Source organism: Acipenser ruthenus, unplaced genomic scaffold, assembly GCF_902713425.1.
Source record: "Acipenser ruthenus unplaced genomic scaffold, fAciRut3.2 maternal haplotype, whole genome shotgun sequence".
Taxonomy (NCBI): Eukaryota; Metazoa; Chordata; class Actinopteri; order Acipenseriformes; family Acipenseridae; genus Acipenser; species Acipenser ruthenus.
This window is the reverse complement of record NW_026708428.1, coordinates 1-57,288: the sequence shown is the minus strand read 5'-3', so window position 1 is coordinate 57,288 and position 57,288 is coordinate 1. Positions and strand designations below refer to the sequence as shown.

The following is a 57,288-nucleotide window of genomic DNA, read 5'->3' as shown; positions in this document are numbered from 1 at the left end:
TCAGACAGGCACTTCTGTGTTTTACCTGAAATTTGGGCTAAACATCAATACAAGGGTCAGTGATCTGGAATTATATTGAACATGGGGATAGGAGATCTCACAGTTAGATTTGGTGCTCTCTGTACTGCATTACTTCTGTCTTTAAACAGTTTCGTTTACAGTTAAATTAATGTTTGTTGCTTTGAGGAATAGGGGTTGTTTTCACATAGGTTATAGTGAAATTAATTAGTACTAGATGTTCAAATACTGTATGACAATGAAGTGAAAAAATAAGCTATAATAACAGCATAAAAAAAACATTAAAAGACAATTGTACTCAGGCTTTGGTGAATACATTTGCGAATACTGTTCAAATACTTTAAAGATTGTATTTACCCCTATTTATCAAGGAAAGATCTTCAATTACACTTCTACCTATTACCATCTATTTGAACTCAAACTCACCTGTTCATGATCTTGTCAACCTCTTCAGAACTCACCTTTAAAGGTTGAAAAGATCATGAACAGGAGAGTTTGAATGGATAGTACAGTAATTGGTTAAAGGTATGATTAGGTCTCACTTTGAATACGGTGAAAACAACCTTTAAAGTATTTGAACAGTATTTTCGAATGTGTTTTAACCCAAGTCTGACTACATTTGTCGTTTATGTGTTTATTTTATACTGTTATTACAGCTTGTTTTTTATCTCTTGATTGTAATATCACTGAATAATTTAGAGATTTATTAAAATTACTAAAATAGTCAAATGTATATTGAACTCATTACCGTAATCAGGCCCGTATTAAGGTATTTGGGGGCCCAGGGCTACTAACATTTCAGGGGCCCCCTTGAACCCCCCCCCAACCATAATACTGTACAATCAGCTGTTTATTTATTTTTATTGATTTCTTAGCAGACGCCCTTATCCAGGGCAACTTACAATTGTTACAACATATCACATTATTTTTTACATACAATTACATTATTTTTTTTTACAGATTATTATACATACAATTACCCATTTATACAGTTGGGTTTTTACTGGAGCAATCTAGGTAAAGTACCTTGCTCAAGGGTACAGCAGCAGTGTCCCCCCACCTGGGGTTGAACCCACGACCCTCCGGTCAAGAGTCCAGAGCCCTGACCACTACCCCATGCTCTGCGCTCATGCACAATCTCATACAATACCAACACAATCATGTCATTCGAATAGGCAGTGGACAGCGTTACCACTCACATCACAGTAGCTATGGCATGCACAATAGTATGGTAGTCGGCACTGCCACTAGCTCTCATTACCGACTGCATCGTTTCAAATTAAATCAACGTAGTCGGTGGGACCATGTTATCAGGCAGCGCAGCATGATATGACATTAGACAAAAACAGAGTGTAATCGGCGCTACTCTCAAGCCTCCTTAACATTGCAAAGTATAAAGACACAGTTGACTTACCATTGCTAGATCTTATGCTTCTTGCCTTCAAACTTGAGAACTCCTTAATAATGTCTGTTAAGTCCATTTGGCGAAGCAGGTCATGTTCAATCGACATGAGACTTAAATTCTGGCAAATAAGGGGGCCCTTGCTCATCCAGTGCGATCTCACCTCCTCGGTTATCGGACCCCAACATGCCGTATCGGAGATAGCAATAGCATTATCTGTTTAGTCAGTTTCTCCCGCCTTAATTTGGCAGTTCAATGGCTGGCTCTCATTTTTCTCCTCTGCTGTTCTGGCTGTGCACTCAGCGCTAACCGACTCACCGATCTCTGCTCCTCTGACTCATGTGGCTCTTCCTCACTTTCATTCTTCTGACACTGACTTTTAAAGAATTTAGTTAGTTTTGGGGTATTGTTTACAGTATAACCTCCTCGGCTTTAGCTAGTTTGAGTTTAGTGATTTTTCTTTTTTTCGCACCGCTCTCATATTTCCGTGACATGTTTGCCGCTAGCTACTCAGCATAGCTTATTTTAGTTGAACGCCAGTGGGTATAGCTAGAGTAAGATTTTTTTATATTTGTCAAATAACTACGGCATGCAAAAGGACACAAAATGTTTTAAAAATAGGCAAATTGTTTTGTTTAGTCCATGTTTTTTTATTAGCCAACCATCATCAGTTTGACTTTACAGGAACGACGGGGCCCCCCTAGGAGGTGGGGCCCTGGGCTTCAGCCCATGTAGCCCATTGGCTTAACACGGCCCTGACCGTAATATACCATCTCATCCTCCGTCACATTTATATCATTACCGCAACAGGCTACTATTTTTAAAATAGAGGTAATGTTTTAAAAACTAATGAAATTGGCAAGGAAAATGTATTATACAAATGATTTCCTCTACATCAACATATGTGTATTTTAATATCCATAATTAAACAAGTAAGTAAAACAAAAGAAGACATCTGATAAATGTGTCATATTACGGTAATGAGACAAAAGTGTGGATATTTTTTATATTTAAAAATACATGAATAATTGTTGATATGTTTAAGAAAATAACTTGTTATAAGTAATTTTATCACAAAATTGCCAAAGAAATATATAATTCTATGTTTTTATTGTAAAAATGAATTGGTTACGGTAATGAGATTTAGTTTTGCTTAATCACATAAAATGTTAAAATACAAAATTAAAGTATTTGAATTATAAAATGTACTTGCATAATATACTTGAGACTTTGTTCAAAGCATTTAACATAAATTGTTGGTGGAAAAAGTCTTTTTCATTTTTGCACATGAAAAACACAAACAGACAAGATTTGGTGAGAATCACCCGGCTGTTTGTGTACTCGGTTAATCGCGTCTTTTGTTGCCGATTTTTTAATACATGCATCACTATCAAATTTAAGACGCAGGCCATTTGGAAGAAAAGAATTGGTTTAAAAAGTGCGTTCTCAAATTCGAAGGAGTAAGTTATATAAAATATCACACAGATCAAGTATTTCTGACAACGCAGATATTTTAGTTTTGCTTATTGTTCGGATGTTTGTCCAGCACTATTTTTTTACACTTATTTAAGTGTTTTTTTTAAATCATTATTTTTATTTGAAACAGTGGCATGCTTGTTTCATTATTCCTTACAAATGTGTCCTCATGTTGCATGTAATTTGGTCTTTGGTATACTGAGGATGTGATGGGCTACTAAAGCAAAGATAAATGAAGTGAGGAGAAATCCGAGGAACAAAGTTATTTATGATCTTCAATTTTTGACCATCAATGGTTATCAATGCATCAGCCTAGCCGTAATCCTTTTTTAAAGTGTTGCTGGAAATAACAAAATATTTTATCTATAAAAAGCTTCTAATTAACTTAATGCTGAATTTTATATTTATAATCTAATTTCCTTTCTCCTTATTTGCCAATTTGTTGTTTCAGATATTGCTGTGGAACTGCTTCACAAATCTGCACCAAGTCCAATCCGCAAACTCCACAAGAAGTATGCAGCACACGTGGCAAGGTCTGTTCTTAGCAAAGGCATTTTCAGTCTCCTCCTCCTAGTGCCCGGCTTGTCGTCCTGTACAGTGGGAGCCGCAACCAGTTATTTACCTGTCGCGATACTGTTGCGGTGCAACAACGCAAAAAAATGCAGCAGCTTTGCAGTCCTGTTTTTTCTGACTACATTAAATCAGCTGCACTTCATTTAGTCATGCTACCAGGTGGTAACATAGTAGTAGAAGATGCATTAAACAAACCAGCAGGAAGTGCCAAGGCCAATCGTGCATTTTGTCAGAGCATTGCTAAAAGGCACGTGGTTTGGAGTTCTGCTCTGACGTCAGTTGGTTGTTCACGCTCATTCGGGAGGAATTATAGTTATTGAACTAAAATCAATATAGCAGGTTGTATAAAAAACTGTTTGCAAGTATAAATACCCCACAAAACACTCTCCCTTTTTTAAGCGTACCAGAGATGATCAGTCCAGCAAGAATCTCAAATGATCAACAGCATCCTTATTATAATTATTTAAATGTGTATGTATACTACCTGTACAGAGCTTGCACACTTCCAACTATAATGATTCACTACTCTGTACCAAACTATTATACAGTCCTGTTCATTTTGTATTTAATATATGCATGAAGGTGAAAAAATGAAAACTGAAAAATAATTTATTTGTAATATAGCGCCTTTCTCAATAAAAATTGCCACAAAGTGATTCACATGAATGAAAACATTATTAATAAAGGATGCAAGAAAAAGCAATAAAAACAAAAGAAACACATAGAATAATAAAATAAGGCAGAGAATAAAAATACATAAATAAACACTACATTATAAAAGTGTGTTTTTTTTTTAATCTTGTTTTAAAAGCAGTGACACTTGGTGCTTCCCTTACAGAGCTAGGCAGATAATTCCACAGTTTTGGGGCCCTATAACAATGCTCTGCCACCTGTGTTTTTTTATTTTTTTATTTGTGGGACAGTAAGTAACCTGGCATTCTATGAGTTGCTTTAAGTTAAAAGCAACACCTTAAAATCTATCCTGAATTGGACCGGAAGCCAGTACAGAGATGCTAGCACAGGATTAATGTGATCTTGTCTGTTAGTCCCGGTTAAAATTCTAGCTGCAGCATTTTATAGAAGTTGCAGTCGAGATGTAACATGGCTATGAGTACCAGAGAGTAGGGCATTACAATAATAAATTCTAGAAGATACAAAAGCATACATCAATCTCTCAGTATCTGAGTGGGAAAGAATACTTCTCAATTTGGTGATATTTCTTAGGTGATAAAACTATTGTTTTGTAATATTCCTGATGTGTGTCTCAAAAGAAAGATTTGAAGATCACACCCAAACTTCTCATTTCTTTTGTAAGTTCATAAGAGAAGCCTCCAAGGAGTAAATCAGACATTACTTTGTTGCTTCTGAGACCCCAGAATCATCACTTCTGTTTTATCTGAGTTTAGCATTAAAAAGTTTTCAAGCATCCGTTTTTTATGTTCGCAAGACAGGTGCTCAAAATATTTACAGCCGAGGTGTCCCCCTGTTCATGGATAAATACAGCTGTGTTTATCATCAGCGTAACAATGAGAATGAACCCCATAGCTATGCAGAATATTGCCCAGAGGCAGCATATACAAAGAAAACAGAGTTGGGCCAAGAATTGAGCCCTGTGGGACCCCGCATCTAACCTTCAACAAAAAAGAAAAAAAAAAAAACCTCCTATTTTAACAAATTGCAACCTGTTTGAGAGAAACCAAGACAGACACAACCTAACAGACCTACCAGTTTTTCAAGGTGATCAATTAAAACAATGATCAATAGTGTCAAACGCAGCACTGAAATCTAATTGTATAAGAACCAAAGATGTGCCCGTGTCGGAGGATAACAGCACATCGTTAACCACTCTAATAAGTGCTGTCTCGTTCGTTGATAACATCTTATCATTTAACCACTCTAAGAAGTGCTGTCTCGGTTCTATGATAAGGCTGAAATCCAGACTGAAATTTCTCATGTAAGTTATGAACTGCAAGAAATTAGTTAAGTTGCTCGGCAACTACTCTTTCTAAAACATGAAAGCACAACAGTTTATATAGTCTTTAGATTGCAGCGCCGCAGATCTTGCCATGTAATTGTGGTGTGGAAAATCAGTCATACAGTATATGTTATGCACATTTGTCATAACTTGTGCAATGAAAATACAGTAGGTCAGTGATTTTATTCCTTTATTCTTTAGTCGTGGCGTGTTTTAATGTGTCCGTTGTCTCTTGGGCAGGTCGAGGGAAAATATGTAAAATACAAGGTACTGGAGGCTACCAAAATGACAGCATGTAGAAAGTAAAACTGAGTTCCCAAGCGCATAGTGATTTTGATGTAAATCAATTCAGTCCTGCTAAGAGTCGAATGTACTGTTTTAAATTTGTGTGTCTGTATGTGTTTCTTCTTGGGTCCATATAGCAGGGGTAGTCAATTATTTTTTTTATCAAGGTCCAAATTTCTTGGTCAATGTTCAGACTCCAGAGAAACATTTTTCACACCGCAAGTGTCCCTGTTCAACAAACACATACATTAATATACCCCATTGCTTATATTTGTAGTGCATTAAATAAAAAATAAAATCAAACCACTGTATAACCTAAAAACATCCTACAAGAAAGATGTAATAAATTACATCTGAGACTTTGAGAAAGTACATAGATAAACTGTCAGATGGGTGCAAATATTTGCATTAAAACACTTTGACAACTTTCAAGTTTTGAATTTGTTTTGAGTTAAACATAGACACTTTCAAGCCTTTAGTGGCTTAATATTAGTATCAGAGTTTTAAAGAAAATAATACTTGGTACACATGAACTCTCTATCTTAGCTTTATGATTCAAGTCTTTCCAATAACAAATACACAACAACACACGTGTATTAAGCAAAAGAATCATGAATAATTACTGTGAAATACCTGTTAAGTGTAGTATCACTACTGAAAATGTAATTTTATACAGCAATACAAATTTAAAATATAGGTGAATAATGTATAATTATAATACTCTCCATCAGTGGGAAGTGTGACAGGCCCTCTGCTGGACAAGGGCCTTGAAGTTTGGAGTGAGTTCAGTCAAGGCAAGACGGAGGCAATTGCACAGGTGATCGTCAAACCGGAGCGATTATGCAATTTAACGTTCATTGTTGAGAATGCTGACTGTCACACATATGTCGAGCCGAACGTAGTCAAGATGTTAAATGCTACCTTCCTTAAGTGTGGATACTTAGAGTCCAGCACAAGGGTTGTCCAGAAAGTTTCAGATGTATGTTCAGTGTGCCGCACCTTTAGAACTTCATCCTCTTTAAATCAATAAGCTCCAGCTGTATTTTGCTTTTTCAACATCTGGAAAGGATGCTTTTGCATGATCTGACCAAGTGCCATTTGCTTTCACCACAAATGGGTTCCTTACAAACAGGAAGATGTCTTTTAACACTTTGAAATTATTGGAACCTCTGCTGGAAGTTTTGAAGAAGCCTGTCCAGAGATGACACCATCTGATTCACATCTGCAGTGTCTCAGCAACTTAGCAGTGTCGGGAAATGCAGCATCTCCCCAGTTTTTTCACTTTTGAAGAGACTCTGTTGGTTTTGAAATGAAGCTACACTGCTGTGGAGATCCACTACATTGAGATTTCGCCCCAGTAGCTTTAAGCTGAAATCATTTAAGTGGCCTGTCAAATTAACAAGGAAGGCCAGGATGCTCATTCAAATTAAAAAAAATCAAATTCAAAAAAGCTTTCTCTCTTCAGCTTACACCATGGCTCAGTACAAAAGAAACATACAACGATGTACACACAGCATCAATAAATAACAATCAATAATAAAACAATAATCCGTGCTAGCATAAATAGCACAGCAGCAGCTCATTGTTGACCAGCAACATACCATACTCGCATACAAGCACACACCTACACACATGCACACACAACGTGTACACACCTACACACATGTACACACAGGGTGTACTCATGCTTGCGGCATTCCTCCAAAATGCGTGTAGCTCTTCTGCCTTTTTCCCTGGAATTTTATGTAGATATTGGCTGGAAAACACACAGATATCTATGTCATTTTCTGTGACATTTATCATTGTTGTTCTGCTCAGGAGAAATCCATCAATGATGGCATCAGTTAGCCATTGTCCAGTAGAGAAAACCATGTCTGCCACATTGAAGGAACTGTTCTTCACTGTCACAGCTTTGAACTGTGGATAGTCAGCTACACTTTTCCAAGGACCTGTCTTTCCTCTGAATTTCGTTGGCCTGCTAGTAAGAATCGGTTCTTCAAAAGAATGAATCTCCTCTTTTCCAAGGACCGGTCTCTCCTGTGAATTTCTTTGCTAGTAAGAAGAGGTTCTCCAAAAGAATGAATCTCCTCTTTTCCCATTCCTTGCAATAAGGTTACCCCCAATGTTTCATCCTGCTTCTCCAATGAGTCTGGAGCTGCTGTGGTCTCCAGTGTATGCTGAACTATACACTTTCTTTTGTGCCTTCACACCAATTGATAGTTTTGCAGCTAAAATATGGTTACATGAACATTTTTCATTAGAAAAATTATTGACTGCATTATCCTTATCTCTGAGCCCTTTAACAGTAAAGTTAACCGACTGTGCACAAAGAAATACACGGTTTTCTTTTGAAATCTTCTCCATTAATCCCTGTAACGTTTTCTCTTTTTGATTCCTGGTTTCTCATCCTCGCAGCTTGATTTCCACTTGCTGTCTTGTAAGACTATTATAATGTCCTCTGGTGCAACATAGTCATGGAGAAACTCAGTCTCTGCAGGGTCCATCTCCATATGGGAATGTTCATTTCTTAGATGGTAGTTTCCACTTCCACAACGTCCTCTTAAAACGTCCTTGTGATAAAACGTTTGCAGAAAATAGAACGCATGAACAATGGTATCACTGTTGATTTCCTTCCATTTGCGTGAGTCGTTTGAGCACAGCATTCATGCTTTCTGACACTTGTTGTTACACCACTAGTTGCAGTGTAAACACCCAAATCATCCAACAGCCACCTGCCTCATTTTCCAAAGATGTCATTCTCTAAGTTCTTTTCAAAGTACTGCAGAAAGCCTAAACTCTATTTCGAATCCAGTTGCTCCAAAAGGTTTACAAAACCATCCTCTGTTTTGCTTTCCAGTAAGCATTTAAATATACAGCTCTGTCTGCCTTCGCTCCTTCGTGTGTTGTAACCCAGTGTTCCACGTCCTTCAATAAATGGTTCCAACAAATTCAATGTTTTTCATCTGGAAGTGCATTTGTTAAGGGCTTCACAATTCCAATCTCTCTGTCGGTTACCACAACACAATTGTGCAGCTGAGGGATAGCATCCAACATTGTAGAGAACAATAACCTGTACTCCTTGACTCCTTTCTTGTGGATAAGTGCTGCCACTGGTATTGCTGGGTTTTCCTCAAAGAATGTGCATCTGAAGACCAAGGTAGACATGTAAAAGTCTCCCAATTGAAGCGTGGTGTCATACGAAAGGAGCGAATGGGAGTCTTTGCCAAGGAATGTTGATAACCTCTCAGAGCTAAAACAACAACAAAATCAGAATGAGACTATAGTTGTGAATAAACCCCTCTAGAACAAAATTCTGTTCATACACATTGTACAGGTCATCCTGGCTGATGTTCATACACATTGTACAGGTCATCCTGGCTGATGTTCATACACATTGTACAGGTCATCCTGGCTGATGTTCATACACATTGTATAGGCATCCTGGCTGATGTTCATACACATTGTACAGGGTATCCTGGCTGATGTTCATACACAGTGTACAGGTCATCCTGGCTGATGTTCATACACATTGTACAGAGCATCCTGGCTGATGTTCATACACATTGTACAGGGCATCCTGGCTGATGTTCATACACATTTGTAACAGGGCGAGGAGCCTTGTAATGTATTTATTTATTTCTTTTTAGAACGGGGTCTCCCCTTCCGCCCCTGTGTTTCTTTGTATTTGTTTGTTTTATGATTTATGTATTATTATAGAGGACGAGCGAGGTGCCGTCCTTCAGTATTTTGTATTTGTTTTGTTGTATTTGTTATGATTTATTTATGACGGCGAAGCGCCGCGGGTTTTGGTATTGTTTTGTTATCTATTTATGACGGCGTAGCCGTGTATTTTGTTTAGTAGCGTGGATGGGAAACCCCATCCACAGTAATTAATAAACTCGTGCAGATTGTGGCTGAGGGGTAATAGAATAATTACTAGCCAGTTAAACCCCTCAGCCACGATATAAAAGGCTGCAGCTCTCTGCACTCCGGGTGGGTGTATGAGAGGAGTGGGAGAGAGCGAGGAGAGAGAAAAACAAAACTTAAAAAATATACAGGAACAGTGTTAGCGACTGCCCAGCCTGACCTGTATTTATTATTTTGTGTTTGTGGTTTGTTTTATTTAAACCTTTTATTTTCGCTCTGTGAGCAAGTGTTTTTGTGTTTAAACCTTTTTATTTATTTTTGTATTATTTAAATAAAACGGCGCCGCCACGTCTTTTTCTGTTTAAATCTGCAGTATTTGGTGTCAGTTTTTAGTTCCTGCTTCTGACCTGATGTCACCGCCCAGCCACCCTGTCACAACATTGTATAGGCATCGTGGCTGATTCTCATTTTCAGTTTTTCAAATTTCAATATGTTTCTGATTTGTTCCGTGTCCTTTGGTAGACAACTTTCACGTGCGACCCCAACACACAGCTTTATGCTTTTCTTGTAAATGTCACTAGGAGTTTGATTCTTACAAGTTGCAATTCCTTGAAGGTAATGTTCGCACGTGGCTTCTGCTGGGATTTCTCTTCATAGTGCATCTTTTCCAGCAACATCATTGGCACCAACATATTGCACCAGCACCATTTTCATACTCCCATTCTCCATTTCATACCCATATCTGTGAAAATTCACTGCCCTTCGGTTAATTGGTCCCTGATGGTATGTCTTCATCAACACCAGAGTTTTCCGAGGAATCTGTTGCCTTCCCTTATGGCTCCATCGGCACTGGTCAGCACACCAGTGGTTGCATGCATCTGGTCGTCCTTCGTAGTCAAAAAGGTAAAGCTGACCATGCTTTGGGCTAGCTGTTGGAAGCCTCGAAATCCTGTATTTGTCTAGATATTGCAGTATATTCAATGATTGATCAAACGTAAGCCGCGTTCTCTTTTCCTCGTAGATGGTTGCAGCCTCCATTCCTGTCAGTTTCTGCGGTATGGGTGACTCGGCAACCTATTATGCATGTAAATGTAATCAAGATATATACTCTGCATTTGCACTTGACAGAATGCATTTGATCGATTTGAATAATCTATCAAATGGAATTAACAAGTGTTAGTATTTAACCAACTCCAAGTGCAATTGAAGACACAGCTGTTAGTAATACATTGTTTAAGTAATCACAGGGGGAATTGGGAATTTACTGAAGTGTCTGAAGTAATGTACACCGCAATCGTTTGCAAAGTATTTGCACTTGATAATGTATTTGATCGATTTAAAATGCATTTGAATAATCTATAGAATGCATTTAGCATGGTTAATTGAGAACTTACAAGTGTTGGAAGTAATTTCAGAATACATAATGAATTACAAGTGTTTGAAGTAATTTTAGATTACATAATGAATTAGGAACATGATTAAAGTTTTTATAACAAGGAGTAGTTTGAATTCATATAGAAAAGCTTCCATGCTTGCAATTATTGGTGAGGAGTCTCCATATATATTTGTAATGCTGGCAAAAATAAAGAGAATTGTATTATACTTTTCATTACGTCGTGTAACCTATGCCACATTTTCTTTTGTTTTCTTAACTAGGTAATGAGTAAAGTCTGGGCTATGCAGGAAGCCCACCAATCATTCTCATTACCCATTTGAGTAACAACTCCTGCACTCATGTATTTTAGCCTTCATAATCCCTGCAGGCAGCAGTTACTGGGAGATAGAGCGAGAGACTGACCTCCTGAGGAGGAAGCACATTTGGAGTTTGTTACTCTTCTGAGCCAAGTACAAATAAATGTATGTGGTTCTGGTGAGAAGCTAGAGGTCCTGTTTCTTTGTTCACTGCTTAGTTTTGTCTCCATCCGGCTTTTACCCACTCCTCATATAATATAATGTAACGCACTCACTAGTAGTCCTGAATTGTAATTCTTACTGTACATTGTCAACTTTTGTCACCCTTGGGGAATAATGCGTTGTTGACAAAACCCATTCAACATTTCTCAGTCTTAAACATGCACACAGCTGCACGGTAAGTGAAAATAAATGATGAACATGTATTTACTGTAGGTTTCATAAATACACACAAAAAAGTAAACACCGGATGAGAGTGAGATTTATTTATTTGGTCTGCTTACTGTCATGTGCAGACACCTTTTTACAATACGTTTCTTTAGTATTAGGCAACGTTTAGCCGATAGATTGTTGTTGGACTTATGTTAAATGCGACCGGAATCTTACAGTGCAATATACAAATTACTTTAACTCAATGTAGTCCTTTGTGCTTTTGATATTCACAGGCTTTAGCATGTGACATCCACTTGCAAAACTCTGTTTCAGTAGTAATCTGTAACAAACCAGCTTCGAATCTAGTCAGATAACACAGTCGAGCAGTTAACAAAACTGCAGATCGCATTGACTTCAGTTTTACCGCGCAGAGTACCATATTTCGTCATTTTTATAGCTGGCTTTGGCTACCACTGTATATTTTACTTCTAGTGTACAAACCATTGTAACAGATAAGTCATTGCACATCTATTATGCTCCCGGGGATGCTTTCTTTTTGTGTAAATGGCAAGTGTTGATGTATGTATTATTCGTATTATCTGTTTCTCTTAGGGAAGCGTGTATTTCTCCCTGTGCCATGATGTTGGCTTTGGTTTACATTGAAAGGCTGAGACACAGAAACCCTGAGTACCTTCAACAAATCTCCTCATCGGACCTCTTTTTGATCTCAATGGTGAGTAGATGGAGCGAATCACACATTCAGTACCTTTCCAGCCTGTACAGCAATATTAAATTTACTGTAAGGACACCTGTAAACGGGGACTAGGAAACATGTTTGTTTACAACCAGAGTACTCGTTTCTGATGTTTAGACCTCAAAAAAACAATTTATTGTATATAGTAGTTCTCTAAATAAGGTAATGTTAAACTGATTTAAATAACACATTTCTAGTAGTACAGTACAGTAGTACAGTAGTGTTATTGTGAACATTTAATTTTCTTTTTAGCGCTTTTAAAACTTTACTGCTGAGGATTTTCATATGTTTTATACTAACCTTATTGTGTTGAAACTAAAACATGCAATACAGAGAGCACATTGCTGTGAATGCGAGTGCCAACAGATTGAATTGACATGAAGAGATAAGAAATTAATTAGCAGTGTTAGTGTGGGATCAGTGAGTGCATTCTGCAAATGCCAACAGATTGAATTGATAAGAAATGAATTAGCAGTGTTAGTGTGGGATCAGTAAGTGAATGCCCTGCATTGAGTCCCATCTTGCTTGTGTTTGACTCCAGATGGTTGCCAGCAAGTACCTGTATGATGAGGGAGAGGAGGAGGAGGTGTTCAATGATGAATGGGGAGCTGCTGGGAAGCTGGATGTGCACACTGTTAACAGCCTGGAGATGAACTTCCTCAAAGCCATTGTTATTATTATTATTATTATTATTATTATTATTATTATTATTATTACCTCCACCACATGCAGTACAATCAAAGTTGTTGTTTTTTTAGGGTTCTCCTTCAAAAAATGGGGAACCTTCTGTGCTTTTAAACTCTACAACTCTTGCCAAAAGTTTAGCACTACCTAGAGTTTTAGGATTGAGACATAATGCAATCAAAGAAACTACAAAATGATATCGCAAGTGTCTACTGGAAGCCATAATAGCAGTACTGCATTTCATGCTGGATTTTGAAATGTAGTTTTTCGATTTGTCAGTTTAAGTATGTGGGAAACTGCAAAGCGGCATGTAATTCAATATATTAACGTAACGTTATTCAGAGGTTTCATTTCTGTCTTCTATTCATTAATAATATGTGTATACAGTTGTATTGCATTGTATATACGCTGTCCTTTGCTAGGTTGGTTTTTGCTAACTGCGACTGCTTTTGTTTTAGGACTGGAGTCTCTACGCTGATCCCAGTGAGTTTTTTGAAATCTTAATCCGACTGGAAACCTGGTAAGTTTACCCGTCTCTGTGTGGGATCTTTCAAGCTTATGTAATAGCATTTTTTAAATTTGTCTGCCAACTTTTAGTATCAGTAATTATGTAATGATTTGATTTCTATATATAGAAATATAGTCACATGTTTAAATGTAGTACACACCAGAAAGCTCTTGTCTGGTATACACAAGATTTGGAGAAATACTGTGAACAGTTTCAAAAGCAAAGTGAAGTAAAACATCCATAATCTCTCAATTGAACTTCAGTTTTATTTTTACTTTTATGTTTTTAAAAAAAGAATTATAAATCTGCGTCAACTAAAAATTCAGTTTAATTTAGACCTAAATAAATACAACTGTGTTTCCCAGCCTGCTTTGAAATGCCACCAATTTATTGAAACATCTTTCAGATCGCCACACCGATCTCTTTGCCGAAGTTTACTTTGACTGTAGTGTCTTCCGTTCTTTTAGTTTTAAGTGGATCCCAGTGCATATTACTTATAAAAAGTCACAGCAAAGATAACACATAAAACAGGAATGCGCTAGAAGCTGATCAAAAGGGAATACATTGATGCTTGTTTATTTCGTCATTACAGTGCATTTGCTAGAAGCTGCAAAAATATAATTTGCCAACATGTGTCATTAAAACTCTACCACATGTCAAAAATGTTAACCCTTTGCGATCCTATGTCGGACCTGGTCCGACATTGTAGTTATTCCTAACCGGTCCAATGTCGAACCCTGTCTGACATAATCAAAAAGACGCAAAAACCGGGTTTCTAGTAGTTTTTTCTCCGGAAAAAGCAGAGAAAACCATTCAATGGCCGAGTGGGAGCAACAGGAGCCGAGACAAGCCGGGAAAAAAAAAAAAAAAGAGCATATCTCATGAATAGTCATACTTGCCCCTGGCATCCGATAACGGCGGCCATAAGGAAACAAGCTGGCTAATACTGCATCAGCGCTCAGAGAATAACACAGACATTTGCAGAGCATTTTTGAGATGTTATAGTAATAAAATAATGACTTGGCTCCATTAGAGGAGTGATAAAATGAGGAGAGATGATTTATCAGTATGCACTACTATGAAGAGGTGTGTGAAAAATATAGCATTATTGAGGCGTTTGGTGATAAAACGAGTGATCAGGAGATGATCAATCGGTATGTACGACTATTATTATTATTATTTATTTCTTAGCATATGTGAAAGCTATAGCGAACGAAAGGGTTAGGCGGGGCTGGAGAGGCCTAGTGAGTGCTTTGTTGATATGCAGGGCCTTTTAAACCCGTTTGACTGTGGGAAAAAAATACTTTTAAACAGCGCGTCTAAAATTAACTGCGTGTGTGAAAATAAATTGGACCTGATGCGCCTGACACACACTTAATAAATGGACTGCAAAGGGTTAAAACACCATGCGTTTATTTTACAATTTTATAGTGTTAGCTATTTTGAAAATCATCACTTCCAACTAATTTAATAAAATTAGTTCAGCAGATTTAAAAAAAAAAAAAAAAAAAGTATTTGGCAAAGATCTGCTTTACTAAAAACGCTGCTAACATACGCAATTCAATAGTGAAAAATTCAAAGTTAAGCATTATATTTAGTGCTACATTTCTAAAACAAACAGGCCACTAATGTAGATGCTTTTCTTTTACGTGCTATTAGAACAGAATTCTGTTTAAGCGTATTCAAGACAAACGTCTCTGTCAAAACAACGCCCCAGTGCACCTTAAATAAGAACACAAGACTTCACTAGTGAGAGGAGGCCATTTCAGCACATCATGCTCGTTTGGTTGTTAAAAATCTTGCAAAAAAAGTAAATTAGACAAAAAGAAACCACTCTGGCTACTGCAATAATCCAAGTACTTTTTATTGCTTTCATGCTGAACCTGTAGCCATCTGCATTGGCAGACTTTTGCAGTGTGACTCGGAAGCTTCATAGGTCCTGTGCTTTCCTCTGCAGGTGAAGCATCACATTGATCCTGTTATCTAGGGAAACTGATCTGCTGGCTTTGAAGTCTGTATTCACCCTGGTCTTTCCACCGCTCATGCATGCAATTCAAAACACAGGATTTTTCACAGCTATCCATTACATGCACATAAAATACAGATTAACACAAAATCCAAAGGATATAAAAACATTAAATTAAGTAATACAACGTTTGTGTGTATTCCCTAATGTAACTGCTGTTTTTTTTCCATCATGGAACAGATATCAATACATTGAGTTGTATATGCAGGTAAAGATTATTGATGCAGCATTGCCATCGGAAATGCAGTTAAAGCTGATATGGTCCAGGGTACATGCTGGCACATCTTAATGTACGCGCATCAAAAATACAGCAGCAGCCATACAAAATGTGCTGTGCGCCCTGGACTATGATATGAATGATCGAAATACATTGAAATTGTTCAGTATGTGTTCTCATTTGTAGAGCTCATTTTTGTGGGGGGTGGGGTGTAAGTGGCCTCCTCTGTGGCTGCCCGCAGGTCATTTAACCCACCATGAAATTTAATTGCCGACCCCTGCAGTAGAGCATTGCATCCTACTGAATCATCTTGAAAGCACAGTAGGACTGTCTGGCCTTGTCCTATCCTGGTTCAAATCTTATCTTTCTGATCTTTCTATTGGGGAGGTAAAATCGTCATTATCGGAAGTTGTCTGTGGTGTTCCACAGGGCTCCATTCCAGGTCCCTTGTTGTTTTCATTATATAAGCTACCGTTAGGTGACATTATCCGCAGACACAGAGTGAACTTCCATTGCTATGCTGATGATACCCAGCTATATTTCTTCTGCCTGGGTGTTATTAGCTACTTGCCTTACAGACATCAAGCATTGGATGTCACAGAATGTTCTAATGTTGAATTCAGATAAAACAGAGGTTATGCTAGTGGGCTCACAGACCCAACTAAAAGGAAATGTGGGATTACATGAGCTTGACCCTTGCAGCCTCTCATCAAACTTAAACTAGAAATGAAGAGTTTGGGGGTCGTCTTTGATCCTGAGCTATCATTTGAGACTCATATTGGGGAACTTACTAAAGTATCTTTTCACCATTTGAGAAATATAGCCAAACTTCTGATGCCAACAGACTAATGCATGCCTTTGTTTCATCTAGAATTGATTATTGTAATGCACTTTTTTTCTGGTGTCCCAAAACGTGTGGTATCTCGCTTGCAGCTTGTTCAGAATACCGCCGCTAGAGTTCTGACTAAAACCAGGAAAAGTGAACATATTAGGCTACCCCTGTTTTGGACTCTTTACACTGGCTCCCTGTGCAGTATAGAATTGATTTTAAGATTTTGCTGTTAACTTATAAGGCCCTGAATGGATTAGCACCTAGTTATTTGCAGGAGTTACTGACCCCGTATCTTCCAAACTGCACTCTGAGATCACAGGATGCGGAGCTGCTGGTTATTCCTAGGGTCAACAAAAGCAACACGGGAGGCAGGGCTTTTTCTTATAGAGCTCCAAATTTATGGAATACTCTGCTTTTGTTTCTCAGGGAAGCTGGGACCGTTACAGTTTTCAAGTCAAGACTAAAAATGCATGTTTTATAAAATGTCTTTATCTTAGTGGGTTTTCATGTGTAACTTTAAAATTGCTGCTTTTGTATACAGCGTCGGAGGACAACGCAGCTCTCGGGCAGCTTACAGGCAAGCCTGCAGGCGCCCGGTCAGACTACAGGGGTCGCTGGTGCGCGGTGAGCCGAGGACACCCTGGCCAACCTAACCCCCCCCTCCCCGGGCGATGCTCAGCCAATTGTTGCTGCCCCCTGGGAGCTCCCGTCCACGGTCGGCTGTGGAATAGCCTGGACTCGAACCGGCGACGTCCAGGCTACAGAGAGCATCCTGCACTCCACACGGAGCATCTTTACTGGATGCGCCACTCGGGAGCCCCTTTACTTATTTTACTTTCTAAAAGATTTGAACAGCATAGGTTCATGGAGGTGTTGTATATTATGTTCTGTGTGACTTTTTAAGAACATAAATGTTACAACAAAAGGGGGTCCATTTGGCCCGTCTTGCTCATTTGGTTGTTTATTGATCCAAGGAAGAACCTCATCAACCCATTTCTTGGAAGTACCTGTGTAAATCAGCTTCCACAACAGAGCTTCATTTTTTCATTCCTTGCTCACATTTTTAGGGCGCTACTAAGATACATCTGTATATAAAACATCTGGCCTAGTTTAAAAAGTGCTTCAAGGAAAGTATTTCTGTTGTTTTGTTATACAGAAGAATTAAGAGATTCCTTGCAAATTCTTACCGCCCAACGCCCGGGACAACTAGATTTGTGTGACGGACAAGAAGTTTTGCCTTTATACTTTGTCTGTCAGATGAGTATTTTTTATTTATTTATTTATTTGTCCTATGTTTGTTCTCTTGCTAGAAAGACACTCCAGGTATATTTGTAGAGAGCCATGCAAGATTCAGAAAACTGAATTGTGGAAGTCTAGCACCAAAGCACAAACATTTTAAAAAGTGTTTACGTCCCACCCATATCACGTCTGATTGGCTAGCTATGGAAGAAACTGATCTTCTATTGGTTACAAAGAAACCCAGATATGGCTGCTAAGAGAGCCTCTGGCAACGCACAGACTAATCTTTTAACACTAGAAGGACCGGAGATATACTCATACCTAGATGCCCCGCAACACTCTTTCTGACGGCTGTATTCAAAACACTGTAAATAGTAGTATGAAAGGAGAAACAGTCGGATGTAATTCATTTTTTTTATTAAGTACGTCACATAAACATCTGAACAACCGAAGTATGTGTGTGTGTGTGTGTGTGTGTCTATATATATATATATATATATATATATATATATTGATCAAAACAAGAAAATGTAAATAAACATCTGAACATCGGTTTACATACATATTTATAACACTGAAACGATAGCAATACATTTATTTTTCAACAGCAATCAGTTTATTATCAGATGAGCAAAAGCAACTGAACAACACAGATAAATAAACTTAGAAGAAAACATTTTACAGAAGCGCACACCACAAGAAGTTATAAAAAAAAGTCTAATTTCTTTTTCTTTTTTCTTTTCTTTTGACAAAATGGTATTCCTTTACCTTGAGTCTAAGGCTGTTCACAATCAACACAGATAATGCTCTTCTCCATGCCACCTTTCTGCACAGGGCACCGCTGTCCAAAGTTTTATTTTCATTGCACTTGCCAACCTGGCATTGGCGTCTCTTGCAGCTCTCAACGGGGGTTGCCAGCTTCAGCTGTGGGTACACGATTGGCAGTTTCCCTCTGTTCCAAATGCCTCTTGCTGAGTTCCTGTGCTAACTGTAAAGTATATTCTCTCCTTGGTAAATTCTTCTCCGTGCATTCTTTGTAAAGTACCCAGGAGTTGATGGCTGCTAGATCCAATACATTGTAAAACACCTGAACAGGCCATGTCTGGCCCCAGCTTTCATGGAATACTTCTGTGCCATCTGATCCAAAACATCAATTCCATATTTTGTTGCGTTCTAAAACTCCATGGTCTCTAGTATTTATTTTCACTCGTCTTGATGCTAATTCTGACGAAAGCAGCGCACCTGGCAAGCTGGCGCCAGCCTTTCAAAAGGCTGATTGAAAAACAATAGACTGTCAGTCATTCACTCAGGCAGAGAGTAGAGACTAATCTAATTACAGCTAAACACATTGCAAACTGGTAAATAAAAATAATAAAGTAAAATACTGTTCTGTCTAATCAAAATACAATTGTTTTCTGTGTGGCCGTCAATGTGACTGCTCCCGGGGCTTTTAGATATAATGTAATATAAGAACCTAAGAAAGCTTACAAATGAGAGGAGACCATTCGGCCCATCTTGCTCGTTTGGTTGTTAATAGCTTATTCATCCCAGAATCTTATCAAGCAGCTTCTTGAAGGATCCCAGGGTGTCCGCTTCAACAACATTACTGGGGAGTTGGTTCCAGACCCTCACAATTCTCTGTGTGAAAAGTGCCTCCTATTTTCTGTTCTGAATGGCCCTTTATCTAATCTCCATTTGTGACCCCTGGTCCTTGTTTCTTTTTTCAGGTCGAAAAAGTCCCCTGGGTCGACATTGTCAATACCTTTTAGAATTTTGAATGCTTGAATCGGATTCAATTCTTTGAGCCCGTCTGCATACTACATGCCTTTTAAACCCGGGATAATTCTGGTCGCTCTTCTTTGCACTCTTTCTAGAGCAGCAATAGCCTTTTTATAACGAGGTGACCAGAACTGAACACAGTGTTCTAGGTGAGGTCTTAATAATGCATTGTAAAGTTTTAACATTACTTCCCTTGATTTAAATTCAACACTTTTCACAATATATACAAGCATGTTGTTGGCCTTTTTTATAGCTTCCCCACATTGTCTAGATGAAGACATTTCTGAGTCAACATAAACTCCTAGGTCTTTTTCATAGATTCCTTCTTCAATTTCAGTATCTCCCATATGATATTTGTAATGCACATTTTTATTGCCTGCATGCAATGCTTTACACGTTTCTCTATTAAATGTCATTTGCCATGAGTCTGTCCAGTTCTGAATGCTGTCTAGATCATTTTGAATGACCTTTGCTGCTGCAACAGTGTTTGCCACTCCTCCTATTTTTGTGTCGTCTGCAAATTTAACAAGTTTGCTTACTATACCGGAATCTAGATCATTAATGTAGATTAGGAATAGCAGATGACTTAATACTGATCCCTGTGGTATTCCACTGGTTACCTCGCTCCATTTTGAGGTTTCTTCTCTAATCAGTACTTTCTGTTTTGTACATGTTAACCACTCCTAATCCATTATTATTTGTTTATTTAGCAGACGCCTTTATCCGAGGCGACTTACAGAGACTAGGGTGTGTGAACTATGCATCAGCTGCAGAGTCACTTACAATTACATCTCACCCGAAAGACGGAGCACAAGGAGGTTAAGTGACTTGCTCAGTGTCACACAATGAGTCAGTGGCTGAGGTGGGATTTGAACCGGGGACCTTTTGGTTACAAGCCCCTTTCTTTAACCATTGGACCACACAGCCTCCTATGTGCATGCATTTCCTTGAATCCCTACTGCGTTCAGTTTGAGAATTAATCTTTTATGCGGGACTTTGTCAAAAGCTTTCTGGAAATCTAAATAAACCATGTCGTATGCTTTGCAATTATCCATGGTCGATGTTGCATCCTCAGAAAAATCAAGTAGGTTAGTTAGACACGATCTCCCTTTCCTAAAACCATGCTGACTGTCTCCCAGGATACTGTTAACATATAGGCAATTTTCCATTTTGGATGTTATTATAGTTTACATATAATAGAAGTCAGGCTTATTGGTCTGTAGTTACCTGGTTCGGTTTTGTCTCCCTTTTTGTGGATCGGTATTACGTTTGCAATTCTCCAGTCTGTCTGTCAAGAGACTGTTGCATGATCTTGGTTAGCGGTTTGTAAATAACTTTTATCATTTCTTTGAGTACTATTGGGAGGATCTCATCCAGCCCAGGGGGTTTGTTTATTTTAAGAGCTCCTAGTTCCTTTAACACTTCTGCCTCTGTTATGCTAATTTAAAACTGGATAGGAACAGGTTGACATGTGGGGCATGTTGTCCGTGTCCTCCTTTGTAAAAACCTGTGAAAAGTAATCATTTAATGTATTTGCTTTTTTTTTTTTCGTCTATGATTTTGCCATTTGTGTCTCTTAGATATTTAACCTCCTCTTTGAATGTTCTCTTGCTGTTATAATATTGGAAAAACATTTTAGAATTGGTTTTAGCCCCCTTAGCAATATTGATTTCTATCTCTCTCTTGGCATTTCTAACTTCCTTTTTGACTTGTGTTTGCAGTTCCAAGTACTCTTTCTGTGTACTTTGTTTTTGGTACCTTTTAAACGCTCTGTAAAGTGCCTATTTTTTTTAATTGATCTATTAAACCATTTTGGCCATTTTGTTTTAGATTTAGATTTGTCTACTTTTGGGATGTAATTGTTTTGCGCCTCTAGTACTACATTTTTAAAAAACAGCCATCCTTTTTCTGTGGATGTTTTCTCTATTTTACTCCAATCTACTTCTGTTAGTCTCTGTTTCATACCTTCGTAGTTTGCTTTTCTAAAATTGTAAACCTTAGCTTTAGTCATTACTTTTGGGGTTTTAAAAAATACTTAAAATGAGACCATGTTGTGGTCTGAGTTTGCCAATGGCTGTCTGACCGCTGTTGTAGTTATTCTGTCTTCATTATTTGAAAAGACTAAATCAAGGCATGCCTCCCCTCTAGTCGGTGCCTTGACAAATTGCGTTAGGAAGCAGTCATTTGTCATTTCCACCATTTCAATTTCGTCCGCCGTGCCCCCCATCGGGTTTTCCCATTTTATATGGGGGAAGTTGAAATCCCCCATTAGTATGGCTTCTCCTTTTCGGCGGTCTATAGCATTTGGCGGTCTATAGCATGCTCCTTTTATTATGCCCTTTGAATTTGTGTCCATTATTCTGACCCATATTGATTCGGTGTTGTTTTCTTTGTCCTGATTTAACACCTGAGCTTCAAGACTATTTCTTATGTATAGCGCTACCCCTCTGCCTCTTCTGTCCTGCCTGTCTTTCCTATATAGTGTGTACCCACTAATATTATATTCGTCTCCATCACTCTCAGACAACCAAGTTTCTGTAACACATATCGCATCGTAGTTACTTGTTAGTGCAGTAGCTTCAAGTTCTAACATTTTGTTTCTGACTTCTAGCATTAAGATAAATACATTTAATAGTTGTTTTACCTGAGTTGTTGCCCTTGTTTTGATGTGGTCTCCCTTCTGTTTTTTTGTTTTCTCCCCCCTTCCTTTCTAGTTTAAATGCTTCTGGACCTCCTCAAGGATCCTTTCTCCGAGTAGATTGGTTCCCTTTCTGTTTAAGTGCAGTCCGTCCCACCTGTATAGATAGTCCTTGTTGTAGAATGTGCTCCAATGTTCAAGAAAGGTGAAGCCTTCCTGTGTGCACCACGATTTCAGCCATGCGTTTTGATTTGGTATTTCCAGCTGTCCATATGGTCCTTTGCAAGGTGCCGGCAGTATCCCAGAAAATACCACAGTTTTGGTCTTGTCTTTTAATTTCCTTCCTAGCTCTCTGAATTTGTTTTGCAGGGTTCTTGGTCTGTCTCTTCCAATGTTGTTTGTACCAATGTGGATGACTACTACCGGGTCGTCTCCTGTTCGTTCTAGGAGCCTGTCCACGTTCTTAGTGATGTGCTTGACAGAGGCTCCTGGAAGGCAGCACACTGTTGTAGTAAGGGGGTCCAAACTGCGAACTGAACTTGCTGTGTTTCTCAATATGGAGTCCCCAACAATCATGACCTCCCTTCTTTTTGCTGCCTGGCCAGCACTGTTTACAGGGTCCTGGATTTTGTTTCTTTCATTCTCTTGATGTTGGTTTTGGTCATCTAAATGTTGAAGTGGCTCAAATTTGTTGGATGTGTGGATTTCGGGTGGTTGTGTTTGACGAAGTTTCTTTTTTCCCTGCTTCTGCCTATCTGAACCCAGCTGTTTTGACTCTCTTCCATCTCCCTGGTGGCTTTCAGTCTGCTAGGGGTGCAGACTTACATGCATTGTGGGTGTGTCAGCTCCTCAAGCTCCTGTTGCTCCATTTCCTCCAGCTCCTTTTCTAGCAGGCTTAATCGCTGAATCAAGTCCTGGATCGTGAGGCACTTTACACACACTTGGTTGAGCTCTGCTGGGTTTTCTCGGATTTCCCACATCATGCAGTTGTCACAGATTACTGGCTTGAAGACCTTTTTTTTTTTTTTTTTTTTTGAAGTTTAGTTTAGCTTATGCAGCTGTCAACCTGCTTGCAAACTGCTTCTAACTGCGTTGTACTTGTCCACGACTGTACTTCTCCCATGATATCGCTTCCACATGCTGTGGCTGGGAAGACTGCCTGCCTTTTGTTTGTTTGTGCTGCGGGCTCCGCCCCTCCCCCGTGTCTCAGAACGCCGCAGAATTTGAATCAGCTGCTCTGAGTTTCAGCTTGTCAGAAAAATACACGCAGCTGTAAGGCTTTAAGCTGCAATGTTTTCTGATTTTAAGCAACTCCAGATTTAAAGATGTAATTCCTCCTTTCTGCTTCTAACTGCATTGTACTTGTCCACGACTGTACTTCTCCCACAATGTCGCTTCCACACGCTTCACATTTCCATCTTGAATTATTATCCATTACATGATGTAAACCCTGCAATTTTGTTTCACCTCGTCCACAGACATGTTTAATATCACCAAATAGACGTGATAAAAGGATGTTGCGACGTATCAAACAAGCGGCAATACAAACCCGAGAACACTGCTTAGTCAGCTGACTCCTCCCTAATCGCCTCCTGCTTCAGTGCAGGATATACCGGTACATTTACCTTCTAATACGTTATTTGGGAAAGGGTTACAGACGAGTACGCTGAAAAGATAGAAAACGATTGTGGTGACTCAAATTCAGAACCGAGCCTGACCCGAAAATTACATTTTTTGACTCGAACAGCAAACCGTGAAAAAGTTAACATTCCGACCCCAACCCGTGGGTCGGGTGCGCCCGCGGGCACCTGATCCAATGCAGGATTCTAATGACAGGTATCTGGTTCAAATACAGTTTAGTTTACATTTTCCAGTTTGGAAGCTTAACTACAAAAGTTAATACATACGCTGGTATTAATCTGTATCTCTTTATTTAGAGTTGACTGCGACCTGCATTCAGGGTCTTTTTATTTGACCTTGAAATTAGGTGGCAAATTTTCATTTCAAGTAAACACAGCTTCTGTTTCTTAGTTTTTTAAATGACCTCCAGAACAGGATGGCAGTCCCCGTCTGCAGCAGGAAGTCATGTTACTCTTGGGGGTTTGGTGGGTTGTTTTAAATGATTAGATTACACAAATTCTTCAGCAAAGAAAATATTTTTCTTTCTTTCTTTGCACCTTGTTAAATTTAATTGAATCGATTTGGGTATTACTTATTAAAACATGTTTCTGTGGTTCATGATTTATTTTTAAAACAAGACCCCTAAACTACTAAACATTCCATTTGAATAAAACTTGCTGACAGAAAAGTTCAATATTATGGAAATGCAACCTTTAGTATTTAAGAAACTGATTTATATATCAAGGCTACATTTCTCTTAGCCTGTAACAAGCTTTTTAAAGGCAGTTATCAGTTTCTGTCTGGTAAATGAAGACTAATAATTAATCAAATCACTTCTGAGAAATACAGTTTTAAAGATATTCCGAGTACATCACTGCATTTTCTGGTAACATTCTGAAAAGAAAGTTTAGAGTCTTGTACTGGTAATTATTTTATATTTGTTGTATTATTATTTATTTTTTCCCTATATGTTTCCTACAGTGTTTAGTCAGGTCAGTTGCTGAGCTTACCCTAACGACTACAGGCTTGCTTGCTTGCTTGCTTGCTTGCTTGCTTGCTTGCTCGCTTGCTCACATTGCAAGATAAGGGCAATCTTATTCACAGATCTGCATTTGGAAACATGCCAAACACAGCGTATGCTACTTTTGCATAGGAAAGATAGAGAGACGCACTAGGAGGCCTGCTGTTTACAAGACCACAAATATCCAATTCACAGTAAACACATAGTTACTGCAAGGTGCTGTCAACACTACTTACACACTCCTTGTAAAAAGAGGAACAACAAACTATTCAAACACCAGTCACATGTCGTAATGCTTTTGTGTCAGGAGCAGAGATGCCAACGGCTATGATTTGGCCATAGCAGCTACTATTTTGGAGGTTCTGCTACGGCGCTATGTCGAAGGGGTATAATACTATGATTTTTATTAAATAAACAAATGATGGATACTCTCTGAACATTTATTAAATATTATTTCAATACCATGTGTGTGTTTTCCTGTTTTTTTAATGAACTAATTGTTCTCAGTACTGTATTTCACTTACAGTTTATTGTGGCATTTTAACTGACCTACTAAAAGCTCTGAGCTGGGTTGCTTAGTAACCAGTTTAGGGGTCCTTCAGAAACTGCTTTGCAAATGTCGCCTTGCTATCAGTATCCATCACACGTTTACTTGGTTGCCACAGTATTTTTAAAAGAAATTCATAAATGACAAACTAAAAACCCATAACCATTTTTATAAAAAAAAAAAAAAAAAAAAAACCCTCAGCAGAAGACATTTTCTGTTTACATTGTATTCTACTGATTGATGTAAGTTGCCTAAAATGTGTTATTGCTAGTTCATGAAGAACATCACCCAAAACCAAGCCTAGCCTTACATTTGTAGTAGTATGTAGAAATGTAATGTATAGTATGAGAAATTCACCAATAATGAAGCCGGTATTTGTTTGACCCCGTTGCCGTAGTAACCAAAAGCATTGACACTGGAGCGTGTAGATACTGTAGCGCTGCTTCTACTTGATACAAGTATGAAATGAACAGGGGAGGTGAAGAGATGTAAAATACTGTAAGGAAAAAAGATACAGGTTGTCAGAAATATTGAGAGAAATTTGCAGAATGGTCATTCATTAAAAGAAGTAGAGTGTCTGAATACTGCCGGACAGACTTCTCTGTGGAACATGACTGTATCACTCGCATAGGTATGAAGAAACACCAGCAATGCTCAAAATCTGACACTCCCCATTACTCTGTGTGTTTGTGCAAATGGGTTTTGAGGTTTAACTCGCTTTAAATAATTAATTATTGGATACTACACGGCATTTTGTGTTTTGATAATTGCAGAGTAGTAAACATTTAAATAAAAAACATTGTTAAATCCTTCGGCTATTGTTATTTTTATAGTTTTGAGGTTGAATATTTCAATTCCAAAAAAAAAAAAAAAAAAATCAGTGTTGAAGTATTTTTTTTATTTTTTTTATTTTTTTTAATTTCTGAATGCTGTTTGTTTGCAGTTACCACAATTATTGATTGAACAGCAAAAATGAGGTAATTGGCTTGCCAGAGCCTAGGAACCTTTTAATACTCATGTGGGGTATAGTTTTGGAGGGCACTGCAAAATGGGTTTTTTTAAAATGATTTTCTACAATAAAATCCAATTTGTTTAATTCACAGTATTGCAGAAAAGCAGGGTTTGAAGCGAGGCTGGTTTACCTACACTGACCTGTGTGTGTTACTGGAGCAGTCAACATGGCAACAAGCATTTACTCACCTGTATCAGCACTTCACCAAAGTAAGGAGCTCACATTGCATGACTGCAGAGGCCAGCATGCTTGTATTTCATGTTTTTTATATTTGGCATATATGGGCTATTCAGTTTCCAGATTTCTTAACAAATTAAAGTGGTATGAAATGAAGTTGCCTTCTACAGCCAGATCATTACATTTATTAACTGTATGAGGGGTGTTCATTTTGGTTTAATTTCCTGGACATTTACATTTGAAGATGAAACCTGTTTTAATGTTTCAGCATTTACAGATTGGTAAAGTTTATAACCAATCAGAAAAACCACCCATCACTTTTTATATTTTTTTATTTTTTTTTATCATAGACTGGATGTGTTCAGCACTTAATTTTACATAAAGAAGACTGAAGAAATATTGAATTTTTTTTACTGTACACTTACTACTATGTAAACACCTGTATTTGGCCTGTTAAATGTCCATGCAAACTTCTAAACCCTTAATACTTGGCTGATGTTGAATCTCTAAGCTGTTCGCACCCCAGTATGTCACGATATCTCAGTTCAGTCTTGTAAGTCTGTCTGAACGGTGCTCTGACGCTTCTTCTTTCTTCTCTGTTGCAGCTGGCCTGCATGTTCAGCCTGGTTTACCTCACCAGTGTTGCTGGTTTGATCGCCTCCACAGCTATACTGCAGCAAATGTTGTTCCTCAGGGGGAAGCCCCCCTGTACTCTCCTCCAGCAGAGTGAGACTCTGGGCTTTCCAATGCAGCCCCCGAGCCCTGTGCTGCCCCCTCAGTGTATCTCCAACTCCGACCTTCGCTGCTGCATCTGGGGTAATGACAGTCGAGACCGGCGCTCTGGCAGAGCTACTACAGCACTCTGTTTCTGGGGCTCCTTTCTCCCCACCCTGACCTACTGTCCTGACCCTCAGACTGCCCAAGAGACTGACCAACTCCCCCTTTACTGCCCTAACTGCCTCAAAATGCCCAAGGAATCCGGACTACCCCCTAAGTGTGGAAAACACAACACAACAGAATATGGCTCTCCCCACGAACATCTTCCTCTTGGACTGGGCTTGTGGTCTGGACCTCATGATGGACAAGGGCTAAACGGCAAGGAGAGCGATGAGGGTGTCTCCAGGAGACTGGCAGACCCTCTGTTTAGCAGTCTCTCCCCAGAAGCCCTGAGAATACGCCAGTGTTTTTTGGATGCAACAGCACCTTTGGGGAAGGTCCAGACCTTCATTTTGCCAAGCTAGAATGGGAAGTCCATTTACAAACCAGCACATCCGAATTCTATTTTAAAAACAGATTGAAAATACTCCCTCAATGTGGGCGCCATTGTTCTCGTATTTGTACATACTGGAACTAGCTGGTTTTCTGCAATGGAAAGCTAAGCCATGTGTTTTCTCTCCCTCGTAGTGTATTGTAAATAACGTTCTTTACCAACACAGTTTATCAAGGGTTTAACTACAGATTACATTATAGTAGGGCAGTGTCTCTTTGGAAACAGGCTCAAAGGGCTATTGTGAAATAACTTTATACAAAGTTTTCCCGTCACACCTAAAATCATATCCGCCAGCATGATCTGCACATATGTAGGGATTGTGAATTGTGCATATAACCATTCATGGAAGAGCATGGAATGTTGGCTTTCACTCCTGAAAATACATCTATACAATATACTTTTGTTTTTATTCCATCTTTGTTATATGACAACATTAATTTAAACTTGTCATAACTAAAGGTTAAAAATCCAGTTGACCACCCTGATTTATCTGCGCTGCGTTAGTTGGTGGCCCTGTTTTGTTCAATTTGTCATTTCTACTTTGAGGTAAATATTTAAGTCTGTGTCATTCACCTATGGTATAATGTATTTTACTGGATTTTGAACTGAAAAGTATTCAGAGACAATGCATCAGAACTAAAAAGTTCTGCTGCACAGAAAAGGAAGTGGTGAAAAAGGTACCGGTTTGGAAAATAGATTTTAAAACCTTGGTGGCAACAAGAAGACATCACAGTGTAGACAAGTAGCCACTAGATATAAAATGTGTTTGTTGAGCTGAGATGCAATTCTTCGTGGACTTAAAGGGTACATAAGGACCTTTTATATTTTATTGTTACATATTACCATGTGTTGCTACAACTGTTTACGTAAGGTTGTGTGTATTGTTTTAATTTTTTTTACATTTTGACCACTTTTAAACTTTTTAAATTGCATTCCCTGCCTCAAAATGGCTTCCAATGTACCTGCATGGACCTCTCAGAACTACATTTCCCATCATCCTCCTCACCTCACTGGTAAATCTATCTCAGTTACATATGTGAGCAGGAGGATGATAGAAAATGTAGTTCTGAGAGGTCCATGCAGGTACATGGGAAGCCATCTTGAGGCAGGGAATGCAATTTAGAAAGTTTAAAAAAGTGGTCAAAATGTAAAAAGAAAAAAGAAAAAGAAAAAAAAATACACACACCTTACGTAAACAGTTATAGCAACACTTGGGAACATGAACACAATAAAATAAAAGGTCCTTATGTACCCTTTAAAAGGCAGGTTGCAGAGCTTTTCCCCATCCCGACTGGAGGATTTCAATTGCGTACAAGAGGTGATACTTTAAGGCACTTGAGTTTGTGGTTTTGTGTTCTTTAGCATTATGGTGAAGGGATTTCAGTGTATTGAAATTTTAGCATTTCCAGCTATAGGAAATGCCTAATATTGGGGTAATTTTTGAAATACTTAAACTGCGTCTATAATAAATGAATTTGTGGTTGTGGAAATGTTCTGTACTAAGCTAACACTCCCTTGCTGAACCTGCAAGTCTTGACAGTAATCCAGCCACCTTTATTTAAAAAAGCATCTGCTTTCAAAGGCCTTGTGAAGATGATGGTGGTGGGGCTGTGAGAGCCAGTTCTGAAGAGGCTCAGAGAATGTGCTGATGAGCAAACCTGGAAGCTAGGCACTTTTGATTTACATGTTAATGGAGTGAAGGGATTTGGCATGGTAATACCAAGGGAGACAGAAAGTTACTTGGGGTTTATTATTTGGAATGTAAGATTGGTTTGTGCTTTGTTCAATTGTATTTTCATTTTGTTTTTAAAATGGCACACTTTACTGGGAAACATAATGTAATACTCCTGTTCTACAAGTTTTAAATGCAAGCTGGGAATAAACTGAAATATATATATAGAGATTTTCTATATCTATATCTCCATGCAAGTACTATACATGGAAAAGCATATGTTGTGTATGATGCTGCATATTTGGAAACATTAATCTGAGTTGTCCTTGATTTTCAGTCATCTTGGTTGGTGCTTCAGTGCATTTTTGAATAGTAGATCATTATAAATAGTTATTTACCTTATGAAAATTAACCTTGCATTTAAGATTAGTATCTTGTTTTTTTGGCAGGTAGCAGGTTGTGTTTTCTGGGGTTTAAAGTTGTCGGTAGCTTGAGGCATGCAGATGATATTAATATGAGAGGGTATATGGTATTTAAAACATATTTAAAAACACGGTACTCATCCACAGCCCATCTAGCCACACAAACATGTAACTTGTATATAAATATGAAATTTAGACTGATATACAGTATTTTGTTTTTAGCACTTTTCCTTAACTTCAGCCCATTCTGATCTCTGTTAAAGTGAGGTACACTGTTCACTTGTGTGTTGATTTTAAGTGATGTTCTAAAACAAAACCAACAATGAAAAAGGCTGTTCGCATTGGTTGCATGTTTGGACACACCTTGTTCTGTATTATTTAACAGATTCCTAGTGGTACCCCAGATTAAGCCTTAAGACGGACCCACACTACCAAAACAATACACGCTGATTGTTGATTGTTATTCACAGTCTTGTTTTCAAAACATGATTCTTGTGTATTATTCAGGTAGATTGATGTGGGACCCACAGTATTCTGGGGGGAAAATGCTCGAAACATGTAGACTTTTTGTTTTGTATGAGATCCAGGTGTCAGTTAGTTATGTGATTGTCCCTCTATTTAGCAGCAAAAACTACTAACATACTTGACAAAAAACATGATTGCTGTTATTTAATTTGAAATAATATTTGCAAAGAGATTAATCTGAATGAGCTCTCCATTTTAATGAACTTGTTTAGTGCAAGGGGTGGTTGAGTACATGCAAATTGTACATGCAATGACCCGCGTGCAAGGTTGCATAATAGCAGGTTTTATTACGCAAAGGCAGAATGTAAACCTTGCTGTATAAACTTTTGTATCATGCTGTGTTTAATTGAAATGTGTTGTGTAATTTTAATTGAAATGTGTTTTACTGCACATGAAAGTAATGGACAATACAGACAAAAGGGTTGCCTGTCTAAAGTGTATTGTTAAGGGAAGTTATCAGTTTTCTGTGAAAAATGCTGTGTAATGCTCTTTTATATATTCTAGTTCTTCACTTCTAAAGTTCATGTGAACACAGTCCTCATGACACCACTGTCACTGATTTAATAGGGTGCTAGCTATACACACTGCATTTGCACTGACACAGCACTTCACAATAACCCCAATCATCATAACACCACTGTCACTGATTTAATAGGGTGCTATACACACTTCTGATGGCACTTCAGGTATGAAAATATAATGAGAATTAAACTTGGAAATCACACTTCACTGTTAATATAGGGTTTCTCAATAGGGTTGACATTCAAGTTGAATCCGCATTCTCTTCATAGACTTGTCAGTAGTGCAGTTTTGTTGGGTTTTTTTAGTTCCTTTTCCAATAAACTGGTTTTGGGATTCATAACTCCAATACTGCTCAATCTCCTCAAAGCTTGTCTTGTTGAGTAAAACATCTTCTAATAAACTTGGGGTATATCTTAACTTCGTGTATATATTGTGCCTCAGTTGTTTTGGTACAAGAGATAAAAATGTAACTTTATTTTATATACTATGTACAATATCAAATGTCTGATATGAAACACATTTTTCCCATTAAAATGACCCATGCCACATTTGTGCTGCGTTTTGTTTGTTTATTACCATTTGATTGCCATGTGTGACCATATGTACATCACATTTGCATTCTAACATTTATCTAGATCAGTGATTCCCAAACCAGTCCTGAGGGACCCCCTGTGTCTGCTGTTTCCCTATCCAGTACGAAATGTAACTATTACCTAATGGGTATTTATCCTTAAAGACCCGAAACTTGAATAGATATATCGAAGCTGCACACACTGTGACGCAGTCGTGCCCGTCCCCTAGGGCATGAAAGGACTGCTGACGCAACATCATCATCATTTTTCTTTTCACTGACCTGAGAGAGAGATCTACGCACAGATAAGTATAAGTTAGATCTGATTTTACCTGACGACTTAATGCGATTTATTACATGCTTTCAGTAATTACTAATTACACGTTTGTGCACTCGGCTGTGGTTTCGTTAGTCCCTTAGCGGCCTTGCGCCTGCACGAAGCAGATCATTAACAAAACAACTAAAAAAGGTCAGGATGCAATGGAATACATTTTGTATTTATTCCCCCCACCCCTTGTTTACCCTTTTCCCTATTTAATTTATTAGGGCAGCAGTGTGGAGTAGTGGTTAGGGCTCTGGACTCTTGACTGGAGGGTCGTGGGTTCAATCCCAGGTGGGGGACACTGCTGCTGTACCCTTGAGCAAGGTACTTTACCTAGATTGCTCCAGTAAAAACCCAACTGTATAAATGGGTAATTGTATGTAAAAATAATGTAATGTAATGGATAAGGGCGTCTGCTAAGAAATAAAAAAATGAAATTAAATGATACATAGTGGGACTGTCTGGCCTTGTCTTATCCTGGTTTCAATCTTCCCTATCTGATAGGTATCAGTTTGTCTCTATTGGGGAGGAAAAATCAGCATTGACCGAAGTTGATTGCGGTGTTCTACAAGGTTCTATTCTGGGTCCATTGCTATTTTCATTATATATGTTACCACTGGGTGATATCGTTAGGAAACATGGTGTGAACTTCCACTGCTATGCGGATGACACCCAGCTGTATTTGTCTTGGTGAGGTAACCCCCAGCTGTAAACCTGGTGATACTTCTGCTGGGTGTTATTTGCTGCTTGCCTTGCTGACATCAAGTGCTGGATGTCTCAAAACTTCCTAATGTTGAATTCAGATAAAATTCCCATAACCAACTAAAAAATGTAAGATTGCATGAGTTTGACCCTAGCAGCCTTTTATCAAATCCTAAAACTGAAATAAAAAATGGGGGTTCTCTTTGATCCTGATTTATCATTTGAGTCTCATATTAGAAGGATACTTTAGAAATTTCCCTATCGCTTGAGAAACATAGCCAGACTGAGACCTATTATCTCTTTATCTGATGCCGAGAGACTAACACATGCCTTTGTTTCTTCAAGATTACTGTAATGCACTCCTCTCTGGCATCCTAAAATGTGCAGTGTCCTGCCTACAGCTTGTTCAGAATACCGCTGCTAGAATTTTGACTAAAACCAAAAAAAAAATGAGCATATCACCCCTGTTTTAGCCCCCTTGCAATGGCGCCCTGTTCAATATGGAATTGATTTTAAAATCTTATTATTGACCTATAAAGCCTTGAATGGAGCAGCACCTAGCTATTTGCAGGAGCTACTGAGCTCCCAAATCGCACTCTTCGATCACAAGAAGCGGGGCTGCTCGTTGTTCCCAGAGTCAATAAAGTTAATACGGGAGGGAGGTAGGGCTTTTTCTTTTAGAGCCCCTAAACTATGGATTGCTCTACCTCCATGTGTTAGGGAAGCTGGGTCTGTGGGTATTTTTAAGTCTAAACTTAAAACACATTTTTATAAAATGGCAGTTTTATCTAAGTGGTTTTAATGCAACATAATTGCTAGCTTTTAATGATTTTTATTATTATTATTATTTGTATATTTTGTATTTTTATGTATTTATGTACAGTGCCTTGTGATACTTTGGTATGAGAGGCGCTATATAAATTAAATAAATAAATAATTTTGCTTAATTGTTTAAACTGTCAAAAATGTGCAGGTCAGATATTAAGAAGCGGGTGTCTGCAACTAACAGCTACTCAATTATTATAATTTTTGTGTATTTTATTTTATTGATTTTGTCACGTGGCATCGTCATTGGATATTCACCTCCCAACGTCCAGCATGTGTTGGTCACGTGACTAGTCTGCTTCTACTGAAGCTGAATCTAGCATGGAGGAGGTGGGGCCCAGACATGCAAGCGAAATGTTAGGAAATGCGATAAAATTCGGGCTGAAAACATAACACGGTTGATTATTGAGACAATCGCAAATGGCATGCAACCAATTTCAATTGTGGAGGATAGCGGATTCAACTTGAATGTCTTTTGTTGAGCCAGATTACAGAAGACTGTGTTACTATTATTTTTTTAACAGAAGATTGCTTCCGGAATAGTGATTCTTTGAATTAACGTGATACTGTACTTGGAATAAAGTCAGTTTGGTGTGAACTTAACTAGTTTTTGTCTCTTTATATACAGCAAGTAGGATAAATTAGCAGTTTGGATTTTAGCACTGTTTGAATAATTAGACTGCATAACATTTCTTTTTTTTTTTTTAATTTATCAATTTGAAATGGCCAATTATTTTTAGGCTCAGCTCACTGCTGCCACACCTGCGCTGACTCGGGAGGTTTAAATGAAGTTTAAATGTTTATTAAATTAAACGGAATCCTAAAAGCTAGTGGCTTCGCCACCTCTTATCTGGGATTGAACACCTCAATTCAGCTACTGTATTTTTCTCTTAAACTGCTAGCTTCAGTGCTTAAAAATAAAAATGTTTATTATAAAAATTAAATTAAAATAACAATAACTGTTTTACTACTATATTGTGAGAGAACACATTTCTTCTCTGTGTATTTTCTGTTTTTTTTTCCCCCACAGAAATACTAAAGACCAAGACACTTGTTCAGTTCAAGCTGCTTGCGGTTTTTTCCGTCAGTGTCTCATTTTCAGAATTAGTATGATGACTGATAGGGCTCTTGCAGTAGGCTTTCCCCAGTTTTCAAGCTGCTGGTTAGCCAGGAGCATTATATAGGTGGGCATCCCTGTATTCACTTTCGTGGCCTGCTCCCGTTCCCGTCGGTACTTTTGCACAACAAACAAGGTTACCTCTTCCCGAGTCACTAGCAGTCACTGGACTCAGCTCTGCTTCGATTCTGACTGTTCGCAGTCCTTCCCGCAATGTCTCACTTCTGCTTTGGTCCCTGCATGCAATACCATTGTGAAGTCTGTCAGGCTGACAGAAGCCCCCTCCAGTCTTAGGGCTGTGTTGCTTTAAGCCAGAAGGTACAGTTGCTCTCAAACGTATTCACCCCCTTGGACTTTTCCACATTTTATTGTGTTACAACATGGAATCAAAATGGATTGAATTAGGAGTTTTTGCCACTGATCAACACAAAAAAGTCCATAATGTCAAAGTGAAAAATAAAATCTACAAATTGTTCTAAATTAATTACAAATATAAAACAGAAAAGAATTGATTGCATAAGTATTCACCCCCTTTGCTACGACACACCTAAATAAGATCTGGTGCAACCAATTGTCTTTAGAAGTCACATAATTAGTTGAATGGAGTCCACCTGTGTGCAATTAAGGTGTTTCACATGATTTCAGGTTAAATACACCTGTCTCTGGGAGGGCCCACAGTTGGTTAGTACATTTCCTAACAAAAATTACATCATGAACACGAAGGAACATTCAAAGCAAATCTGGAATAAGGTTCTTCAACAGCACCAATCAGGGGTAGGATATAAGAACATTTCCAAGGCATTGAATATCCCCCAGAGCACAGTAAAGTCCATTATTAAGAAATGGAGAGAATATGGCACAACTGTGAATCTGTCTAGAACAGGCCGTCCTCAAAAACTGAGTATCCGGGCGAGAAGGGCACTAGTCAGGGAATCCACCAAGAGGCCTATGGCAACTCTAAAGGAGTTACAGTCTTCCACGGCTGAGCTGGGAGACACTGTGCATACAGCAGCAATAGCCTGGGTGCTTCATAAAACTGGCCTTTATGGGAGAGTGTCAAAAAGAAAGCCATTGTTGAAAAAAACTCACATCAAATCTCGGCTAGAGTTTGCCAGAAGGCATGTGGGAGACTCTGAGACCAAGTGGAAGAAGATTCTATGGTCTGATGAGACCAAAATAGAGCTTTTTGGCCTCAACGCTAAGAGCTATGTTTGGCGCAAGCCCAACACCGCACATCATCCTGAGAACACCATCCCTACCGTGAAGCATGGTGGTGGCAGCATCATGCTATGGGGATGCTTCTCTGCGTCAGGGCCTGGAAAGCTTGTGAAGATAGAGGACAAAATGGATGCAGCAAAGTAGAGACCTGGGACTTGGGAGAAGATTCATCTTCCAGCAGGACAATGACCCCAAACATATAGCCAAAGCCACACTGGAATGCCTTAAAAACAAAAAAGGTCAATGTCCTGAAGTGGCACAGTCAAAGCCCGGACCTCAATCCAATCGAGAATATGTGGAAAGAGTTGAAAATTGCTGTTCACCAAAGGTCCCCATCCAACTTGATGGAGCTTGAGCAATTTTGCAAAGAAGAATGGGCAAAAATTGCAGTGTCCAGATGTGCAAAGCTGGTAGAGACTCCAAATAGACTCATGGCTGTAATTGCTGCCAAAGGTGCCTCTACCAAATATTGACTAAAGGGGGTGAATACTTATGCAATCAATTATTTTCTGTTTTGTATTTGTAATTAATTTAGAACAATTTGTCGATTTATATTTTTCACTTTGACATTATGGACTTTTTTGTGTTGATCAGTGGCAAAAACTCCAAATTAAATCCATTTTGATTTTATGCTGTAACACAATAAAATGTGGAAAAGTTCAAGGGGGGTGAATACTTCTGAGAGCCAATGTATACAGGTGGGCATCCCTGTATATTGCTACTTCAGTAACTGTAGGTCACTGATCTACCACTGTTCTTAGGGAGGTAGTGTACCGTGTCTGCACTGTACCATTTGCACCATGCCTTGCTCCGTGCACCATACCATTTGCACCGTACCACATGTACCGTGCATTGTGCACCGTACCATTTGCCCGTGCAGTACCGTACCGTGAATACTGTACATCGTGCAAGCACCACATTGTATACCGTACCAGTTATACCATGCAAAAAGTTTCTTCTGCACAGTACTATACTAGTGCCTAGGCACCGTGCAGATACTTAAAGGTAACAAGGCTAACTACCATTCTATAATATCATCGGATCTGGTCAGTGACTGGCCCTGTTTGTTATTACAGGGGTTGCATTGCGGCATTGCTGCTTGTGCTGTTCAAGCCTTCCTTGGTTACTAGTACTATACATCTTACTGTTATAGAAATTGCAGCTGAGCTGATGTTTGAATTATATACCACTGCTGCTATACTATGCCTGGGTTTCACTCTTGCAATGTCTGTAATGCGGGTCTCCCCATGGAGGACAGGCACGGCAGATGCGCTGCCTGTTTGGGTCCAGGGCATGGGAAGGAGGCACTCGCCAACCGCAACTCCTGTGAGTTTTGTGCATCTTTCTCCAAGTGCACGCTTGAAAAGTGAGTGTCTCACAGCTCTGTAGAGCAGTCTTTGTCCTTTCCACCTGGATAAGTCTCCCCGGTCAGAAAGAGAGATTGTATCCTGCCGAGTGCTCGGTTCCAGGATATCTTCATGTAGGAGATCGCCTTCGCAGTCTTCCTCATCTCCTTCTCCTCCTCCTGCATCTCCTAAGAAGAGCCACATGTCTCATTGATCAGAGAGCTCTGAGCAGCTGGTTAAGCTCTAGGAGGCGGTCTCCAAACAGGGCAATATAATAACAGAGCTACTTCACGAGTGCACTGCTTCACCTGCTCCCTCTGTGCCTTCAGAGCAACAGAGAGTAGTACAGGAAGAATGGCAGCAAGAGGATCTGCTGTCTATCGCTGCCTCTGAGGAGGTGGTCGATCAAGAGTTCCCCTGTGAAGAGGGAGACTCAGCGCAACCCCAGCAAGCGCAGATGTCATTGTCAGCAGAGCTTTTGCCGCTGATTAAGAGGGCCACCGATGTCTTGCAGGTTCCATGGCCTGTAAATGACAAGCAGAAACACTCTATTTTTGAGGATGATCCCGCTTCTTCTCAGGTGTCTCCTCCAGTACACCCAGACTTTATTCTTTTTGAGGTCCATTCATCCTGGGGTCACCCTGCCAAAGCGCCTGCTGTTTCACGTTTTAGGGGGATGCTGTACAGCTTGCATGAGGCAGAGAAGCTTGGCTTGTCTAATTTTCCTCAAGTAGATGGTGCTATTGCATCACTGGTACAAGCTCCAAAGCTAGCGCTCTTGAATAAGGATGCTACCTCCCCAAATAAACAGTGCAGGGTTTCTGAGACGATCCTTAAGAGGGCTTACTCAGCCGGTGTGTTCGCCGCACAGTTGGGTAATTAAACAGTATCTTGGTAGCTTACCAGAGCTGTTTGTTAAAGGCTATTTCACAGAGCCACACCACAGCAGCTGGAGGAGCTGTGGTTGGTGAATAAGAATATGCTTCATATATCAAAGTTGTACGGGCAGGCAGTGGGCAAGAACCTTGGGAGTCTATGAAGGAACTGCTGTGCCTCTTTCCAAGCAGCCTCCTCCATTACGTAGACCGGAACCAAACTGGCAGCCAAGGTTCTAGCAGCCTCAGAGACCGGTCCAGCCGGCTCCTGCTAAAGCCAGAGGGGGTTTTCACAACCGACCCGCGGCTGCGCAAAGGGGAGACTTCAGCAAGTTTTGCCGTAAACCACAAAAGCAGAAGCCTCAGGCTAAATCACAAGCCCTAGCAATTTGCTGCCACAGGCCCAGGGCCCCTTTTCTGGGAGTCACCTGGTGTACTGGCGTCAGTGCACCTCGGATACCTGGGTGCTCAATACTGTACAGACCGGCTGTTCTCTTCAATTCAGACACGGTCCCCCTCCCTTTCGGGGCACAACTACAACATTGGTCACGGACCCGACATGATGGTGTTGTCTCAGGAGGTAACAGCCCTGCTACAGAAGCGGGCTATTTGCACTGTTCATCCTCTTCATTTGGAAGAAGGGTTTTACTCCAGGTACTTCCTAGTGCCCAAGCGGGATGGTGGCCTGAGACCAATCCTCAACCTCAGACAGGTCAACCTGTATCTGAGTCGACAGAGGTTCAAAATGTTGACCATGCAGCAGCTGTTGCAGTCAATCATGCCAGGCGACTGGTTCACTATGGTGGAATTAAAGGGTACATCAGCAGTACATGAAAGATAAAACATACTATACCACCTTGCTGTTCCAAATGTATTTGGTCATTGTATAATAATCTGTATGCACCCAAACATCTGCATAATGCCACACTGCTATGTCGAAAATCACTGTTCTCGAGCATCTCCTCTGAGCCAAAAACATGACTTCCGCATGTACCCTCACATGTGCTCTGAAACGTACAGGTGCATGCCCAATGAAGCGTTGTATAAGCTATAGTACATCGGTGTGGAAACACACTAGTCTGTGTGACAACAAGGTCCGTCTAATTTTCCATAAGGAAGGAACTTGTACCTGCTTTTGTTTTGTGTAGTCGACATCTTTCACACTGTACATGTTTCCTTCACATGTTGTATTTTGATGTATTATTATGATTAATGTTGCATTAAAAAACAAAACAAAAACAAAAAAAGTCTGCTGTGTAAGTGGTTGCAGGGAAAAGAAAACCAAGACGGAGTTGTTCTCATTTCCAACTAATGAAGGGCCCCACCCACAATTATAGCAGCACTGTGCTATTTCAATATACATCCCCAGAGTCTTAGATACAGCTCCAGCGGATTCAGAATGTTTGCAGAATTGACACGTATCACATAAACTAGCAAATGAGATTTGGAAACGATGTATTTCCTTTCGGAATGAGTTCTTTGAGGATGATCCTAAAAAAATAAATATTGCATGTTTTCATCCTTCGTATTTGGTTTTCATTTGCATTTCCTGACACAACACATGCACACTCATGTGGGATAGTTTGTTTTATTTTTCGTGTAGTGCTGATGTACCCTTTAAAGGACACTTATTTTCACATTCCCATAAAACTACGGCACAGGAGTATGAGTTTTGGGTATTGCCATTCAGCCTCTCTCTAGCTCCTTGTGCCTTTTCAAAGTGCATAGAAGCTATTCTGGCCCCATTGAGACTCAGAGGCATCAGAGTGCTCAGTTACCTGGGCAACTGGCTCAATTGTGCTCAGTCTTCAGCGCAGGTAGTGGCTCACGCGCAACTCATCACAGACCACCTGCATCGGCTAGGTCTGTCAGTGAACCGTGCAAAGAGCCAGCTCACACCCTCGAAGACAGCAAAGAGCAGTTCACACCCTTGCAGACAGCAAAGAGTAACTCCACCCTCACAGACAGCAAAGAGCAGCTCAACCCTCACATACAGCAAAGAGCAGCTCAACCCTCACAGACAGCAAAGAGCAGCTCAACCCTCACATACAGCAAAGAGCAGCCCCACCCTCACAGACAGCAAAGAGCAGCTCAACCCTCACATACAGCAAAGAGCAGCCCCACCCTCACAGACAGCAAAGAGCAGCTCAACCCTCACATACAGCAAAGAGCAGCTCAACCCTCACAGACAGCAAAGAGCAGCTCAACCCTCACATACAGCAAAGAGCAGCCCCACCCTCACAGACAGCAAAGAGCAGCTCAACCCTCACATACAGCAAAGAGCAGCCCCACCCTCACAGACAGCAAAGAGCAGCTCAACCCTCACATACAGCAAAGAGCAGCTCAACCCTCACAGACAGCAAAGAGCAGCTCAACCCTCACATACAGCAAAGAGCAGCTCAACCCTCACAGACAGCAAAGAGCAGCTCAACCCTCACAGACAGCAAAGAGCAGCTCAACCCTCACATACAGCAAAGAGCAGCTCAACCCTCACATACAGCAAAGAGCAGCTCAACCCTCACAGACAGCAAAGAGCAGCTCAACCCTCACATACAGCAAAGAGCAGCTCAACCCTCACAGACAGCAAAGAGCAGCTCAACCCTCACAGACAGCAAAGAGCAGCTCAACCCTCACAGACAGCAAAGAGCAGCTCAACCCTCACATACAGCAAAGAGCAGCTCAACCCTCACAGACAGCAAAGAGCAGCTCCACCCTCACATACAGCAAAGAGCAGCTCAACCCTCACATACAGCAAAGAGCAGCTCAACCCTCACATACAGCAAAGAGCAGCCCCACCCTCACAGACAGCAAAGAGCAGTTCAACCCTCACAGACAGCAAAGAGCCAGTTCACACCCTCGCAGACAGCCTCCTATTTAGGAGTGCATCTGGATTCCAGGACCATGCTGTCCAGTCTGTCGGAGGACAGAGTGCAGAGAATAACTGCTTGTCTGAAGCTTTTTCAGCTCAACAAAAAGCTCACAGTAGTGATGTTTCAGAGGCTTCTGTACTTGATGGCAGCAGCATCCCAGACCCTGCCTTTGAGTCTTCTGCACATGCGTTCTCTCCAAGCCTGGTTCAACAGCAGGATTTTTCAGCCAGTATCCAGGCTGACTGTTAACAGTGTCTCGGCACTGTCTGCCGGCGCTATCCTGGTGGACACAGCCTGCTCACCTGTGCTTAGGTGTAGCACTAGGCAGCGTTATCAGAAGGGAGGTGATCACCACGGATGCGTCCAGCCTCGGCAGGGGAACGCAAGGAGTGTGGAAACCCCCGTGACAATATTTTGGAGCTGCAGGCAGTGTTTCTATCCTTGCAGAATTCTTTACAGGAGGTTCAGGGGAGACACGTGCTTGTCCGGATGGACAACACTACCGTGGTGGCTTACATAAACCACCAGGGCAGCCTCAGGTCCCCCAGTCTCCACCGGGTTGCCCACAGGCTGTTGCTTTGGACGCACCATCACCTCCACTCACTGCAAGCAGTACATCTGCCTGGGGTGACGAATTGGGCGGCGACAGTTGAGTTAAAGTTACTTATAAAATGTTATAAGTAAATTGAAATCTGCAACTGTTAGGAGCTGAAAACAATTTAAAAGGTCTAATTAAGCAAATGATCAGTTCAATTAAGGGTCTAGTTAACTAATTGAGAGCTCAGTTGGAATGAAAACCAGCAGACACAGGGGGTCAGGACTGGTTTGGGAAGCACTGATTTAGAGACCTGCTTATCCAGTGGTGGTGAAGGACATTGTTTAGCACACATTTTGCACTTTTTGTTTGTCTTGTAAGTGGGCTGTACCACTGGTGTAATGGTAAATATAAAAGTGGGTAAACTCCCCTGTTTGGAGCTCCAGGTCAGGCAGTGGCGGAGCACAAGGAGGTTAAGTGACTTGCTCAGGGTCACACAATGAGTCGGTGGCTGAGGTGGGATTTGAACCGGGCATTTGAACCAGGCATTCTGCTAAGCTTGTGTTGCCTTCATCATTCAATGGCGTGATTGAAATGTGTCTGTGGAGTTACAGAATCTGCTGTCGGTAGATGATTGAGAGTTAGGATGATGATACAGACTTGCTTTGAGATCAGCTTCCAGTTTGGTAAACACTGCATAATGTGCACTTCTCTCAGCTTTGATCATGAATATTTAGCAATCTGTGTCAGACCCATTGTGTGACAAAGCCACTAATGTTGCACTTTCAACACCACATATTTCAAACCATTTCAAATCCAGACTTCAGGGCTGTAGGCGATCAGTATTTGGGCAGAGGTCTATAAGATGGCAATTTTGCCTACAAGTGATGGCCAAACATGACACATTTAGTATAGGGTTGTTTCTTCTTTAATGGAACCCTATAATTTTTTTGTAGAAATGATACTGCCACATTCTTGTTTGTTTCATGTGTATTGAATCATACATAGGCCCACTTTAAAGTCATTTTAAGGTTATTTCCCTTTCAAGTACGAAATGTAACCATTACCGAATGGGTATTTACCTCCTAAAGACCCGAAACCTGAATAAAATATATCAAAGCTGCTCGCTGAGCCTGTGGCGCAGTCATGAGTCGCCCCTTCCCAGGGATCAAGCAGCGTAAGTCAGCTGACTTTGGGTGTAATAGCTCCAGACTGGAGTTATTTATTTTCATTTTGGCTTTGGCCAAAACTACAAGGCGGTTTACATAATTAAAGTAATTGTTATTACTGTATTTTGTATGATAGAAATATTTTCTTTTCTCATTGTATTTTTCTGTCACTTCAGAGACTAAGCGCAGGACTGCAATGTGTGCTGTGGCACACGTGTAGAGAGAGCAGCTGCTGGGTCCAAAGAGGACTAGAGGCTGCTTCGGGATGTGTTTGCTTGCAAACCCTCCCACAGTATCTTGATGCCGTTTTGGTGACAGCTCTGCATCACCATTACAAGGTCTGTTAGTTCATTCTAACAAGCAGGCTTCCCTCAGTCTCGTGTGAGTACTGACTGAGTAGCTTGCACAGGTGGGCATCCCTGTACAGTGCTACCCGCGGTAACTGCGAACCGGTGCACCCGTGCTGTACCGGTACCGAGGTCACCAACCCACTCCGCTCCCCGCGGTACTAACGTCACTGAACCGACTGAACGAAAACGTTAAATTTATTTTAAAGTCTGCTTATTCTCAAGTTCATAAGAGGATTAAAACACTACTCATTGAATACCTAACGGACGTTCGCTGCCTCCTCCAGCTGATTCGTGTCTTCAACAATACAGGCACTCGAAGGCTCTCCTGCTGGCAAGGGCAGGTCCAGGTTCCAGGGTCTGCCTTCCTCGCGTTTCGTCTCCACTTCAGGGTACGAAAGAAGTGTCTTTGCAAAAACAAGAGTCATTAACTATTTAGGTATTCCACTGAAACAGCAATTCCTCCACGAATATGTGCACTCTTTGTCTGGTTATGTCTGGGATATTCCACTGCAAACTCCAGAACTGATAGCTCAATAGATTATATTCAAATGTTCATCCAACTCTTTCTCCGGTGATCAATCAGGGCTAAGTTAGAGATTTGATTACAAGTACTTTTAGGATTTTAGACGTCTTACGCAGCGGACTCCCTTACCAAGGCAAACACCAGAGTAGTTATCTCGTATTGGAGTGTCCGAAAATGGTATCTCTGTTCCAGCTGGTTGCAGGCTGGGTCTTCAGATTGTCACGTTCAGAGACTTGTCTGTGTGTCAAGAGCCTTGGGTTTCGTGTCGGGAGCCCTGTTTGAATGCCACGCTCGTGTTTTTGTAACTTTCTCTTCACCCCTGTGATTGGATAGTTTGTTTATTTTGGGCTGCACCTGAGTCCACGTGGGGTGTTTCCCATTGGTTGTTCTCTTTCAGAGACAGCCCATTGTTCTCAATTGGTATGCTGTTTCTCTCCTGTCGGCTGTATTTATGAGGGGTACTGTTCTCTGTCCGAGCTGTCAAAGCACCCAAGACCGTCTGGTTCCTTCTGCAAGACACTACTGGTGCCAAAGGATTCATTCAGTGATGGTGAAGATAAGCCAGTTGTCCAGTATGTAGTTTATGACTCTTTTTAAAAGCATTGTTTGTCAGTGGGGGTTTGTGACCAGAAGCCAAGCAGACACAGAGAATGGCTTAGGACCCCCCCTCTGTATATTTTTCAATTCTGTTAATTTCATACACAGAATGATAGTATGACCCACTCTGACGCTACAGAGCATCAGTTATCTTTTGTAGTCTGGGTGTAGTATCCAGTGCAAAATAAATATTTATACCTGTGAACACAGCCACGTTGCTGTTTTCCTGCGTTATAAATACCTCTGTGTTCCTGAGAGAATAATGTGATTGTGGGTGGGGGTAAACTTGAACCATCACCCTGTTACACAAGCGATTGGCAGCACTTTCCCACCAAGGAACAGTGATTGCAGAGTTGCTGCATGAACGTTCGGCGCCACCTGCCCTGTCTGTCCCTTTGCGGTCCCAGGGGGCTACGAGCGCACATTGGCAGCAGGATGACATGCTGTCCATCGCCACCTCTGAGGAGGTGGGTGAACAGAAGCTGGTGTTACCATCTGAGGACGTGGGGTCACACAGCACATCCTCTGCGGTTAAGCTCTCCCTATCGGCAGAGCTTCTACCACTAATCAAGAGAGCCACTGCAGTCTTGCAAGTGCCTTGGCCTACAGAAGGTGAGACAAGGCTCTCTCGTGTCATCCAGTCATCCTAGGGTCCCCCGACTACAGCTCCTGCTGTTTCACATCCTATATAGGGTGCACAATGTGGAGAAGCTGGGCCAGGCCCAATTTGTGCCGGTAGAGTCTTCAATTGCCGCGTTGGTACAGACGCCTAATTTAGCGCTCCTGTCCAAGGACGTAATATGCCCCAACAAACAGTGCCGGGTCTCAGAGGTGATCCTCAAACGTGTCTATTCAGCCAGTGTATTCGCCGCTTGGCTGGGCACCTTTAATAGTATTCTTGTAGCTTACCAGTCCTATTTGCTGAAAAACCACAGGCCCCACAAAACACCGCTGTTGGATGCCCCTGTTTGACCAGTGCATCCGTTTGGTCCCGTGGTGGACGAGATGTTGCAGTGCTCTCACCACACAGGGAATCCACAAAGTAGCTGGTTAGCCTGCTTTCCAAGCGACCGCCTCCAGTGCGCAAACAAGTGTCAAACTGGTGCCCTAGGCACCAGCAGCCTCAAAGATGGACACGGCTGGCTGCGCCTGCTGCTAGAGGTGGTGTGGTGGTGCAGTCTGTCCCACCTATATAGATAGTCTACAACAAGGACTATCTATATAGGTGGAACGGACTGCACTTAAACAGAAAGGGAACCAATCTACTCGGAGAAAGGATCCTTGAGGAGGTTCAGAAGCATTTAAACTAGAAAGGGGGGAGAAAACAAAAAAACAGAAGGGAGACCACATCTAAACAAGGGCAACAACTCAGGTAAGACAACTATTACATGTATTTATCTTAATGCTAGAAACAAAATGTTAGAACTTGAAGCTACTGCACTAACAAGTAACTACGATGTGATAGGTGTTACAGAAACTTGGTTGTCTGAGAGTGATGGAGACGAATATAATATTAGTGGGTACACACTATATAGGAAAGACAGGCAGGACAGAAGAGGCGGAGGGGTAGCGCTATACATAAGAAATAGTCTTGAAGCCCAGGTGTTAAATCTGGACAAAGAAAACAACACCGAATCAGTATGGGTCAGAATAATGGACACAAATTCAAAGGGCATAATAATAGGAGCATGCTATAGACCGTCAAATTCAGACGCCGAGCAAAATAATTTGTTATACAATGACATTAGAAATGCGTGTAGAAAAGGAGAAGCCATACTAATACGTATAAAATGGGAAAACCCGATGGGAAGCACGACGAATGAAATTGAAATGGTGGAAATGACAAATGACTGCTTCCTAACGCGACTAGAGGGGAGGCATGCCTTAATTTATTCTTTTCAAATAACGAAGATAGAATGACTGAAACAGAGGTCAGAGAGCCATTGGCAAACTCAGACCACAACATGATCTCATTTGAAGTATTTTTTAAAACCCCAAAAGTAATGACTAAAGCTAAGGTTTACAATTTTAAAAAAGCAAACTATGATGGTATGAAACAGAGACTAACAGAAGTAGATTGGAGTAAAATAGAGAAAACATCCACAGAAAAAGGATGGCTGTTTTTTAAAAATGTAGTACTAGAGGCGCAAAACAATTACATCCCAAAAGCAGACAAATCTAAATCTAAAACAAAATGGCCAAAATGGTTTAATAGATCAATTAAAAAAAATAGGCACTTTACAGAGTGTTTAAAAGGGACCAAAAACAAAGTACACAGAAGGAGTACTTGGAACTGCAAACACAAGTCAAAAAGGAAGTTAGAAATGCCAAGAGAGAGATAGAAATCAATATTGCTAAGGGGGCTAAAACCAATTCTAAAATGTTTTTCCAATATTATAACAGCAAGAGAACATTCAAAGAGGAGGTTAAATGTCTAAGAGACACAAATGGCAAAATCATAGATGAAGAAAAAAAATAGCAAATATATTAAATGATTACTTTTCACAGGTTTTTACAAAGGAGGACACAGAGGCTGTGTGGTCCAGTTGTTAAAGAAAGGGGCTTGTAACCAGAAGGTCCCCGGTTCAAATCCCACCTCAGCCACTGACTCATTGTGTGACCCTGAGTAAGTCACTTAACCTCCTTGTGCTCCGTCTTTCGGGTGAGATGTAATTGTAAGTGATTCTGCAGCTGATGCGTAGTTCACACACCCTAGTCTCTGTAAGTCGCCTTGGATAAAGGCATCTGCTAAATAAGCAAACAACATGCCCCACATGTCGACCTGTTCCTATCCAGTTTTAAATAACTTTAGCATAACAGAGGCAGAAGTCTTAAAGGGACTAGGAGCTCTTAAAATAAACAAATCCCCTGGGCCAGATGAGATCCTCCCAATAGTACTCAAAGAAATGAAAGAAGTTATTTACAAACCGCTAACCAAGATCATGCAACAGTCTCTTGACAAAGGGGTTGTACCGACAGACTGGAAAATAGCAAACGTAATACCGATCCACAAAAAGGGAGACAAAACCGAACCAGGTAACTACAGACCAATAAGCCTGACTTCTATTATATGTAAACTTATGGAAAATTACCTATATGGTAACAATATCCTGGGAGACAGTCAGCAAGGTTTTAGGAAAGGGAGATCATGTCTAACTAACCTGCTTGACTTTTTTTGAGGATGCAACATTGACAATGGATAATTGCAAAGCATACAACATGGTTTATTTATATTTCCAGAAAGTTTTTTACAAAGTCCCGCATAAAAGATAAATTCTCAAACTGAACGCAGTAGGGATTCAAGGAAATGCATGCACATGGATTAGGGAGTGGTTAACATGTAGAAAACAGAAAGTACTGATTAGAGGAGAAATCTCAAAATGGAACGAGGTAACCAGTGGATTACCACAGCAAAGGTAATTCAAAATTATCTAGACAGCATTCAGAACAGTGCAGACACATGGCAAATGACATTTAATAGAGAAAAGTGTAAAGTATTGCATTCAGGCAATAAAAATGTGCATTATAAATAACATATAGGAGATACTGAAATTGAAAAAGACCTAGGAGTTTATGTTGACTCAGAAATGTCTTCATCTAGACAATGTGGGGAAGCTATAAAAAAGCCAACAAGATGCTCGGATATATTGTGAGAAGTGTTGAATTTAAATCAAGGGAAGTAATATTAAAACTTTACAATGCATTAGTAAGACCTCACCTGGAATATTGTGTTCAGTTCTGGTCACCTCGTTACAAAAAGGATATTGCTGCTCTAGAAAGAGTGCAAAGAATACCAACCAGCAACTATGAAGGCTTCCAAGCAGTTATCGTGAAATTTAAGTGCATTGATTAGCGCACAATGTACAACATTTTTCACAGCTGTGGTATTTACCGTTCATGAGAAGACTTTTGAAATTTGCTCAATTTTCATTAAATCCAAGATGGCTGCCACACTATGTGACCAAAGGCCGCCATATTGACCACGGCACAACATCCCGTATTCCTCTACATCCGTGTCAAATTTCGTGCATTTTGGTGCAGCCGATAAGAAGTTATAGGCAGTTTTATAGCCAGTTGCGTATGTTGATGATGACATACATCACGTTTCACCTTTAGGAGAGGTCAGAGGTCATGGGTGATGACATTTTTTCAAAGAGCACATATGACTTCCTATACGTGTTCCATTATAATTATGACCCTGTCGGCACACCCTAGGAGTTAAAATTTCAACGTAAATTCCAATATGGCCGCCACACCGTGTGAGCAATCTGTTTCAAACTTCAGCAGTTATTACTTTCCAATGGTCTGTACAATTGTGTTGACATTGAAGAGCATAAGTGCAATGATGTTCTTGTTATGGGTTGTAATTTTTTTTTTACAATTATCAATATGGCCGCCAAACCATGTGACCAAAATGTGTCATTTTCATATCACCAGTACTTCACGTGAGTCTCTATGGTCATATAAAGTTTCATGACTGTAGTGTATTGCACCTTGGATTTATGCATGAATGTAAGAAAATAGAGCCGTCGTGAAACGGTTATTTGCGTGCCGCGGCCATGTTTGTTAACGAAAAAGTATGGATTTTACAAATGGTAGAAAGGACCTGGTCATGAACATGCGTGCCAATTTAGCTGTCGATTGATGTTGCAGTTTAAGACAAGAAGATTACGCGTGCTAGTTTTTTAAATAATAAAATAAAAGGTTAAACAAACACTTTACTCACAGAGTGAAAATCAAATAAACAAAACAAATCACGAACACAATACACCACAGGTCCTTCAGGCTGGGCAGTAGCTTTGACGGTTCCTTTTTAAGTTTAGTTTTTGTTGTCTTTCTTTTATTTCTACTCTCCATTGTTGCTGTCGTTCCTTCTCTGAACACCCCAGGACGAACAACTTCTTCTTCTAATCTATAGGGCGCATTCCTTCTATTATTTTAGATGATTACGCCCTCTATCTGTAGTCCTTTGTCTGTCTTTGTTTTACTTTATTTTTCTGTCATCTTTATTTATTATAACTTCCCTTCTTTTCCTGTTTCCTTTATATATTTCGTCAGTATCCTTTCTCTACAGTCTCCCTTCCTCTTTCCCTTTTCCCAGCAAGTTCTTTATATTGACTTCATATACCTCAATTTCTCTCAGCCTCCTCTCCATTTTCCTTCTCTGCTCCTCATATTTCTCACACTTTAATAAATAATGTTCTACTGTTTCAGCTACTTTACATTTTTCACACTTTCCATCTTCATGTTTCCCCAGTCTTAAAAGATGTTCATTTAAAGAACTATGCCCAATCCTTAACCTATCCAACGCTCTTTCCTCTTTCCTTCCCAACTCTTTGTTTACCCAACTGTTATTCACCTCTTTCTGGATATTATGATAAAACCTTCCTTTTATGCTTTCATCCCATCTCTCCTGCCATTCTTTTACTATCATTTTTTTCACATAGCCTCCCATTTCCTGCGATCCCAGAGGAATCACCACATCAGTTTCCTCTCTTTTTAACCCATTTTTTGCTGCCAGATCTTCATTGCCCAGAATGCCAGAGTGACCAGGAATCCAAACTAAAATCACTTCGATCCCCATTATTGTACATTCCTTATATTGTTGCATTATTTCAAACATGATATCTCTTCTATCATTAAACTCCCCTTTTAATGCAATAAGAACACTCAATGAATCTGAAAATATGACTGCTTCTTTAGGCTTTATTTCAGCTATTTTAACTATTGCAAATAGTATAGCTACCATTTCTGCAACATATACCGATAAATGGTCAGATATCGTCGCTATTTTACAGATATCTAATTCTGGGATATAATATGCCATTGCCACTCTTCCTGTTTTTGGATCCTTGGATCCATCTGTATATATACATAGTGCCTCCATACTCTTCTCCTCTACAAAAGCTTGACTTATTTTTCAGTTCCAATTTTTCCCCTCCTTTCTTCACTTGCTCTCTCAATTCTATGCAACAGTTTGGTTTTTCCATCAACCATCCCAGAAACACTTTTATATTAACATTCTTTACCAACTTCAGATTTTCCTTTCCCAATTCCTTTATCCATTTTTGCATCCAATACCCCAACGTGCCCCCATTTGTTTACCACCTCTCCTTTTTATAATGTTTAATCCACCTATCTTCCATGCTTTTCCGAGGAGGAAATTCTGAATGTAGAGAGTTAGCCTTTATCCAATATTTTATACTTAACCATTTCCTCCTTAGTTCCAATGGCATCTCATTATTAAAACCTGCATAGCATTTATTTGAGCAGATTTCATAGCTCCTATACACACCCTTATTGCTTTAGCTTGCAAATTATCCAATTTTTCCATCTTACTTTTACAAATTCCCACTAGAATCTGACTTCCATAATCTATTACACTCCTACTTAACCCTCTGTATATCATCATCATACAAGTTTTATTTGCTCCCCAACTCGTCCCTGAAATACTACTTAGAATATTCATCCTTCCTTTACATTTATCTATTATATAAATTTATTTGTTTTCCCCAAGTTAATTTTTTATCAAACCACACTCCCAAGTTTTTAAATTCCTCCACCTCTTTAAGAATCTTATCTTGGTATAATAAATTTAACTTCTCCTGCTCTCTTCTTCTTCGTGAAAATAATAGCACCTCTGTTTTTGTTACTGATATTTTAAAGCCCCATTTATTTGACCACTTTTCCAGATTATTCATTGCCTCCTGCAATTCCCCCCTAACTATTTCAATATATTTATTCCTTTTATAAATAACCCCATCATCAACAAACAGACCTACAGATATTTTTGATTCTACTAAAATATCCTCAGCTAGATCATTTATCATTATATTAAATAGCAAAGGGATAATAACACTTCCTTGAGGCGTACCATTTTGCATCTCAAATCTTTCAGATAACTTCCCCTTAATTTTTACTTTAAATCCTCTTTCCTTCAGAAACTCTCTGATCCACCACAAAGTCCTCCCTTTTATCCCCAATGATGCTATTTTATATATTAAACCTTCTTTCCAGACCATATCAGCTTTCTCTATGTCAATAAAAACTGCCCCAACCACCTCATTCTCACTTAATGCCTCCTTGACTTCAGTAGACAATCTTACCAACTGATCAGTCATCGATCTATTTTTACGAAAGCCACTTTGATAATCACTCATTAATTTTTTAGATTCCAAAAAAATACCACATTCTCTCACACACCATCCTTTCCATAATTTTACATATAGTAGCCGTCAATGCTATTGGTCGATAAGATCCCACTTCACCCGGATCCTTTCCTGCCTTACTTATAGGAATGATGACAGCATTCTTCCATTCTTTAGGCAACACCCCCAACTCCCACACTTTATTATAAAGTTTTAATAATATTTCTAAACTTCTATCTGGTAACATTTTATACATAATATAAGAAATCTTATCTTCACCTGGAGAGGAATTCTTGCCTTTTTCAATCGAAGCTTTCACTTCACCTATTGAAAATGACACATTTATTTTTGTTTTGACATCTTCCCTATCTTCCAATATTACTGAATTATTTATACAAAATGGTCCCCTCTTATCTAAAAATTATTTATTATAATTCTCATCTTGCCCCACCTTAGCAAATGCTAACCCCAGCATAGAGGCTTTCTTCTCATCATCCGTTAAAATTATTCCAACCTGCTTTAACGGAAATGATTTATTTCCTTTCCCTTTTCCTGCCATTGCCTTAATTCTACCTTCCTTTCTATCTTTCCTTATAATTATATACCCTGGTACTTTAAAATTTAGTTTTGGAATCAACCATGTCTCTTGAATACAGAAAATATCTACTAGCTTAAAATCAACTACAATTTTTTTAAATTCTTGTCCATTTTGCTATTAAACTTCACGCATTCCATTGAAAAATTCTTATACCATTATCTATTCACTTCCAACTGCCCCCCCTTTCCAGTAATTCATTTATGTGTTCAACAGACATTACCTCTATTCCCAAGTATCTTTCTCTAGCTTACTCACAGTTTGCATCTTCTCTGTCCTACTCTTAGTTTGCGCAGTACAACTGATCACATCAATAATAAACAGCAAGAATTGTTTTTTATTCACCAATAACGTTTCATCGGTTACCTTCTCAGTCACTTTAGTAATACTCTTGATTGCCTTTTCCTGGCTTGAATTCATCCGTACTTTCTTGTTGTATTTTTTTTCCATTTGTTCATTATAACTTTTACTGCACTTGCATACAAAGTTTTTTCCTCAAATTTAATTCTTTGAATCTCCCTGGCTTTTATCTGTTCCACACATCCTTTAAATGCTGTATTATGCTCCCCACCAGAGTACAACACTTACCCTGTCCTTTTACATCACAATCCTTGAACTCATGATCCCACCACACTTAGCACATCTTCTTTTACCCCTGCAAGAGCCTGCCATATGACCAAATAGTTGACACGTATAACATCATATAGGCGATGGCCTATACTCATTCACTCTAAATCTTTGAAATCCCATAATTACTTGCTCAGGCATATTTTCTAGCTCAACGTTAATACTACTGTTGTAGATTGAACCTCCCCCTTTTCATCCCTTTTCCCAATAACGCCTTACCTCCACCACCTGATCCTTTTCCAACTCTTCCTCTAACTCCTCTACTGTAATACCCATCATCACCCCATATATCACTCCTTTACATATTTTCTTTTCCTGCCTCATGTAACTCTCAATTGGGATTTGGCCTAGCTCCTCTAACCCCAACATTTTTTGTTTTTGTTTTCGTTGTCTTACTCATACTCTCAATTAATAAACCTCCACCATTTACTTTTTTCACTGCCTTCACTCTCCCTACAGCCACCTTAATCCATTCAGCTACTTTTAATGGGTTAACATTGTTAAAATTATTATCTTTTATTTTTGATTTTATAATCACCCCTAACTCTTCCTTTTTACCTTCTACTTCCTTAGTTTCCCCTTTGCTTTTCTTTCCTGACTCCTGCCAACCTTCTTCCCTTTCACCACCTGAATCATTTTTTCTTTTACTTCCCATATTTATACTTTCCATTTCTTCCTCTCGTTTACTCCTTTTCTCCGTCATTTTTCTTTAGTCCAAAGTCAACCCCCCTCCCCTACCCCACCCCAACCTGTCCCTCCTCGATTTTCTTCCGCAAACACTCATTTCCCTTTCTTAATCCGTCCAAATTCCTCTCCATCCTTCAGGCCGCTCCCTCCCTGTTGGAAACTCCTCTGAATCAAACACTTTGCGCTCCTATACCACAACCTCTGTGACGCCTCTTCTGTTTCCCCCTTCCCAGGATCCAAAGACGTTCTCTGACGCTCCTCTTGCTTTTTACCACTGATTGCCCCCCTGCCCTCCCCCAAACTGGATGTGCTGGAGGTTATTATACAGGTGACCATTTCACGATTAGCAACAATGTAAACAATTAACTAACTCGGGAGATGGGCCACCTTCTGCACGAGGTTTTTAAGTACTCCTGGCAGCGGAATTTGTGTGACTGGTAAAGCTAATGTATTATTTATACATGTTATTGGTTCGATTGGTTGTGGTTTAAAAATAGTGCCGTTTTTTTGGCTTCTGTTGTTTAGGTGCAGTAGCGTTGAAATATAAATAAATAAATTGGTTTACAGTACATTTGTGTACAATCCGAGATTAGTCATTTTTCTAATAGTGTGTATGTGTGTCTCTGTGAATAAACGTGCGATCTTTTTTTTTTCGAGTTTTTTTTTTTTTTTTTTTTGGCTTCTGTTGTTTAGGTGCAGTAGCAATTAAAAATAAATAAATAAATCGGTTTACAGTACATTCACGCATGATTCCCTCTGGTTGCCTGGCTACACTTGCATATCCACGAGGTTATTTGTAAACAAACAAAATTTTACAGCAGAACAAGCTGATCAGCTCCTATTATACTAAAATGTCCGCTGTTTTGGGGAGGGATTCTCTGTGAATAACCGTGCGATCTTCATCCTTATAATTGTATTTAATAGAGCAAGCGATTCTGAACAGTTCTGTCTATACCACTCTTTACCTAACATAACTAGTTAATGAAAGATACGCTTGCAAATTCGACACCCCCTATAGCCCCCGATGTGCCCTATAGCCTGGCGATCGCAGGTTCGAATCCAGGCTATGTCACAGTCGACCGTGACCGGGAGTTCCTAGGGGGTGGCGCACAATTGGCTGAGAGCTGCCCGGGTAGGGAGGGCTTAGGTCGGCAGAGGAATCCACGACTCACCGCGCATCAGCAGCCCCTGTGGCCAATAGGGTGCCTGTGGAGCCGCCAGATCTGTGTTGTCCTCTGGCACTATAGGTCTGGTGGCATTGCTGTGGATCTGCAGTGCGAAAAATGACGGCTTGGCAGGAGCACGTTTCGGAGAACGCGTGTTCCAGCCTCCGTTTCCCGAGTCAGCGGGGGGGGTTGCGAGTGGTGAGCCGAGGATACAGATAATAATTGGGCATGCTAAATTGGGGTGAAAACCGGGGTAAAATAATTGGCGACAACTAAATTTATAAAAAAAAAAAAAAAAAGCAAGATGGGCTGAATGGCCTCCTCTCGTTTGTAAACTTTCTTATGTTCTTATGTTCCGAACCGGCCCGCCGCTGCTCTAATAGGCGCAGATGCAGAAGCCGTGCAGCAACCCTAGGGGTTTGCTGCCACAGGTCCAGGGCCCCTTCTCAGGGAGCCATCTGGAGTATTGATGTTGGTGTACCACAGACATCCAGGTGCTTACTACACTTTAGACTGGCTACTCACTGCAGTTCATGCACGGGCCACCTCCCTTTCAGGGCGTGACTGTCACGGACCCACAGGACACCGCAGTGGAGGTAGCAGCTATTCGGGCTATTTGCATGATAAACCTCCTCCAGTTTATTTATTTTATTTATTTATTGCATTTATATTGCGCTTTTCATACAAAAGTATCGCAAAGCACTGTACAGTACTGTGGCAATGTGCCCCGCCCCGTGTGCATTTGTGTTGTAAGGTTGTATGTTGCATGTGTTAATGTTGGTGGATTGTAGTTGGCTGCACGGGATATAAATGGGTGTGTGCAGCACGAGTTATTTAAAATGTATAACTGTATTTAGGCACGGGATTGCACTTCACGTGCATTTAAAGTATTTAATATGTGAGCACGAGGTTGCACATAATTAATTCACGTGCTGGGATTCAAGTGAATGATTAATTATTAATTGAATCCCTGCACAACAGTATATATAGATGCACGTTTTACTCAGTCGGGGTTGTGTGTTCAGTGAGTGGAGAACGGGTGTGGAGAGGAGAAAGGAAAATAGACAAAAATAATAAGAAGTACTTGTACTCACCGTGTTTGTTTGTCTCTTAGTCCACCGTTTGTTTGAGTGTTAGTCAGTTTTGTTTGTCTATTTATTTTGGCGTAAGTGCAGTGTCCTGTCTTCTGTTTTGCTTAAACCTTTTATTTTGTTCAATTAAAACACTGAGCGCTGCCGTGACTCAGTTTCAACACACTCAACTACTGTCTCTGTGTATTCCTTTCTGGTCTGAAGTCATCAACTACAGCCTGCTTGTCACAAGTATATATCAGAAAAAAAGAACAAACCACAATACATTTGTATAGCATGTCACACATACAACTGCCACAGTCAGAGCATTTAACATATTTTAATAATAGTATAAACATAATAATAATAATACAAAAAGTACAATTTTTAAGTTACATTAAAACCAACTATGATAAGAAAGCCATTAATAAATTATAAATAATAATTAACTCCCCCCCAATATATATATATATATATATATATATACACTGTATATAGGAATAACCAGCAGCCCCGCATTAGGGCATTGTAAGGGACATGGCTACATAAATGTATTCAGATTAACTCCATATATATTCAGTTTATTATATTCCATCTAAAATGGGACCCAATGAAATTACACTCTATGCTGCTGATCTAAGAGTTACAGACATGTGTTTCGGAATGTTCAGTTATATAAAGGGTATTATGGAACAATAGGGAACTGCCTACTAAAATACACAAATAGTATATGTATTTGTATAATAACTATAATTGATGGACACTGTCTCAATAAATCGGTACACCTGTCAGTGTACACTATATTCTAGTAAAGTACAAGGACAAATGCACATAAATACGAACAACAATAATGTACGTATTTAGAAATGATTATCACTATATTGTACAGTATGTACACATATTAAATATAAAAGACAGATACGCTTGTTATATAGTAAAAGTGTGTTTATAAACCCGTACATTAACTTCAGAAAACATGCTTATCATTGGAGGTATAAAGTGACCAGAATGAGTGGAGTCCCGCGAGAAGCGTGAAATTTGACACGTCTGAGATTTGGGGAGGCGTGTCTTTAACAGTAGAATACGTGCGCGGGACTCGAGACGCTGTCCGCGGCCCAGCCTGCGTGGTTGCTAGGGAGCTGTGGAGTGGAGTGGAGTGGAGCGGCGCGGAGCGGCGCGGCAGGAAGAGTTTTCTGTGGGACTGTGAAAGTACGAGAATTTTTCATTACATCCAAGTGAGTTGGGAAATAAATTGCTGAAGCACAGTGAGGTTTTAACGAATACCACCACAAGCTGAACACAGGAGTATTGAATGAATATATCGGGCAGCTGCGGCGCTTCTCTGTGTGCACAGAAACGATGACTACCTGCTTTATCAGGCAGGCCTGCTGGCAGAGAGATAGCCGCATGGTAACCGTGTAGCCAGGAGTACGGCTTTGGAACTGTAGTGTGCGCTTTATATGCCTTCACTTTTTAACAATACATTAGCAGGCAGAACGGTAAATACTATAATGAAATATAATCACACCAAACGTTAACGCGATTTTAATAATGTTATTAGAGGGGGTATAATTATTTATAAACATAATTCCAAGCACATATTTGCCCAGAGTTTAAACCACTCGTGTTAATAATCTATGAAAAGTTTGTGTGTTGTTTGGCTTGGATTGAAAGAAGATACATTTAGCCCACCTATATCAATGCTGATTGAGAGAAAGGCAGTTAAGCTAAATGTCAAGCCCAGACAATTCTTTTTCTGACATGTAACCAATTTATGGTGATTTTACGTTTGTGTTTTTTTTATTTTATTTTTTTATTGATAAATAGTGTTTTTTATTTTTTATTGATTT

At 39.9% G+C, this 57,288-nt stretch overlaps 1 protein-coding gene across 1 annotated transcript; it reads left to right on the top strand.

Moving 5' to 3' along the window:
- Positions 1–3,345: 3,345 nt before the first annotated feature.
- Positions 3,346–31,675, top strand: LOC131732880 (protein CNPPD1-like). The gene is made up of 6 exons (XM_059021113.1): positions 3,346–3,429; positions 12,273–12,393; positions 12,956–13,084; positions 13,557–13,618; positions 26,629–26,746; positions 27,320–31,675. The coding sequence occupies exons 2-6, from the start codon at positions 12,298–12,300 to the stop codon at positions 27,953–27,955; spliced, it is 1,041 nt and encodes a 346-aa protein (XP_058877096.1). The 5' UTR covers positions 3,346–3,429; positions 12,273–12,297; the 3' UTR covers positions 27,956–31,675.
- Positions 31,676–57,288: the final 25,613 nt, after the last annotated feature.

What these genes read in the sequence shown, in the direction of transcription:
- LOC131732880 (XM_059021113.1), top strand. Translation starts at nt 12,298, where the DNA reads ATGATGTTGGCTTTGGTTTACATTGAAAGGCTGAGACACAGAAACCCT. An exon ending in ACCTCTTTTTGATCTCAATG is followed by an intron (nt 12,394 to 12,955) that starts GTGAGTAGATGG and finishes GTTTGACTCCAG; the next exon opens with ATGGTTGCCAGCAAGTACCT. An exon ending in TTAATCCGACTGGAAACCTG is followed by an intron (nt 13,619 to 26,628) that starts GTAAGTTTACCC and finishes TTTAATTCACAG; the next exon opens with TATTGCAGAAAAGCAGGGTT.